The sequence below is a fragment of the Diospyros lotus genome, chromosome 13, assembly GCF_014633365.1.
Source record: "Diospyros lotus cultivar Yz01 chromosome 13, ASM1463336v1, whole genome shotgun sequence".
Taxonomy (NCBI): Eukaryota; Viridiplantae; Streptophyta; class Magnoliopsida; order Ericales; family Ebenaceae; genus Diospyros; species Diospyros lotus.
The window spans coordinates 6,396,555-6,467,283 of NC_068350.1; the positions used below are offsets into that span (position 1 = coordinate 6,396,555).

The 70,729-nt window shown below is 37.2% G+C and overlaps 7 protein-coding genes across 14 annotated transcripts; 3 read left to right on the top strand and 4 right to left on the bottom strand.

Annotated features, from left to right (window-relative positions):
* Positions 1-913: 913 nt before the first annotated feature.
* LOC127788761 (protein SMALL AUXIN UP-REGULATED RNA 12) lies at positions 914-1,316 on the top strand. The gene has a single exon (XM_052317364.1). The coding sequence runs from the start codon at positions 933-935 to the stop codon at positions 1,314-1,316; it is 384 nt and encodes a 127-aa protein (XP_052173324.1). The 5' UTR covers positions 914-932.
* A 4,550-nt stretch (positions 1,317-5,866) lies between these two features.
* On the bottom strand, positions 5,867-7,216 carry LOC127788800 (uncharacterized). Its single transcript, XM_052317414.1, has one exon. It carries the CDS (start codon positions 7,214-7,216, stop codon positions 5,867-5,869), a length of 1,350 nt encoding a protein of 449 aa, XP_052173374.1.
* A 6,089-nt stretch (positions 7,217-13,305) lies between these two features.
* Positions 13,306-18,425, bottom strand: LOC127788885 (isocitrate dehydrogenase [NAD] catalytic subunit 5, mitochondrial-like). The gene is given in 8 exon segments (XM_052317549.1): positions 13,306-14,067; positions 16,022-16,094; positions 16,217-16,326; positions 16,561-16,635; positions 16,724-16,885; positions 16,968-17,288; positions 18,072-18,211; positions 18,214-18,425. Coding segments are annotated over 8 exon segments (1,110 nt in total). The 5' UTR covers positions 18,251-18,425; the 3' UTR covers positions 13,306-13,875.
* A 243-nt stretch (positions 18,426-18,668) lies between these two features.
* Positions 18,669-21,316, bottom strand: LOC127788884 (phenylalanine ammonia-lyase). Its single transcript, XM_052317548.1, has 2 exons — positions 20,837-21,316; positions 18,669-20,617 (listed from the first exon to the last, which is right to left on the bottom strand). Exons 1-2 carry the CDS (start codon positions 21,196-21,198, stop codon positions 18,868-18,870), a joined length of 2,112 nt encoding a protein of 703 aa, XP_052173508.1. The 5' UTR covers positions 21,199-21,316; the 3' UTR covers positions 18,669-18,867.
* Positions 21,317-26,603: 5,287 nt separating this feature from the next.
* LOC127788883 (ethylene-insensitive protein 2-like) lies at positions 26,604-42,401 on the bottom strand. 7 transcript variants are annotated; one of them, XM_052317545.1, is made up of 10 exons: positions 42,246-42,401; positions 41,994-42,110; positions 41,792-41,856; positions 40,537-41,312; positions 39,856-39,942; positions 39,653-39,763; positions 39,290-39,523; positions 31,864-32,049; positions 29,085-31,757; positions 26,604-27,526 (listed from the first exon to the last, which is right to left on the bottom strand). In XM_052317545.1, the coding sequence occupies exons 4-10, from the start codon at positions 40,783-40,785 to the stop codon at positions 27,155-27,157; spliced, it is 3,912 nt and encodes a 1,303-aa protein (XP_052173505.1). In that variant the 5' UTR covers positions 40,786-41,312; positions 41,792-41,856; positions 41,994-42,110; positions 42,246-42,401; the 3' UTR covers positions 26,604-27,154. The 7 variants fall into 7 exon arrangements, with proteins under 7 accessions (XP_052173505.1, XP_052173501.1, XP_052173502.1 ...); XM_052317541.1 differs by lacking the exon at positions 41,792-41,856; XM_052317542.1 differs by lacking the exon at positions 42,246-42,401 and having other exon boundaries at positions 41,994-42,239.
* A 10,889-nt stretch (positions 42,402-53,290) lies between these two features.
* On the top strand, positions 53,291-59,242 carry LOC127787966 (synaptotagmin-3). 2 transcript variants are annotated; one of them, XM_052316074.1, is made up of 13 exons: positions 53,291-53,546; positions 54,029-54,127; positions 54,264-54,314; positions 54,441-54,564; positions 54,832-54,950; positions 55,403-55,504; positions 55,623-55,697; positions 56,498-56,574; positions 56,794-57,043; positions 57,883-58,251; positions 58,350-58,478; positions 58,560-58,707; positions 59,064-59,242. In XM_052316074.1, the coding sequence occupies exons 1-12, from the start codon at positions 53,436-53,438 to the stop codon at positions 58,686-58,688; spliced, it is 1,635 nt and encodes a 544-aa protein (XP_052172034.1). In that variant the 5' UTR covers positions 53,291-53,435; the 3' UTR covers positions 58,689-58,707; positions 59,064-59,242. The 2 variants fall into 2 exon arrangements, with proteins under 2 accessions (XP_052172034.1, XP_052172033.1); XM_052316073.1 differs by lacking the exon at positions 59,064-59,242 and having other exon boundaries at positions 58,560-58,974.
* A 549-nt stretch (positions 59,243-59,791) lies between these two features.
* LOC127789234 (pentatricopeptide repeat-containing protein At2g37230) lies at positions 59,792-62,839 on the top strand. Its single transcript, XM_052318064.1, has 2 exons — positions 59,792-62,278; positions 62,448-62,839. The coding sequence occupies exon 1, from the start codon at positions 59,994-59,996 to the stop codon at positions 62,244-62,246; it is 2,253 nt and encodes a 750-aa protein (XP_052174024.1). The 5' UTR covers positions 59,792-59,993; the 3' UTR covers positions 62,247-62,278; positions 62,448-62,839.
* Positions 62,840-70,729: the final 7,890 nt, after the last annotated feature.

Sequence of the window (70,729 nt, forward strand, 5' to 3'; positions counted from 1 at the left end):
TTTCATATCTTATCTATCAGCAGCCCGCGTGGGGGCTTCTCTCTGTATTTTTTTCCCTTTTGAATAACTTCAAAGCTTATACAATAAGAAAAAAAAAATAAAAAAAAAGAAGTCTTCAATAAACAAAATTTGTCATTTTTATTTTATGAGAGTCTGGATAGTCATATTTTTACACTTTTTTCATAAGAAAAAGTGATTCACACAATATATATATATATAGAGAGAGAGAGAGAGATAACCTGCATGTTCGTACAATTTCACATGGAGATCAAAAGAGAGACAAGACAAAGTACAGCACGGCAACTCTCTCTCTCTCTCACACACATATATCCACCATGCAGATTTTGAATCTCAACCCTCCCTTGCCTGCAAATAATGTCAACCATTTAATTAATGTTCCAATCAAAGCACTCGTGTGTGTGGATGTGTTCCTTGGAAGATGGGAGCCAATTGAATCTTTGTAAAACTAGAACCAAGCTAGCTTATAATTATACAAATAGAATGTCTTATACATTGTAGAAATAATCATCCGTATAGCGATAGACAGAGACTAATTAATAAGCATGCATTGCATTAAAACATATTGATATTTTCTATACAGAATTTTACAACAGCATCATTTCTTTCCTGTAATTGCAATAAAAATAATAATAGTAATAAGCCAAGTTTACCGGAGAATTTTTTATGATGTTCAAATAGAATCTTGTACATTCAATTCATGTAGAATGATTGGGCAGTAATATTTTTTAAACTTCCAGTATTTTGATGAATTTTTCCTTACCCGATATATATTATATTTGACGAGGGAAATTATCAAGCCACAAACAGTGTCTACATGATTACCCTATATATACCTCTCACTTTCCTAGAATCAACATTCTCTCTCTCTCTCTCTCTCTCTCTCTCTCTCTCAATATATATATCACATTGAGATGGTGATGAAGGGAAAATTTCTAAAGAAATGCATTAACAAGTGGAAGAGGATGGGGAAGAGAGTGATACCTTCATCAGCAGGCAGCTGTGAATGCTGCTACCAGTGGGGCTGGTGGCCTTCCATTGAAGAAGACGAGTCCATTCCAAGAGATGTTCCAAAGGGTCACTTGGTAGTGTATGTAGGGCAAGATTACAAGAGATTTGTGATCAAAATCACACTGCTCAAGCACCCTCTCTTCAAGGCTCTGCTGGATCAAGCTCGCGAGGAGTATGATTTCACTGCTACCTCAAAGCTCTGCATCCCCTGCGACGAGAACGTCTTCCTCAGCGTCGTCAGGTGCGCTGCCTCGCCAGAGCATCCCGGAATCTCTTTTTGCCTGTGATTTCTCCTGTTTAAATGATCGTGAAGATGATAGGTATAGGCATTACAAGCTGTTAATAATTCATTGCATTTGAATCCAAGATAATCAAATGCTTTTTAACTCGTTGCTTCTTCACCCAAAGAAATGTTCTTAATTCTACGGAGGGAGCTCTAACCAGTCAAAAGTAATAATGCATAACGATGAAAGACACATCTGAGCTCTCTGTACTTGATGTTCAACAACTGTTGAGTGTGAAATTTCTTGGTGTTTTTTCCCCCTATAGAGATGGGTAATACGTTGGTATAAATGAAAGGTTCATACTAAAATTTCATATACCATGATAAAACTCATTAATATGAATGTTTTGAATATACCACACATTTCGTTTTGACGAGGGACAAAAAATAAATGTTTTTATATGCAATTTTAACTTTGTTTTAGAATAAAAAATTATTTTTACAACTTAAACCACGATCTTTTAGTCATAAAGGAACAATCTTATTGTTACAACCAAGACCTGTCCTTTATTTTTCTTTCTTAAATCGAAAAGGAAGATCGGTAAACCACTGGGGACCTTGACTGAGAGTTTGTCTCAACGCTTACCCATTGAGAAATTGAAAGAAATGATAAAAGACTAATGGTGTAAAAAACAATAAATCCCAAATATCTACAGTTTAACATATACAAATTTACAGGGATAAGCTGCAATAGCATCAAATTTAATCTTGTTCCATTCAATAACATATTACTAAGAAAAAAGGGTAAATGATCATGAGAGAATTTACGATACGTTGAGTATCGGGAAATATCAACACAAAACGTAGCCCTTTTTGGGACCAGGGATTAAAGGCCAAGTGGCAACCACACATTGGCTGCTCCAAAACACTGCCGTTTTAGAGCTTGTGTGATTGGATGGTTAAAATGACAACCTCCCTTGTCATTCTATATTGTGGCACGTTTGATTATCCCGATTGCAATTCTTGTCATGTTGCTTATTGTTGTGGATGTCGTTGATCTTATCATCTGGCTTATCTCCGTAGTTGCTTTGCCTCATACCTTACCTGTTTATATCCCTCTACATTTGAGCAAGGAGTCGGGTTGCTTTTGCTTAAGGGTTTCCTCTCATTTTCTCTATACATCTTCTTCTTCTTCATTTTCTCTAGTTCCTTAGGTATGCCTTCTAATCTGTTTGTGGTCTTTGGGCATTTTTGTTACAGGACCAGTGAGTGTATAGTGAGGGTGTAAGTTTGTACAGTGAGGGTGTAAATATTTTTTTGACTAGTGCAGTGAGTTCTTGTCGTTGGAATTTAACGTGAATGTAGCCCTATATTTAAGGGTAAACCACGGTAAAATCTTGTTGTATTCTTTTCGTTTTGTTTTTTGTTTTTGTGTATACATATATGTGTGCTTCTAGCCTTTGAATATTTATTTCAGATTCATTCGGTTTTAAGTGCTAGAGGTGACCGAGCCTATTGCTTTTCCCGACAACGATAGAAGAAGCTTCATGACGCAACTACTTTCCTAAAGCAAGAGTACACAAAATCTACATTTACAGGTCCTCTTACTGAACTATAAAATTCCATCTCAATGTTCCACATACAAAACAGTCTTGCCAACCCGCAGGAACAGTTACTTTCTAAGTAGATGCTAAGCCAGAGACATTGACCTACAATAACGAGGCAGGAACACTAAACTTTTTTGTCAAATGTGTGATCTCCTGTATTCTTGTAATGTAAAGCCACCTGAGACCCTTTATATGACGCGGCCTCTCTTATGCAAGGATGAAGTGAAATAAGTGTAGTGCACTACATACTTCAATCTGTTTGGCTCTGATATAACAGAGTAAATTATAACTATATAAGCAAGAATATATCATTGTCCTGAAGTGCCAAGAGTCATTCAAGAAAGAAAAAAGACAATGGAAATTTCTATCATTCTAGTACATTTGATGAAAAAGCTTATCAACTCCAGCATCTAGTGCAATAAGAGCGAAAAGGGAATACATACTGTACCTGTCATGACAGATATTTCTTCAGGTAACAACTGTAAATGGGAAATAGTTTCACCTTTCCATCCTTGGGAATGCCCACTTGATTAGCACCCGGGCAATGACATTCTCCTATGTTCCAGATGCCTTTGGCCAATGAGACATCCTAAACCTATCTCTTCAACACAAAAAATGCAATGAGGGCTATTGCCAAACAACAAATATGCACTAGCCATGACCTGAGAAGGTTCTTGATTCCTATTTCTGAACAAAGCCGACATACACGATCCCAAAAGGTATGCCCCAGAACAAATTCACAATTATTCTAGGAGAAAAAAAAGTCAAAAGGAACAGAAGAGTTCAGCCCATAGATTGCAGGCGGAAGAAATTTACACGATGTTCATGCAGAAGGGATTCTAAGACAATAAATAGAATGGGTTTAGGGCTACATGTTACATGTCACCTTGTTATCAGCAGCAACATGCTCAGCTATAGGCTGCAGTCAATCTATGGAAACAGTGAGATTGAGGCACCCAGTTCTTGAACTGAGAACCTGAATAAATTAAGTTGGTGAGCAGTTAGATAAATTGTTATCTAACTACTAAATTTGAAAAAAGAAGATCAAAGCAACTTATTGCCCTGATATTGAGGGGACGCACAAGAAATACTTAAAACTTGCATAGTCAACGTTACCCAATTACCATGTCAATAAATGACAAATTACAGTCCCCATATTCAACTTGACGTATGGCATGCAAGAAGTCTGCATTTCCTATACCATTTCCCACCTCCTGAACATAGATGACATTTCATAAGATCAATTGAGGGACTCTGATGTACACTTTACTATTTGGACACTGTTCCACATGTCCAAATGTCTGGGAGGAAATGAGTTGATCCAAGCTGGGGAGTCAATTTATAATCCTTTAAAGAACTAGGCCTATTCAATGGATTCTCTATTCACCGTCTGGGTAGTGATGAAGATTGTAGACTTGTGTGCCCTCAAATCACAAGTCAAGTGATTAAATCATGATAAGTTGGGATTCTCACCGATAGATTATGGGCTCGACTCCTTATTCTGCACAGTAAAACAAAATTTTCACATGAGATTTACCTCTCTTATGTCGAAATCGAGGGCACGAGCGGTGGAGAACCACACAAGGGTGGTAATCCCAAGATTGTAGGCTTGTGTAAATGATAGGAAATATTGTGCCAGATTTATAAATGAGCATTTCTAGAAGAAATTTGAGGGGCGGGCTTAATATACTTATCTAAGGCTGGATTTCACATTTTGTAGCATGATTGTGCTAGAAAATGACCATGAAAACTTGGTTGGTGGAACTGGCCACAGTTTACTTTATGCATAACATTTTGGGGGGCAAAAATAGGCATCTGTTTTATGCTGATTCACACTTTGAAGGAAGGCGTACAACATTTTCTTAGATCTTATAGAAAGAGTGGATTATAAAGGTGTATAGTTTTTGATAGTTTTAATATACTGCACTAGTTCATGGCCATGGATACCAACAGCAGATACTTAGGAAAGGGGAAGCAGTAATGATAGGAAATGACCCTTTTTTCCCAATTCCCGGAGATCCAACGAATAACAGAAATAAGAGATACAGAGCAAAGGTTGTCATTGTAACAAGATTCAGACGCTGCATAGTGCACATACTACACAAGTTAATGCGTAGCAATAGCAGATGCTTATGGAGGGAGAACTGGTAACGATAGGAAATGACCCTTTTTTTTCTCAATTTCAGGAGGTCCGAAGAATAACACAAAGAAGGGATACAGAGCAAATGTAATCACTGTAGCAAAATTCAGAGGCTGCATGGTGCATAGATAAAACAAAAATCCACCATTCTTTCTTGTGTTTATGCGTCCAGCTGTCTTTGTTGACGGGGGCATGTGATAATACGTTCTTAAACATTGTTTACCTTATTTTCCTTTTCATTTGTGTGTGTGTGTGTGTGTGTGTGTTTGGACTGGGAAGGAGGAGGGTAATTGCTACAAATGTAAACCAGTAAAGTACTTAGAATATAAAGAAAATTGCATCCAGAGGAGCTTACATGCCTGCCATGTATGGGGATGATGGTTGTTGGAATGTCAAAATTGCAACCCAAAACAATAAATAACCAGGGTCCATGGTTTCAACACATCCTATACTAAGTAAAGCCAAATTTGAGAAAAAAATATTACTTAGATGTCAATTACAGAATGTCAAAAGTACAACGGGCTATACTGAAAAATGGCCAAAATTGGCCATAGGTTTCTACGAAATGTACATGCCATCAATCTCCCATGAAAAAAAAGAAAAAAGAAAAGGATTTGATGGTTTTCTGTGTGTTCTACGCCATCAGCCTTGCAAGTACAACACAGTTTAGGCAGAATATGACTATTGCCCTGTATAGTTATCACATCAAGAAGACCATACAATGTAGGGCATAAGCTGGAAAAGCCCAAGTTTGAAAAATAATGGCAGTACACACTTTTCTGGAGCACGGTGGCAACACAAAATAATGGCAGTGCTCAATCATTCATAGACTGCAAAGCAAATGCTAAGAACTCAATCATTTGAGCATCATCTCTGGATAAACTCCTCTAGCTCTCTCCGCCCAAATGTCCCTCCAAGATTAGTAGCATCAGTGGATCTCACAGCAAAGTAAAATATCAGCCAAGCCACCATGAAATAAACCTCCATCACGGACTGGAAAGCAGTTGTAAAGTATTTCCCCACATACTGAACCAAAATCCACCTTGTAAATGGTCCACATAGCATAACCTCAAAACATTGAATGACAACGGCCTGCTGAAACATCGTCAATAACAAATAACACCCTTCTCTTACAGTTTCCAGCAAATCCCTCCTATGGTCTACAATTGCAACCCAAGAACCCACAGCAAAAATGAATTCCACAATTATCTCCAAGAAAATCCACACAAGCAAGAAACTTGCAGTATCCTTCTCGAGTTCCCAAATGAATGGAGACATTATCAGGAAAGGCATCGACTTTAACCGCACAAAAATCTTGAAGAATGAATACTGATCTCCAATTTCACCTAAGAACAAAATGCTCAGAATCTGCGTGACTACATCCCTCACAAACCATCTAATAAGAATAAACCCAGAAAGCCGTCTGAAACCCAAACTTAAACCATCTCGCATAATCCGAGCCTGTGGATAGTGCCTCCCTAATATACGATTCACAACAGCAACAAAAACAATCCCAAGAATGAGAGTATAAGTAATTACAAAACATAGAACTACATGTCCATATGCAACACATATCAAAAATACAACAAAGAAAACATCCGATGCATTATGCTGCTGGGGTTCCAAACCTTTAACCAAGAATTCCCAAATCACCGACCTTTCCGTCTCATTATCTTCACCCAGTTCGGGTGAACTATTCACTTTCTTAAACTCATCCGTCATATCGGTCTCCTCCGTCGATAACTCTACAGATCCGAATGTACTCTCCTCGAATTGAAAAGACAACCGCCAGCGAACGATTTCGAGAAACCTAATTCCGTTATCGGAAACAGAATTTGAAAACCCTAACCTGGGGCCAGAGTTCCCGAGAATCAAGAAACTGGCATTAGGCGGCGCCTTGGGGCCGTCATCGCGGCCGAAGAAGTCGCCGTCGGGAACACCGATGCGAGTGATGAGGGGGCGGCGCCGGCGGTGGCGGGGTGGCTGTACGCCGGTGGTAATGTTTAGGCGAGAGAGGAGGAGCCGGAAGGAAGGGTCGCGGTCAACGGAGGCGGCGAGGAAGTTACTGCCTGTCTCGACATAGTAGCGGAAGCCGAGGAGAAGAAAGGCCAAGAAGACGAATGTAAGTAGATGCCAGTAGAAGATTGAGCTTGTTCGCCTAAGGAGTTGCGTGGCACTGTTCACGGCGAATTCCGGCGGATCCTGGGGGCGGTTCATGGCGGCGCCGAATCGAACTCTCTCACTTTGGCGCTCTCGCTTTCTTCTTCGAATCGACCACAAGAATTCGGCTATTCTTCGACATGGAGAGTGGAGGGGGAAGGAAAGAGAACGCGATTTTTATTTGTTGTGTTGAAGAAAATTTTACCGTTGGTTTTAATAAGAAACAGAGAGAGAGAGAGAGAGAGAGGGGGGGGGGGTGGCATTTGTTGCGGCTTAATTAAAGAAATTATAATTTATAATTTTTTAGATTATAATTTTTAAAATTTAGAATAAGTTATGAATCTGTTTGTTGCAATTTCTTAGAAATTGTAATTAAGTAGTTGTGGTGTTTGATACCATAAGCTGTAACATAATTTATTTTTGTATAATTATCCATAATACTCTTAGTAGTTATAGAATGATAATTTAAAAATTAATTAATGTATATGTATAAGTTTCAAGTGTTATAAAAAAATTAATTAAAGTATAGAGAAAGAGAAAGATGACGAAAGAGAGGAAGAGATTTGAAAATGGAGATGGCGATGGAGAAGAAAAACTAATGATTGCGTAGACAAGAGGGTAATTCTTTACTAACAACAAGAACAAAATTGTCATAAAAATATAATTATTTAAGTAAAAGTTGTAAAAGCTAGGGTACCCCAGCTTTGAAAAAGCTAGCTTTTACCCCTTCTAAAAGCTAGTAAAAACTATAAGTTATAATTCTATAAGCTAAAACAAACATTAAATCTCAACTTTTTTGAAACTAGAATCTAGAAGTTGCACTTTTAAAGCTGCAACAAACAGGACCAAATTATGCTTCGTATGGTAGTTTGATATTAAATAATAATTGTATTATAAGTAAGTTTAATTTTTCGTTCCTTTCGTGAGCTTTCTATTAAAGATTCGTGCAAAATAAAGTTAATCACTATTACACGTATTTAGTAAGAACTAACTTATTAAGAAAATATTCACCATTAGATTTTTACTTTGGGAGAGAATTGTCTAGATTTAGTCCACACCTTGATCTAGTGTGCAAAATACCCTTTAACTACATTCACTAACATTTTCTTTAAAGTTGTATAGAATTACACAATAATTCAGACTTCTTATCAGACCCTGATATTCAAATGTGGACCCTCCTTAAATATATTCACCAATTTTATTCAAAGTCATTGAACATTAGTCTCAAACAACATCTATCCCCATTATCTATCCACTCACTCACTCACAATGTTCCCACCATAATTGCCAAATTACTAACTAAATAGGTTCACTAACAATGACATCCCTAATAAATTCAAACTACTTGTGATTACGCTTTTAACCTCATTGGATAGTTCTCCCATCACACGTCACTCGATCACCCATGCTTTTTCATCAAGAGCAATGATGGGTGTAAAGTGTGTGAGGTTGAGACTTTCCAAGGATGGGGTATAAACATTGCACTCGGCAAAGATCTTGTTTTTCTTCTTCTTCTTCATTTTCATGGGCTGCTACACTTGAAAACCTAATGCATTTCAGTGTTGTATTTGTCCATTAATTTGCCATTTTGAGTGACTTTGATTTCTCATATACTCTTTATCCTTTATTGATCATTGACTTAAGTAATAGAAGAGATTTTCTGAGCAAGTTCTAAATAAAATAGACAGAACAATCTATTTTACAAACAACATGCATGCCGCTTCTATTGAAGAAATTTTATCATCAAAGAAGCCAACTTAATTAGTAAGTTCATAACATCATCTCAATCCATACATTTACAAAATTATTGATAACAAAATCTTGAAGCATAAACAAAAAGATATATTCATCATTTTTTATAAATGTAAGAACATATATAATAAATTAATGTCTGCATTCTATTTTCTTTCACTTTCACCTTCTTTTTTTCTCCATAAGCTCTGGTTCCAAATATGGACGAGAGCAAATTTTCTTTCCAATAAAAGGAAAAAAAATAAACAAAAACAAATGAGAAAGAAAATGTAGAAGAAAATTAAAACGAGTTAACTGTCTTTTCCTTTTTATGTGTTTATGTCGCAGGGAATAATCTGACCTTAATTCCCATGCATCATGGCCACGGCGACAGGATCACAGTAATCCTCTTGTGTGTGTTCCAGATGCTTTGGGCCACCCGGAAATTCTTAAAGCTATCTCCTCAACATTCTCAGTCCTGAGAAATTAAGGTTCCTACATCACGAAAACATCTTAAAATTTATCCAAGACATCCGTTGCCGGTACAAACATTACCTGCCAGCCATGAACTCTTGAGAAGGTTCTTGCTTCTGTCCCGTTTCCAAAAACAAAGCCCACGTACCTAGAATGAGAAAATGCATCATCCATATATATATATATATGTCGATATATATTTTCATTGCCGACTATATATATATGGTTAGTGACAAAAACAAAAAAACATAGGAATCAGAGCTAGCTACGGTAAGAGCTTTTCTTGTGCATATCCTTGAAGAATTAGCAGATAACAGGAGCGGAAAGATTCATCATGAAGACCTGCAGACGGATCATAAATCAATGATATTTAATTCTTGCAGAAACTACTGCAAACACACACATATCTAGGTATATATGTGGGCGGCCATTTCAATTATATGACAGAAGAAAATGCCTTGTTATTTGCAGCTGCATGTTCAGCAACAAGCTGAACGCGGACTCTGGGGAGATCTACAGTTGCATCAAAATCTTATTTTAAGGGAGAAAATAGAGAATTGAACAACAAAATTAAGGAATCAAATGCCACTATAACTCTACAAATTAAATGTGTATTTGTCTCAGAAATTGGTTGAATACTATACTAAGGATAGATTGCAAAATCAAGGAGGACATGACACGATTTCAACCGAAACACTGGATTCAAAAGATTAATTGTTGATTCAAAGTTTTTAAAGCGTGAAGATTTCAAGGACTTGAATATTTAGGAGTTGAAAAAGTTCAAAGAAATGGTGTAAACAACCATGCATTGGCAAGATCTATTGAGCTGGCAAACCTAGATAAGGGTGAGCATTCTGTTATTTTTGTGATTTGACAACTGAATTAACTTATCTGAACTTATATACAACAAGAGCGCTCAATTGAACCGAAATTCGGGCTCAAGGTCCAACATGGCTCACATTTTTACGTGGAAGGCCAGGCCTAGCTAGCCCAGCACACAATTTTTTTGGTGTGTTCAGCCAGCTAAAGATAAAATCTGCATCAGTTGCTGAAATCTACAATCTGAAAATAGCCCAACACCACCAGCATTCATAGAATGCAAGGAAAATGAACCCCCCAAAAAAACGTCAAACTTAAAGCTTGTACCCTTTTTCTTTTAATTTATTCTGAAATTTCAGTTTAGTTTATATATTAATCATTAAAGTCTATTGCAATATGATGATGTGGTTTACTTGCTGCCCTAACCGTTTGTTATCTGCTCTCAGATGGCTTATTGAACGATCAATAACAAATACAACAAGTGAGAAAAGCAGCCAAAGATGCAGGTAGTAGATTGATTCTCAGGCAATAGATTGCACCAAAAAATAGAGGTTCGAGTCATGACAGTCGCAGTGTGAGAATTTCACCTTTCCTGTGGAGTGACTCTTTATGAGTACCATATACTGTACCTCTTATTTAATGTATTGTCGTGTACCGTGATTAACCCCTCCTACATACATGGAGCAATGTGTAGGACCAGTGAGAAATTTCACCTTTTCCACCCAAGTGAGAAAAGCACTTACAGACTAGAGTTGAGCATGATATGAATTGGTTAAACGATATGAATTGGTTAAACGATTGGCATAACACTGAAACCCGAGAATAATAGATCTGAAAAAGGGGGCAAATTTTAGACACATTCAAGTCAAATGATAATCTAGAATAAAAACCGCAAGTTTGAAAAACCATCTTAATCAGATATTTATCAGACTCGGAACCCGTAGGAAAGCATACAAACCGGAAGTATGCAAGGCAATCGAGACCAGTCCAAGAGAGGGTTGCCCAATGCCCATTCCCATTAATAGAATGCCCTCGCAGGACTCCATCGCTGCTGCTCAGTGTTGAGATGGGATGGGAAGCTGGAAATGGCAAAGCCAGGCATTTGCCGACAGAGAAGGAAGGAACTAATAAGCTGGCTGGCTGGCTCTATCAATCTACATAAGATAAGATGTGCAGAAATGGCGATTAGATTATTGATTGATTGATGGGGTTGAAAAGGGCAGAGAGAGGGGCAAAGCGAGAAAATGGTCAAAAAGTAGTAAGTGCTGGTACGATTAAAAAAGTACCGACGATTACTTTTTCATTTTATTTACTAAGTGTGAATTTTACGGGACTAATTTTTAAAATTAGGCGACTTTCTTTTCCTATACATTATTTAAATATATTTAATAAGATCACAGTCTACACATACTCAAAATTAAACATTCAGAGTAATCCATGTAAGATTTGTTTTTCAATTTTATTATTATTTTATAGTTAAATGTTGTCTTCTAATAATAATTCTGCTTTTTAAGTTGTCGCACTGATTTAAATTCCGATATTTTATATAAAACCCCAAGTACTTGATCATTGCATCATGCTTGTAGAGGCTACTGCATCTTCTTATTCTTCTTCTTTTTTTTTTTTTTTTAATAACCCAAAAGTCAGAATTTACATCCTACTATTCTTGGGAGAAGTGGCTCTCACCCCAACCCACTTTCAGGTAAATCATAATTTAATCTAACGCATTTAGAAGATTTTAAATATGAGTTCTCAAACATATCTATCACCTACTGTTGTCATTAGAGTCACCCATGGGATGTACATCTTCTTTTCTTTCTTTTTTTATTCACCTGAGGTGTCTGAGTTTTGCACAGCTAATCCCCAGGGGTGGGTGATCTTCCCTCCTGATGCATCATCCAGATAAATCCAGATACAGACACAATCTATACACAACCGAGCTAGACATTCGGCACAGTTCATGCGAAACTTAAACCTTTAAGAAAATCACCACACTGATTCAAACCTTAATACTCCATATAAAACTCTAGATGTTTTACTACTATACTATGCTCATGGAGGGCTACATCTTCTTTTTCTTGGGATTATTATTGTCCTTATGTGGTCCTTTGCATCTCACGTCCTCGATTTCGACAGAGAAGGTAAATCGCAGATAAAGACTTTATCTCATTGCACAAGATAAGGAATCGAACACACGACTTACTGGTGCGAATCTCAACTTTATCGTGGTCCAATCACTTGACCTATGCCCTGAGAACCTATATCTTATTCTTCTTAGGATTACCATCCTTACGCGATCTCCTATCGCTCGTGCCCTCAATTTCAACAGATAAAGTAAATCGTAGATAAAAATTTTATCTCACTGCACATGACAAAAAGTCGAACCCATAACTTAGTGAAACAAATATTAATTTATCATAACTCAAATACTTAACCTCTGCCCTAAATTTTAATAGAGGAGATACATCTTCTTCTTCTTCTTAACATGCCCTCCTCGAGGCCCCACCACTTGATCTCACGATTTCTTCTTCTTTAGTGTGATGGTTGATAATAGTTCTAGTTTGACTCTTGCCATGCCACTCCCCAATTCCCCGCAGCCAGCCTCATGTCCTATATATTTTTTTTTATAATTTATATACTTATTTAACAAATTTTTAAAGATTATATTCTTAAATTTATAATTATTTATAAAAATAAATATTTTAAAAAGTAAATAAAAAAAGTCAGTTCAACAAATGGGGTGGTGGAGACAAACAATACTTTTCGCCATTTCTTTTAAGAATTGAGTTGATTTTTTTCATTTTTGGAAACAAACACAATAACTGAAAACAACAAAATTAAACGAGAATGGCTACAAGTATAAATTTTATTATTATCCACATGTGAATAAGAATAATAGTTTAAGATTATTTTTTATTTATAAGCAAAATTTAAGTCAAAGTAAATTTGGATGTTTAGATAAATAAATGGAATTAATTTAAGTTTCATGATTTAAAAATCCTAAAACTTAATCCCCAATAATAAGCACTTACAAAAAAGCTTTTGCAAAAAAAAAAAAAAAAAAAAGCCAACTCAACATCTCAAATGCTATGCATATTCTACAAATTTACCACAAACACATCTCAACACCATGTAATTTGCAATGTGTAATAAAACTGCAAGAATAATAATATGATACTCAAAAGTTAAAAAGACCCACATTGGCTGAATATGTGGGCGGAATGGGAATGAGATTTTCAATTTCAACCAGCCAGCCCACAGATTCGGCAGATGTTTTCGGGCTGAATGAATATATCAGTGTGCATTAGGCAAAGAAGCTCTCAGCAGACATGACCAGAGGAGGGCTAAATATGGGGAAGAAAAATTGCCTAATATGCTTTAATTTATTCAAAGTGACAATGGCAGACAATGGCATTATGAGTATTGAGATTCTCTGGTGCCTCTCTTTGCGTTTCAACACTTAGCAAAGACCGACCAGTTTGACCTACAATGAATGCAAGCTTAATCAAGTTCTCCCCAAATCACATGCTGTTGGATATTAGTTGCCCTCATGAAAATCAACGACATGTGGTGGTCTTGTGCCCTCAAAAACTGCTAGACAACGTTTACAGCACATCTTCGAAAAGGATATCGCAGGGAAGAAAAAGTGTTCTCAACCCTACCCATAATCAAACATTACGAGTGCCGTGTTCTTAGAGATGATCAATGATTGCCTTCGTGAAATCGGCCGTTGATGAAGAGCCGCCGAGGTCAGCAGTCCGGTACTTTCCTTCGGCAATTGTGTTGATGATAGCATTATGGATCCGATCAGCTTTATCGCTCAGTTCCAGATGGCGAAGCATCATCACAGAACTCAACAGTAGAGCAGTTGGGTTTGCCAAGTTCTATGTATAGATCCAACAAAAGCAGCAGGTTAATTAACAAGTCGAGTTCTAGGAGATGAAACGCAGCACAAAAGAAATAACAGTTTTAAGGACACAAGGAGATGGAGTTCCCAAAAGAGAACAGCATATCAAAGAAGCAGATAAACAAGCGGAAAGACTCGAGCAGATGTAAGAATCCTCCAAGCAAAGGTTGGAAAGGGAAGTGTAAGGAAATATGATTACCAGAAAAAAGAAAAAGGAATTATATGCAATAGATCACCAACCAAAGTATCATTTAGATGGATGATAAAGCTAGGCTGTGAAGTCCACATTTCTATGGTTCATGGAAGTAGATTCAATGTTATGTGAGATATAATCCGACCATTCCTATTTACGAACTTGGACAGACTTTTTTTAGAAAAGTAACAATAATCAGTGCACTAGAAATCTCCAAGAACAGGGTATAAAAAGCCTGCGTGCATAAGCTTGTAACCACTGGCAAGAAAATGAAAATTCCAGTCTCAATTAGGGAAAAAAAAGGGCAACTAGGCTAGTATGCCCTTTAAACACTGGCAATAATGTTTTATAGCCTTGAAAGCTCTACAGTTCCTCTCCAAATCACACAAAAAAGGATAATAACACATTTCCTTTAATATTGTCTGAGGAAACTCTGAGGCAAAGACCACATAAATCCAATACTAAAATGAATTAAGACAAGTCATCTGGGAAAAAAAAAAAAAAAATGAAGACACCACCACGTCAAGCCGCAGGACAACGAAGAAACAAGTGGTTCACTAATTCCTCAATTTGCACAAGAAGCACCAATCAACCATGACCTACCATTTCCTCCACAAATTAAGGTAAACCAAATTGAGGCATCCCAAATAAAGGTGGCAATGCGCCCTTCATATCCAAATCTCCTTCCAGGGAAAATGGCCTGGGAGACAAAGGACTTATTAGAAAGAAGAAAGCTGGAATGCCCCCATTTCCCAGTGGGTACTAAACCCACATGCCCTGCCTACTGCTGGCATAAAGCAATCATGGAATGCAAACTAAATAAAGCAACTGCAAAGCCCATATTCCAGTCAGGAAAATACAATTGAAGCCAGGGGGCTGAGCGATACCACTATTACTACAACAAAACATTAGAAGCCTTAATCCCACTAGGTTGGATCTACGACTGAATAATACCACTGGGAAAAAGAAATCTAACCCTAGGCTTTACTGGATAGGAAAGATCAAGGAAGACAGCTGACAAGGACCTGCACCTATACCAGTCATCTAACCAAAACCTAACCTGTGGCCCTGGAAAATACTATTTAAGAAAAAGAAGAGAAGAATTAAAGGATTACATTGTCAAAAGTCATCTATCATTAAACTCCATTATGCTATGCTTCTCAGGCGTAAGGGTTAGCAAACAAGTATTGAAGCTTTTCTCAAAGAAAGGCTACGTAGCTAGCATAACATCAGCACCCCCTAATACTCCAACAATGATGAAAAGAAGGCTAAAATGAAACAGTACAAGCATGGAACTTCTATCTCAAACTGTAAACAGAAACCTGCAACCTCCCCTTCCAAAAAGAGACCACAATTGTACTCTTCAAACCTACTCTTCCACATAGAGGAATTTTCATGAAAATCCACAACACCAATAGAAGTCTCCACAGAGGAGGCTAGTAGAGAGCTAAGAGAGGATCCCACAACAACCTTCCCACTGTGCCATGAGGGCCAAATACACCTGGACAAACTTAAATAAAACAAGACCTGGACTAAAGAAATAAATATGACATATCCACTATTTTCATCCTTGTTCTAACTCAGGTCATTGTATCAAATAGATTAACCGCACTTACACTAAATATTTGGCTAAAAGTCAGGAAAATGGAATTTTCAGTCAAACATAGAAGTGAAAGCCGAATAGCAATACATAATCACCACATACACAGGTAAAAATGGTATAGATGTGATCACTGACCTTCCCGGCAATATCAGGTGCAGAACCATGTACTGCCTCAGCAAGAGCAATGCCTCCCTCGCCAATATTGCAGCTGCATAGGATGTCAAATCAATTGGGAAAATATGCATGTTCTATTGCACATTTCAGTTTGACGTGCTCATATGTGTGTGTGTGTAATCTCAACAATAAAAAATAAAAAACAAAAGGAAATACCTTGGTGTCAAGCCCAAGCCCCCAATCAACCCAGCACAAAGGTCACTGATAATGTCACCATAAAGATTAGGCATCACTAGAACATCAAAAAGAGCCGGATTCTTCACAAGCTGTATACAGAAAGCTGCTGGTCAGTAAGGTTTCATTCAACTTACGTGACATATCTTCGTTTGCAGAAGAAAAAATATGGAATGCCTTCTCAACTATGTTATCTTTCTTACAATGATATTGTAATTTTCAAGAAAAGAGACATGCAATAACAGGTAAACTAGTAGTACAGAGGAATAGTTATTCCACTAGAATACTATAAAACATGAAAATCAATAATGAGAGTGTGTCTGTACCATCATACAGCAGTTGTCAATAACCACTTCTTCATATGTGATCTCTGGGTACTTCTCTGCAACCTCACGACAACACTGCACAGAAATAAATTGAATTCAAATGTGATATCACATACAAAGACAATCATATTGTTTACAATTTAAGCATTTCCTCGCCTCAAACCTTGAGAAAAAGACCATCTGTTTTCTGCATGATGTTTGCTTTGTGAATTGCTGACACTCTCTCTCTTCCATGGGTCTTGGCATAGTGAAATGCATATTCAGCTACCCTAAGACTTGCTTGACGAGTAATAATCTTCAAACTTTCAACTACACCCCTCACCACCTATCAACAGAAGAAGAACCCCATTAAATCAGAATGAAATGGATTTTTTTCTATGAATATGTAGATTGCTACATAAACTTACTTGATGTTCAAGACCACTATATTCCCCTTCTGTATTCTCCCGGATGGTGATGAGATTTACATCATCATATCGAGTCTTGTAGCCGGGAAGACTGTAGCAAGGTCTTACATTAGCATACAAATTAAGTTCTTTCCTTAAAGTAAGGTTCAATGACCTATGACCCTTTCCAATTGGGGTGGCCATTGGCCCTTTTAAGCCAACCTTGTTGCGCCGTACTGATTCTAAACTTTCCCATGTGAGAAAACTCTGAGTTCTAGGATCAACTTCCTGCCCAACATAGTGTTCCTCCCATTCAATTGGCACTTCAGCTGCTTGGTATACCTGCATTAGTGAAAATGGTCATATTTGCAACAGCTAAAATTATCATCAACAACAAACAACAGCATCTGACATGAAAGTTAATGGCACAAACAACTAATTTGGGGTACAATAAAATAGACCCACCTTTTGTATTCATCAGAAAATTCTAACCTGCCAAAAATATGTAGATGTTGCATTGCAATCATTCTACAAGCCTCAGTAGCACAAACTAAGTTTATGTGTTTTCATACTGAGAAACCTTGAACATGGGAATTAATAGTTGAGAACCATCTGAAAAGGCAGTACTTTACACTACTACTGTTCTGATAGAAGCTTGTCGCAGAAACGAACTTGCAGATAGAATCAAAATGCAAAACAACTTCCTTCATTCTATGAGAGACATTGAAATTAAGATGGTTTCTGAAATTTCAATATAAGAACAGAGCACCGCAATTTTCTAATCATGTCCACTGTTAGTCGCAAAGCAAACAGAGCGATTTCCATTAATTAGAACAACAATACAGCATGGTAAATATAAACTTAGGTAGCCCCAATTCTGCATACCCATTAACATTGCAAGTAAACATCATCAAGAACAAACCACCTATACAAAATACAAAATTCAAATTAACGAAACCTGAACCCGTAATCTAAACATGTTTACCAAAATTCAGCTGCCACCAGTTAATTTACAGACACTTGCAACGTAACCAATAACAAATAAGGATATAGTGATGAAAAAGAGTGTGGCGGGCGCGCGAGTGTGAGAGAGAGAGAGAGAGGAGGAGGAGGAGGAGGAGGGACCTGTTTGACGGACTCGGCGATCTCGGGACCGATGCCGTCGCCGGGGAAGAGAGTGGCGCGGATGGGATCGGAGGCGGAGGACAGGCCGCGATCGAAGCACGAGAAAACCCTAGCCGATGGAGCGGAAAAGATCTGGCTGAACGGCTTCGCAGGACGCGTCTGGCGATTTGGGCAGCCATGAAGGAAGCAAAGAAAGAAGCAACAAAATCTGTAAAAATTGGAATCTGTTAAAGTACGCGCGTTGTTGGTACAATGAAATGAAAGCTTGCTCCCACTGCTTCGCCTGGGTTATATACCCCCTTCCCCTTCCCCCGATTTTGACCAATTATTCGCCTGCCCCTTTTCTTTTGCCAAGGATCGCCAGAACGCTCTATTTATAGCCAATTTGCCCATTTTACTCAAAAGACGCTAAAATTCTCAACTTTACACACTTTGGGCTTCTAAATCGATTTTTAATTTTAGTTAATTCAATTTTATTTTTATTATTTCAGCTAATAGTAATACAGTTAAAAAAAAAAAAAAAAACTGGGTGTTTACAAAGTTCGAATAACACAGTGATCGCTGGAACATGGAAGTGATTTCATGAAGGCACATCTATTCACTAAAGTAACTTTGGCATTACAGTGTTGCTTTTGAGTAACAATGTATAGAAAGAAGGTAGATACAGACACATTGGACTGTTATAGTGCCATAACAAAGACAGTACACAATTGAAAGGAAAAGGAAAGTAAAAGTTTTGGAATGAAATTTGAGGACAGTAAAGAGACCAAAAACCAATATGCCAATGGTGGTATGCTCAACGGATTGGAAGAGGAGCACCATTCCATTCCTTGAGGCAATCCAGCAAGGGATCAACCATCTGCCCCTTGCACATTGCTGTGAACACCTTGTCACACTCCTCGCCAGGTGACCGGGCCTTCTCACCGGTCAGCAGGCCGGTCCCGAGCTCCTCCCGCACAAACTTGTACAGTGGATAAGAACAGCACTCCTTGATCCGGTTTGGAATGGCTGGATTGCCGCTCTCAACCGCTGCTCGAACGTTCTCAACCTCTTTGGGCAGCAGGGACTTCAGCTCCTCCTCAAAGGCCCCAATCTTTTGGAAGATTGAAGTGCCTAAGTTCTTCTCGCCTTCGCCATTTTTCAAGGCATGGTTGACTAGGACTTGTCTCAGATTTTGCATCAACGGGTAGGTCGCGCTGCAGGGATCGTCAACATAGGCAAAGACGTACTCGCGATCCACCACCCGGAGTAGGTCCTTCTCGCAGAACCTCGACGGGTGAAGCTCCCCATTAGCCCCCATTGACAATACCCGCTTAGCCACTTGGCTGACGGTTTTCTTCACACTCTGCTTCAAATTCTCCTCCAAATGCCTCAAATCAATGGCCTGGCAGAGTGCAATTATGAACGTAGATGCCATGAGCTTCAAAATATCAATGGATTCGGCTGTTTTTCGAGATGAAATCAGGCCCAAAGAGTTGACATCTTGGTTGTGTTGCTCTGCACTCTGGACATGATTCGTGACTGGATTTCCAAGAAACTGGAGCTCCGAGCAGTATGCAGCCATGGCAATCTCTGCCCCCTTGAAACCATAGTCGAGACTCGGGTTTCGCCCCGCTGAAAGATTCGATGGCAAGCCATTATTATAGAAGTCATTGGCAAGCTCGGAGAATTGGGCAAACATGAGCTTCCCTATGGCTGCAATGGCCAAACGAGTATTATCCATGGAAACTCCAATTGGGGTGCCCTGGAAATTGCCTCCATGCAAGGCCTTGTTCCTCGAGACATCGATCAGCGGGTTGTCATTAACCGAATTTATCTCCCTCTCAATGGATTTTGTGGAGGATCGAATGACCTCAATCTGTGGTCCTAGCCATTGCGGAGATGTTCTAAGAGCATACCTATCTTGCTTTGGCTTTTGCAATGGATCCATTTCATGAACCTTTTGAGCTGCCTTGACATAATAGCTTCCATCCAGAATGTGTTCCATTATGGCTGCAGCCTCAATTTGGCCCGGATGGTGCTTTAATTTATGTGTCAAATGGTCTGTGAACTCTGGCTTGCCCTGCATGACTTCGGCAAAGATGGCGGATAAAATTTCGGATAAAACAGCGAGAACGTTGGCTTCGAAGAGGACCATGGCGGCCATGCCGGAGCCGACCGCAGTGCCGTTGACAAGAGCCAGCCCTTCCTTAGGCTGCAGCTCGAAGAACCCGCCCTCGACCCCGGCAAGCTGGAAGGCCTCCTCGGCGCAGAGAGTCTCGCCGTTGGGCCCGACGGCTTTGGAATTAGGCCGGCCCGTGAGAAGGCCAGCAATGTAGGAGAGGGGAAGTAGGTCGCCGGAGGCGGTGATCGTGCCGCGTAGCGGCAGGCATGGAGTTATGTTGTTGTTTAGGAACTTGGTAATGGCTTCCAGGATTTCAAATCGGATGCCGGAGTATCCTTGCAAAAGTGTGTTGATCCTCACGAGCATGGCGGCTCTGGTCGCCGACTGCGGCAGTGCATGGCAAGATTCCGATCCATTACCAAATATTCCAGCGTTCAAGAACCTGTCATGCATTTAATTGTAACTTATAAAAGGTACAAAAAGGACAGCCATTACCAAATATTGATAACTAGAATAGTAATTAATTCCTGTTACGTGATGGACATATAAATGAAACACCACCAAATGATTGCATAAAAACCATAGGAATTATTAACATTAAGAAACGCTGAACGTCAAGAAAACCCCCCCAAATTCCACCGGCTACAGGTAAGAAGTTTACCTAATGAGCTCGGCCTGAAGGGCCCCGCCTTGCTTGGTCCGCCTGTGCGAGGTGGCCCCGAAGCCCGTGGTGATGCCATAACTGTCAGTCCCTTTGTTCATGCTCTCCATAACCCAGTCGCTGCTGGCCTTGACGCCGGCCCGGGCGGCCTCCGACAGCTGCACCTCCACCTGGCTACCGCGGGCGGCGATGGCCGCCACCTGCGCTATGGTCAGGGTCTCGCCGCCGAGCCTCACCGCCGGCTTCCTGAATTCCGCCACCATGCGCTTCACCTCCTCCAGATGGCTCCCCTTGAGAGCCTCCGCCGCCACCCCCCAGTTCAACGGATCTTCTTGGCCCTTAACCATGGCTGCACCCTCCATGTAAGAATAGTTTCAGTTCAGAAAAATGGGTATGGAAGAAGAAGAAGATCGGAAATGGTGGGGATTAATATTAGCTAGCTAGGCTTCAAGGAAGTAATATTTTTCCTGGAGCTTTGGGTTGGAAATCATGGGGTATATATAGGGAATGGTGACTGGTGAGAGAAGAGCTTGAATGGGGTAGGAAAAAGAAAGGCTCTGGTAGGTGGGGAGGAGGAGAGATGGGTAGAGTGCCAAAATGGGGGTTGGTGGGGAAGCGATCCAGGCCGTTGATGGGAGGGAATGGAGGGCTGGGATGATATGATTGGGTGTAGGCCATGGGCATGCAAACAGGAGGGCTCTCTCGTCACTTGTCATGGGGTTGTTGGACGGCGAAGGCATTGGGGTTGGTGAGATTTGAAGTCTGAACATTTCTGGGCAAAAAAAGGCTTCAACTCCATTCCATTTCAATGTGGGCCTTAAACATCAGTTTTTCTTTTGTTTAATGTTAGCCTCTAATTTTCGGCAATTCATAACATAGAATTAATTGCTAGCTAGCTAGCTAACCGAAAGGTTTCAACTTTGAAGTGAATAAGCCAGCCAGCCAGCCTAACTGGCTATTTGAACAATTGAAAGCGTTTTTTCCCCTAATTTTTATATATGTTGTTTGTCAGATGGTAAGAAGGCATATTCGTGACGGTTAAGATTTTTCTTCTGTCTGTGTTTGTTTGTGACCTTTGTGTGTGTGTCATATGTGACATGTTGCTAATTTTTGTTGCAAATAGGACTTTAAAAACAATGTTGTTGTTACTGTATATATGTGTATATATATTATTATATAATTAAACTTAATAATATACGGCAAACAAGTAACTGTTCTACTCAACATCTTTATTGCTTATTTAATTCCATGTCTTTACCAATTAAATCCCATGCGAGACACTTTAATTCAGGACTTCTAATTTGTACCCAAGCCGAACTCCTCTTAAGCTACAGAAAGTCTGGTGTAATCTAAACAAAAACCCACTAATATCTACTACTGTGTTTAGTGGGTATGAGCCCAAGAGTCTTTAGGCAGGTGCCTATCCTTCCCTTTTAACTTCCTTGACCTAAACATTAAAATTGTTTCAATCTCATTCAAATCATTCATCAACTACCAAGAAATTGAGTAGCTTGTGGTCGACTCTCGATCTGTTTCTCTTACATTGCTCAGTTCATTGATTAATAATGAATGGCACAATTTATTAATCCGTACGTTTTGGGGAAAAAATGTTAAAAAAATAACCATACCAATGCCTGGTTAGTATAACTACCATCATTTTCTTTCTTAAGGAACTGGTCTTCACAAAGTCCCCAACAAACAAGCCATAATAGTTGTCTATTTTGTGCGACAATCTTGTGTTCTTTCTTTATCTTTTCCATCAAATGATTCTTGGCAACTGGGTAATTTCATAGTCATTAATGTTCAGATATTTAACTTATTTGGTCTTCTTCTTCATGTTTGAAAAGGTTGTTGGAACTGAGTAATTTCATAGAAATCATGCAGACCCAAGAAGGAAAAAGGTCCATTTATGGCAATCACTGGGAATATTCTAATATCCTGTTGCCTATTTTCCTTCTCTTTCTCCAACTTTGCATTTTCCGGGAAAACTTCCCAGAGACAGAAGTGATCTTTACTCATACCGCTGTTCCATTGGCCGCATGGAAAGGAAGATTAAATTTAATTACAAGCTTCTTGGGTTCTGAGTCAAGTCATCAATCGATCAATATTTCTTAGTAATTTCTAGTTTTCTTGGTTATTTTTCTTTTGTTTAAGATTTTCCAGGCAACTTTGCAGTTTGAATGCAACCTTTTCTTTTGCTTTTCCATGATGTTTCCTGCCCATATGCTTTGCAATTGTTGTTGCCTGATGACTAATAAATAGTGATTTGAGCATTCATATGTACTTAGTTTGAACATGTGCAGTCAGTCATGTCTCAAGACTTTGAACCTTCAAACTATAATCACTTTTTCAGGCTCCATCTCTCTCTACATGTTCGATTCTTCTTTTTATTGTCCCCCTCTCTCAACATCAAATTAAGTAATTAATTAGGAGTGTTTGTTAGGGTTTAGTTTTTAATCTCTCTTTTGAGTTTTTATTATTTCACAAACCAAAATAAAAAAAAAAAAACTAATTCATTTGAGTTATCTTCTCAAAAGGAATTGAAGATAAATAGTAAAAGATTAAAAATAATAAAATAAAATTAAACACTTAACTAAGGAATGGATTTGACTCCATAAATGGGATCACCACCCAATATAGCATGTTGTTATTAAGAGAGAAAACCCTACATTTTTTAAAAAAAAATTCCTAATTGTGTCGTAACAACTAAAAAAGATTCTTTAACCAAAAAGAATTCAGTTCAAATGTAAGATATGTATTTATAAATTTTTGCAATTCGATCATAGATGATGAATTATCACAAATTTGACATTTTCAAACTCTATCTGTAATTCGTTAGAAATCTGAGAAACAAAGAGAAAATGTGTATGCACGAGATATCCAACAATAAAAAGAAGGAAAAAAGATTGAATAGAATGATTCTTTTAACATATGGCGATCTCAAATGTCTCAATGGTGGCTCATTTTTTTAATGTATCATTTATTCGAACGGAAGAAAGTTATGTAAACACTTATACAAAATTTTATTTATTAGATTTCATTATAGAAGACACTATTTTTTTTAAAGAATTTGCCACAATCTATCTAATCCAGACATAATATCATGAAAAATGGACACGACTTATTTTTGTGTGAAATGACGATTAATAATGGAATGAGAAGAGATTGACCGAACCCTTTTCCATCCAATCTATTTCAAACGACCATTTTTTATCTCTTCTAAATTAGATAAAAATAGACTCTATTTATCTATTATTTTCACTCTATTTTCTCTCAAACAAACCAAGAAAATATTTCATTCAATTTCCTTCATTTTCATCCCTTTCTGTCCCATTATTGTCACCAAATCTCTCCGAAAGGAAGCATAGAGGCAACAACCAACCAACCAAGCAAGAATTTATTCCACAGTTTTGGGTGGGAAAGCAAAAATATTCCCCAATAACATTATGTGCCACGAATCATGTAACATGACTAAATGTGTGGTGCGTGTTTTTCATTAATTACAAACCCATTATTAGGGTGGGAAGAATTTACAAACCAACTAAGCAAGAATTTATTCTACATTTTTGGGTGGGAAAGCAAAAATGTTCCCAAATAATATTTTGTGCCATGGATCACACGTAACATGATTAAATGTGTGGTACATGTACTATTAATAATTACAAACCCAGACCCCATGGTCTAAGTTACAAATGGAAATACTCATTGGACTGGAGGGTCTGGCTGGACGATTTCAATTAGTAATTATTTATTCCCTTGCCTTGGTGTCTAACAACCCTATGAACAAAACCTACAGCAAGGGTTTTCCTTTCAAGGAATGAACTAATTAATAAAAGGGTTACTTGTGTAACAAATATAGGATGGCATTATCTTTTAAACTTTATGAGCTTAAAAAATTGATTAAGAATTATGGGGTGTCAATCAAAGACTGGGTGACCCAATATAATTGGATTTAATTTAATTAAAGCACTGATCCATTGGTTGCTCAAGTTTTAATCACAAAATTGATGGTGCCATCATCATCATCATCATCCATCATAATGCTTAATGGGGATCTGATCATGTGGTCCACTGATCCTTTCAATATCCAGTGATGGATTGAAGTTTTACTAAACTCTTACGTACCATGTGGCTCTGCATCATGCTGACAAAATAATTCATCATCAACCTGTGGTACCGATGTAACATCCAACGCTGTAACGTTTTAGCTGTTTTGAAATTCTTCCTTGAAAAAAAAAAAAATGCTTTCGTTATATTTGTTTCAACAAAAAAAGTCTTCAGGTGTGTATGTTTGGTATTATTATTATAAGGACAGCTAACAAAGAACTGATTTTTCTACAACATACCCAAAGCTCCATAGTGTTAAGCCATCTGCTGACCGCTTAACCGTATTGATGAGGTGATAAATGAGTGGGATTACTGAATGTTCCTTTCAGCCTAAAAGGAGGTGATCTGACGGAGGGCTCGGGGTAATAGTGATTTATATGATAAGGGATGGTTGGTACCTGCAAGCATTTTGACGTTCAAGTAAATAAGAGTTTAAAATAACAAAATTTTTATAGACTAAAAAAAAATATATACCTTAGCTGATGATCAACTGGCTTACATAGGAGCGAAGAGGAGAGTCCTTTGCGTGTCATCAGTTGTTGCAAGTGAATTAGGAGTCAAGGATTTCGAGACAATTAAGACATGTTCCAGACGCAGAGATCTTGGCATGGCGATGAGGAAATGAAGGATGCTGCTGAGTTGACGTTGATAGAATGAGAGATGTTGTTGAGTTGACGTTAATGGGATAAGCTTTAGGGACTGAATTCAATACCAAACTATGCGTTTACCATTGGGCCGAGCCCAATAAGACTAATACGGTCCACTTAATAAAGAAGCATCAAATTAACATGTGCGGCTCATCTCTGTCTCTGGAGTGAGCTAATCCTGAGTAAAGTTGGGTCCATTATTCAATTGCAAACACACCATAAGCAAGCATGAGGTGCGTGCAAAGTGATTTGGAATGGACTCCCTTCCCACTTCCCCCTTTTGAAGAAATTCAGAATGCAGCTACTAATTACTATCCTTTCACCATTAATTTTGGACCATCACATTTCACTTTCATGGTCCAAAACCAAAGCAATGCATTTCCATGTGAAAAGCCAATGGTGTCAATTCATATCATTTAGTTTAGTTTGCTTTTTTTTTTTTTTTTGTTTCCTTCAATCCGGTTCTATTTTGATTCTGCTTTTTGGACTCAATTGATATATAATGGGATTTAAATTACACCATTATGTCTACAGACTCAACTCAACCCAACCCAATTAATATAGAATTCATTTATCCAAAACTGGGTCTCGTCTCTAATTAACTTCTATTTAATTAAACATGTTTGCCTTGTTAAAGTGGTTGCTTGTTTTATTTATCTATTTATTTTTTTTCATTTGTGTCAAATAATTTTTTATAAATCTTAATATTTTAATGTATTACTGGCTTTATATTATAAAATTTTGATATGATTTTTAAAATTAAAAACTAAAATTCAACCCAAGTTTAATCAAGTTAAATTGATGTAATTTTTTTTTATTTTATAATCAGATCAGATTTGAATTTAAAAATTCAAACTCAAACATGATTAATTAAATATAAATTTATATAAAACACAAAACTAATCTAACTCCTAACACCCTAATAACAACCGATATAACGTTACATGTTTCATGAAAGTCGAGCTAGAAAAGCTGCAGGACTCTTCTTTTCTTCATTTGGTCCATGCCTGAAGTAAACCTAACCCTAACCCTAGCCGTGCTTTTATTACGTAATCTTACCTTGTATTTTACAAAAATTAAATTATTTCACTTAAATTTATGATCTTGAGCAATCTTACTCGGCTCAGCTCCTTTAAATAAGCTTTTAGTAGCTTTAGAAAATTTAAACGAGGGAGGGAGAGATTAGAGTACATAGACAAGCACATTACGCATATCAGTAGCCCAAAGAGCGAGCAAAAAAGACAAACAAAACCGGTGTGAGCTTAACTGGGTCCGAGGCAGCCATTCCTTGTCTGCTCATCGTCTGTAACATGACCTGAGAGAGAGAGAGAGCATGACTGGGAACTTTTCTTTCTTCCACCCTGCTGCAAATTGCATTAAGCAGCAATCTTATCCTATGCACATATAGAGAGTGCATCCAAACTAAAATGCAGCAAAAGATTTAATACACATATGAGAGAGAGAGAGAGAGAGAGAGAGAGAGAGATCCCAGTAACAAGAGGATGAGCAATGAGCTGCTTCTCAAAATCAAACAACTCGTGTACATCATAATCCGCCCAGTTTTTTAGTGGACTTGGGTGTTAACCTTGCGCGACCCAGACCCCCCTTCATGTGAGCTAACTGGTTTGTTCGACAACCAACGCTTGTAGCGTTTGAGAACAGATGCCAGATTCTCTTTCCCTTTCGGGAAAGCTACGTCGCCAGCTGCGGTGCCTGTTCGACCCTTTCGGCCCGATATTTCGATCTCGACATTCTTGATTATGTCCAAGAGCATTGCTGCAGTTGTGCATTTCCCCCTCCCCTGCTCCGCAGGTGGAGGCAAGCTTCCATTTGAAATAGGCGGGCTCGATCTCTGCTGGTGCGCCCCTGGGATTTGCAGACACAAGCAGGGTGCCATTGGGGTTCGAGGCTTGAAAAAGGCCAGATCAATAATCCCCTGTCGTTATGATAAGGAAACAAGCATCAGTCTATTGGTCATGGAACTACAGTGAAATATCCTAATTAGGTAACAATAAAAGGGCGTCCACAGGGTACAGAAGGCCTGCTCTGCGAGGGTTGAGTCGGGTCCTATTTGTACATGCCATTCCACTTCGTTTTATAGAGGCAAAGAAGCTATTTCCATAATTCGCACCCATGATCTTGTTGTCACGCAAGAGCAATCTTATACTTTTCTTTCTTGCCAATGAGCAACATTATCGACTCACACTCTCTAATCTCTAATTAGGCAACAATAAGAACAACTAAATGAAACATCCAAACATAAAGCAGCCATGAGCTAAGCATGACACAGCTTTAGCAAAAGCCGTTAGGTTGATATGCATAACTCAATGGCGATGTCCTGTAGTGTTTAGGAGTTAATTTATCAATGGGAAAGTTACCTGCAGAACCAACTACTTGTAGAAATACACTTCTAACAACCCAACTATAGCAAAAAGTCAACCACAAGGAGTGTGACCTGTTTTGAGTTTGACGGTGACATGTGAACATAAAGAATGTCAATCAAGCCAAGGGAAGCATATACGTGGGTGTGTGACTACCTTGTAACAGATTACCACGCACTTTTAAGCAATTGAGCTTAGGCTTTCTTGACTCAGGGGGACCCTAAATGACAACTTGAACTTTTACCTATAAACAAGAAGGAAGCTGATGTCATATTCACAGACTTCTGTAAAACAGGTCGCCCCATCGTTGAGAAATTAGAGTAATAACTTCCTCTACCAAGCATGGTTTCAAAACTGGGAAGTTGCACAAAAGACTGCTAAACTCAGATTCAGAGCAATAGAAGAATGTTGGATTGGTTGAATTAAGGCTGAAAAGTAAGCATAATAGCATATATGATAAAATTTGAAGAATACAGGAAATCCAAAATTGGAAACGACATAATAGAACATTCTCCTTTCTAAGTGGTTAAATAATAAACCGAGGTTTTAAGGATTCAGTTCAAATTGCACCAGAGGTGAATCACAAAGAAAATTAAATATTTAGGCTTTCCAAATTCAGCAGTTTAGTTGAAAATTCAAGTAACTTCAGATTTCTACTTGCCTAAGGAAGTAATCAAAAAAGTTTGAAGCATAGATCCCAAGGAATAAATTGGCCCACCCATCAAATAGTACTTATCAGAAGTTTGAAATAGAAGATCACAGTTAAGGGACTGGGGACTGCTCAAACAACCTAAAAATAAGAGAAAAACAATGACTTCGAATTAGATCAGTAAGCAATGAATCGCACCCCTCTTTTATGGGCTATAGTTGGCCAACTGGCTAAGACAAGATATTAGATAGAGCTCAACAAGGGAATCACCTGTGCATGAAACTCCCCACTTTGCAAGAGTTGGGAGAGGGTCATTTTTCATATGCAACCTTACACTTGCTTGATTGCAAAGAAGTTGTTTACACAAACTCAAAACACATGACCTTTTAGTCACAAAGGAGCAACCTTAAAGATGTTACCAAGGTTTACCCTCATTAGATGGAGCATAAAATCTGGAATTTTACCTGAAGACGGTTTAGTACATAAGTGTATTTCCCCCACAGCTCTGGCCTACTTTCTATTAACGAGAGCTCAAGAATCCGGTGAATGCACCACACCCCAAAGCTTATTATCAGATCAACTCTCCAAACACAGCCCTCTCCACAATGAACTGAAGAAACTAAAAACTTGGCATTGTCTGTATCATCATTTTTCAGGGAAGAAACTGGCTTCCTGTCAAAAGAAGATTGAGATTCACCCACGTGGGCCACTAGATTCATCTCCCTAGTCTCTGCTTCATAAAGGAATTTCTCCCTTGCGGCCACACGATCTATAAGATCTTCATCAACGCCATCATTCTGTCTAAATAACCAGTCAGAACCTTCAAGTTTCAAAAGCTTCATGACACAGTTTCTAAAAGACCGGAGTAGCTTTGCTTCCATATCCATGAGTGACGCAGTTTCTGAAGTAACTGAACTTTGCCTATCCCCAGCTCCCTCATCCTTGAATGTGTGCGCTGTATTAGCCACACCAAACTCTTCAGAAGGTTGTGTGGACCACAGGGATCCAGTGTCTGAGCTCAATCTGAATTGTGAGGTGTATGGTTCCGAAGGAGAAAGATTACCACCTTTCAAGGTTGTTCCAGCCTTCAATGAAGTAGTCGAGTATAGAGATGGTCCATAACCACATGCACTATCCAACTGAGAGCTTCTACCAGCCAAATATGAGTTCCGATAAGGAAGAGAGAGTCCTGATATGTCCGGCAAGCTACGGAACTTCTTCTCATTAGCTGCACTATTAAGATTCTCAGCAGGTATCGGAGAGGTAAGGCCAGCAAATTGTCTTTCAGACTTCAATATAGTATTTCTAGATACAGAGGGGGTAGAAAAACCAGGAGGTGTCATAGTGCTTAATCCACTTTTTGGTTTCCGTCCCAAAGAGAAAGTGAGTGGATCTTTGTAATAAGAAGTGCTCAAAGATGGGGATTTGGGGCATAGTGCCTCCGTTTGGCAAGTTAAATAATCAGGCCTTGTTTCTTTAGCAATTCGACTGGGATATGATGTGAGCTGATAGCCATGTACAGTAGTGAGTGGCTGATGGTCACTGCCACCGGAAGATGGTGGAAATCTCAAACTAGAATAGCGCTTTTCACCAGAAGTATTGTGGCCAGAATTTAGCAAATATGCATCTAACAAATGATGCATGTGGCCAGACCATGATGAAGATGGCCCCCTTTGGATCCCATACGGTGTCCCCATGCTACCTTGCACCCCAAGCAACTTCAGAGAATTATATACACTTGACTTCGTAGGAGAATCAGATCCTCCTTCGCTCATAGATGAAAGGTATCCAGTAAATTCCCTTGCACTGTTGTCCACTTTCAGTGAGGCGGCTGGTGTTGGCTCAACCTTTGAATCTATCCCCAGTAGAATATTCAGTTTCTTAGCCCGGGCTTCTTCTGTTGGATGTCCATGGAAATCAAATAGCTGTCCCCAGAACTCATCAAGAAATGCAGCAAATTGACGTCTTGCAGAGCGGCCCAATCCTGCTAATCTAGAAAGACTACCAGTGCCATTCCCACTGTCATCACTTTTCCCACTGAGACTCCTATATGAGCATGGACCTTCAGATGTTAAAGATGGGCTAATCTGAGAAACCCCCTTAAGAGATTCTTCAGGCTCCCATTTGTTTCCTTCCTCATTCCTAGTTTGTAAATCCCCCCCTGCTCTAAAAGTCTTTTCTACTAAGCCTGTTGATTCTACTTTTAAGATGGCAGTATCCACTACCTCGCCAAAAGAACCTTCACTGCATACATTTGAGATTACATCTGTTTCAGCTGTGGAAGCTGATTCCTCTGGATCGAAAACAGGGGTGGCAAGTTGCATTACATTAGGAGCAGGACCAGTTTCCTCAACATTGGTCATATGAAGCACATTATCAGAATCCAGGAGAGTTTCAGGCAAATTCAAATCAGTGCTGGCAGACATATTTAAATTGCTCTCAAATGACTTTCCTGCTGCTAATGCAGATTCCTGCTCTTGTATAAATTCTACCTGTTCATGCCTACTCTCAATAAAATCAGTTCCCTCTCTCTCTGCAGATACTCTATCTTTTATGTCCCAGTTCCATGCTGAAGCATTGAATTGGGAACTAGCAGATCTCAATGGTGTTGCCGCTAGCCAAAGCATGAAAAAAAGTGAAGTAAAAGCAGTGATTAAAAGAACGATGTAAGATACAGACATCATACTTCCCCCATTCCATCTGAAATTGCCAACCCAATCACTGTTCCCAAATATCATCTCAATGAGAAATATAATCTTTAAGCCCAGAATTCCAATAAACATGATCACGCCTAAGAATTCCACAAACTGAGAAATCTTGTACACACCCATTACTGATCTTGATGAGGCAACCCGAAAAAGGGGGATCACAGATGATGGCAGAACAAGAGCAACCACAACCTGTGTAAATATTAGCAATTGAAATATGCCTTCAGCACCTGAATTCCATACGCAAAAAAGGGCAGGAATGATGGCAATGACTCTGATTGTAGCATGGTGAAGCCAACCAGGAATTTCCAACCCGAAAAAATCAAGCAGGACTGCTTGTCTACCAAGATCCCAACTGTATGCAGATATTTGACTAGAAAGAAACAGAAACAGTAGAAAAACAAGGAGCACTGTTGAATTCTTAAATACCTGCATCAGAGATTTCATGAATACATATCAAAGTAATAATGAACACTAAAATGAACACAAAAGATGAAAAACAATTTCATCACCAATTGCTCATATAAACTCAAACCTGATCCATTAGTGATAATGTGTCCTGAAAAGTAAGCTGAACAAGACCTGTACTGTAGAAAACATTTGCTGCAGCATTCATCAGCACATAATTGACCAGGAACATGCCACTGAATACGCATAGGATGGCAACAAAATGGTCATGACACAAAAGACTCTTGGAGACATTCAGTAGTCCCTGTTCTTGCTGCAATAATGTGAAAACCAAACAGAATTTCATCATTTCACACTCAAGTACCAAAAATTTAAATATAACACTTCCATATAGTGAGAGAATGGAAAATGAATTCAACATCCAACAATTTCTAGCACAGCCATAGAGATTTGAACAAATTCCTGGATCCATGAGAAAGTCAGTCATATTTTCTTTCCAAGTAAAATTACAAGTGACAAGATTATCTTGCCCTACGTTTGAAGTGAGAGTTAATTATACTTGAGTAGAAAAAGACTCGACAACAACGTATTGAGCCTTAAGCCTACTAGGTGGGTTGGCTAGAGGACTCAAAGCAAAAAAAAAAACATGAAAAACTGTGTGTGTGTACACATATTGCTGGAAATATGCTAAAATCAAGAGAGATTTGTCCTTGATCCTAAAATATTCTAGGATCTGAGTTTTATGTAAATAATATGTAAATATAGTAAGTCAAGGATGTAGTTTAGGATGTTGTCAATGTTTAGATTATTTCCTTCCTTTTTTGTTCATAATCCTCTCTTTAAAAGAGGATACTGTTCTTGCTCATTTTAATCAATGAAGACAAAGTGTCTTTAGTTATTTCTAAGATGGTATCAGAGCTGGATTAAATCCCAACCATCCACGCCGTGTGAGGCTCTTCACGCAACCGTCTACGCCTCCTCTATTGGCCTCTCAATTGGTTGCTGATGCCCGGATTCGGCAATTCCCAGCCTTCGCCAAGCCTGAATCTGTTGGTCGCAGCCACCGAAGATTGACCCAAGGTCATCTTCTCTATCGCGTTCTCCATTGTCAACCGCCAGGATTCTTTCTACCGCCTGCGAGTGCAAGCCTCTGCTGCGCGAGTGCAAGCGGTGTTCGATTGGGTCGGCTGTGTTTGCTTCAGCCACTGCCGATTGCTCGCGACCTCTCTACCGTGACCAGCATTCGCTTCCGAACGGTGACACCCACTCCGATTGGGTCCGCTGTGTTCGCTTCAGCCACTACCGATTGCTCGCAACTTCTCTACCTTGACCAGTTTCAGTCACCGTTGCTGCACAGCGCAGCGCAGCTGCACGTTGCAGCCACCGTAGCCACTGGAAAGCACTGCCGCAACTGTTTCTTCTGCACAACGCGACGGCCACAGTCGTTCACAAGATTACTGTTGCAACCGCTTATGCAAAGAGCCGCGACCGCCTTCTGCTTGCTGGCACCTTACATTGACAGCAACTAATTTTGCAGCCATCTCCCAGATCTTGGTAACCTTGCTTGCTTCATTTCCTTCTTGTGTTTTCCTCTTCCAGCGTGTAAGTTATGTCGGAAGTCACTTCCGAAACATCCTTAAATCCTGTTGCTGCTATCCAAACAAAATATCCAGCAACCCAGCCAAACCATTCAAGTACCCATTCTGTCCAAATCACCACCATTTGTTTAAATGGTGATAATTTTCTTCGCTGGTCTCAATCTGTTCGGATGTATATCCGCGGGCAAGGAAAAATTGGCTACATTACTAGCGACAAAAAGGAACCTGCAGTGGATGATCCAGCACACTCTATTTGGGATGCTGAAAACTCTATGGTCATGACATGGCTGGTTAATTCCATGGATGAAGATATCAGTTCTAATTATATGTGTTATCCTACTGCAAAGGAGTTGTGGGATAATGTCAATCAGATGTACTCTGACCTAGGTAATCAATCTCAGGTTTTTGAGTTAACTTTGAAGCTGGGAGAGATTCGGCAAGGAGATGATTCTGTTACTAAATACTTCCATTCCTTGAAGAGACTGTGGCAAGATCTTGACCTCTTCAACACCTATGAGTGGAAATCTACTGAAGATTGCAACCACCACAAGAAAATAGTTGAAGATGGCCGTATTTACAAGTTTCTTGCTGGCCTTAATATTGAGTTCGATGAGGTCCGAGGGAGGATTATTGGCCAATCCCCCCTACCTCCCATTGGTGAAGTATTTGCTGAGGTTAGAAGAGAAGAAAGCCGAAGGAGTGTCATGCTCGGCAAAAAAACTGCTGGTGAGTCCATTGAAAACTCTGCCTTGTTTACTGATACATCTGCCTACAAGGCTGCACATTACCAACATAGAAGCAGTGAGAGGCCTCGGGTTTGGTGTGACCATTGCAACAAGCCACGCCATACTCGGGAGACTTGCTGGAAAATTCATGGCAAACCTGCCAATTGGAAGAGCAACAAGCGAGAAGACAAGAGCAGTAACCATGGGGTCCCTATTGTGAATGAGGTTGACACAGGTCCGTTCAACAAAGAGCAAATTGATCAACTCTTGAAGCTGTTACAATCCAGTTCCTCATCTGGTATTCCTAGTGTTTCCTTGGCACACACAAGTAGAAAACCTAAAGCTCTTTCTTGTCTACATTCCTCTCCATGGGTTATTGATTCTGGAGCCTCCGATCATATGACTAGTTCTCCTTATTTATTTAATACCTATTCTCCTAGCTCTGGAAATGAAAAAATCAGAATTGCCGATGGTAGTTTTTCATCTATTGCAGGAAAAGGTCTTATTCAACTAACCGAAAAAATTAATCTCCATTTTGTTCTTCATGTTCCTAACTTGGCCTGCAATCTTTTGTCTGTTAGTAAACTTTGCAAAGACTCTAACTGTCGTGTTACTTTCTTTGAATCCTATTGTGAATTTCAGGACCAGAACTTGGGGACGATGATTGGGCGTGCTAGGATGATTGAAGGTCTTTACTACTTTGATGAAAAGTCTTCTGGTAATAAAAAAGCTCAGGGCTTTAGTAGTACTAGTTCAATTCTTGTTCAAGACACAATTATGCTATGGCATCTTAGACTAGGACATCCTAGTTTTACCTATATGAAACGTTTATTTCCTGAATTATTTAAAAAAATGGATTGTTCTTCTTTTCAATGTGAAAGTTGCATCTTGGCAAAAAATCATCGTTCTACATATTTACCAAAGCCTTACCAAGCATCCAAACCGTTTTATATAATTCATAGTGATGTTTGGGGCCCATCTAAAATTTCTACTCTATCTGGAAAAAAATGGTATGTTACCTTTATAGACGATCATACTCGTTTGTGTTGGGTTTATTTGATGCACAAAAAATCTGAAGTGGAAACTTTATTCAAAAACTTTTACATTATGATTGAAAACCAATTTCAAACTAAAATTGGCATTTTACACTCTGACAATGGCACCGAGTATTTCAATGAGCACTTGGGGGATTTTTTGAAAACCAAAGGTATTCACCACCAAACTACTTGTCAGTATACTCCTCAACAAAATGGCATTGCTGAACGTAAAAATCAACATTTACTCGAAGTAGCACGTGCCATCATGTTTTCTATGCATGTTCCAAAATATTTATGGGGCGAAGCTGTTTTAACGGCGTCCTATTTGATAAATAGGATGCCTACTAAAGTATTAAAGTACCAAACCCCCCTTGAGTGCCTCAAAGACTTTTTTCCCAACACTAGATTACATTTGGACCTTCCCATCAAAGTTTTTGGATGTACTGTGTATGTTCATATACCTACTCAATTTCGCTCAAAACTTGATCCTAGGGCTGTCAAATGTGTTTTCTTGGGTTATACCTCTCATAAAAAAGGCTATAAGTGTTATGATCCTCTCACAAAAAAGACTTACGTGAGTATGGATGTCTCATTTGTTGAAAACAAACCCTATTTTACCAAAAATTCCCTTCAGGGGGAGAACCATGAAGCTAAAGACAATTTTTGAGATGTTTCTGTCCCCCTTCCAAATGCAATTTGTCCTACTCAGGAATCACATGTTTCTGATAATGGTCACCTAGGAGATTCTGGTTCTTTGATGCCAAGTAAAGGGGTTTCTCGGGCAGGGGGAGAATTACTACAAACTGATCATAATGATCTAGATTCTGAGCTTCAGGTTTATACCAAGAAGAGATTTCATCAAAAGAACAAAGACTTGAATGTCAATTCTACACAAAACCAATCTGAAAACCTGATAAATGGCACTGTAAGTTCAAGAACTCCCACTTCAACTTCTAGTCTACCTCCCTCTACTTTACCTAATAGTTCCAAAATTGATTCTTCAACTATTTTCAATCATTTACCTAGTATTTCTGATCTTGATATTCCTATAGCAATTAGGAAAGGTGTCAGAAGTTGCACTAAATATCCTATTGCTAAATACCTTTCCTACCACAGATTATCTAAGAATCATAAGGCTTTCACATCTAGGATTTCACACTTGTTTGTGCCAAGGAATATACAGGAAGCTTTGGATGATCCAAACTGGAAATTAGCAGTTATGGAGGAGATGAATGCTCTAAGGAGAAGTGGTACCTGGGAGATAGTTAACTTGCCCAGAGACAAAAAAAATAGTAGGGTGTAAATGGGTGTTTACAATAAAATGCAAGGCTGACGGGAGTGTTGACAGGTACAAAGCCAGACTGGTGGCTAAAGGCTTCACCCAGACTTATGGGATTGATTATCAAGAGACCTTTGCTCCTGTGGCAAAAATAAACTCTATCAGAGTTCTGTTGTCTCTTGCAGTAAATTCAGATTGGCCTCTACACCAACTTGATGTCAAAAATGCGTTTCTTAACGGTGATCTTGAAGAGGAGGTCTTTATGAGTTTACCTCCTGGATTTGAAAATAAACTTGGGAGTAACAAAGTATGTAGACTGAAGAAATCCTTGTATGGTCTCAAACAGTCTCCAAGAGCATGGTTCGAACGCTTTGGAAAGGCAGTTACCAGTTATGGTTTCCTTCAAAGTCAGGCAGATCACACTATATTTTATAAACACTTAAAAGATGGTAAAGTTGCAATTTTGATTGTTTATGTTGATGACATTATTTTAACTGGTAATAATGAAACAGAGTTAGCAGTCCTCAAGCAGAAACTTGCAAATGAGTTCCAAATCAAAGATCTGGGAATCCTAAAATACTTCCTTGGAATGGAGTTTGCAAGATCTAAAGAAGGCATCTTTGTCAATCAGAGAAAATATGTTCTTGATCTTCTTGGAGAAACAGGATTACTCGGCTGCAAGGTGTCAGAAACTCCCATTGAGCCTAATGTGAAACTATATGCTGTCAAACCTGAAGAAGTAAAGGACAGGGAACAATATCAGAGACTTGTGGGCAGATTAATCTACTTGTCTCATACGCGACCTGACATTGCTTTTGCAGTGAGTGTGGTGAGTCAATTTATGCACTCACCAGGGCCAGAGCAATTTGAAGCAGTCTACAGAATCCTAAGATATCTTAAAGGTTCTCCTGGAAGAGGCTTACTATTCAAGAAACATGGCCATCTACAAGTTGAGATCTACACTGATGCAGATTGGGCAGGAAGTGTTAATGATAGGAGATCTACTTCAGGCTACTGTTCGTTTGTTGGGGGAAACCTTGTCACCTGGCAAACCAAAAAACAAAATGTTGTGGCTAGAAGTAGTGCAGAAGCAGAATTTAGAGCCGTTGCTCATGGAATCTGTGAGGGGATGTGGATCAAAAGGATACTTGAAGAGCTGAAATTTCCTCAATCAAAACCTATAAAAGTCTATTGTGACAACAAGGCTGCCATCTCTATTGCTCATAATCCGGTATTGCATGATCGTACGAAACATATAGAAGTGGACAAACATTTCATCAAGGAGAAGCTCGATGCTGGAATAATATACATGCTATATCTTCCAACAACTGAACAAATTGCTGATGTTCTAACTAAGGGTCTTCATAAGAAGCAATTTGATAAACTCATTGGCAAGCTAGCTATGGAAGACATCTACAAGCCAGCTTGAGGGGGAGTGCTGGAAATATGCTAAAATCAAGAGAGATTTGTCCTTGATCCTAAAATATTCTAGGATCTGAGTTTTATGTAAATAATATGTAAATATAGTAAGTCAAGGATGTAGTTTAGGATGTTGTCAATGTTTAGATTATTTCCTTCCTTTTTTGTTCATAATCCTCTCTTTAAAAGAGGATACTGTTCTTGCTCATTTTAATCAATGAAGACAAAGTGTCTTTGGTTATTTCTAAGACATATGGAGGATGAAAAAGGCTCTGTGTCCTTCAGATTGCAACCTGAGCCATGGTAAAGACCCAGGTCAAAAATATAGTTAGAACTAATTCTATGCACGTGCATGGAGGAGGAAGAAAGCAACAGAGGAAAGCATTAGGTAGAAAAGCATCTGAACATCATTGTGAAAGGGAGGACGTGAAGAAAGACAACAAAAAAACATCATGTGAATTCTATATTGAGAAATGTCCTGAAAACATCCCATATTCAGAAGGAAAACTATCCTTAAATCCTTAGTTTTAAGTATTTGAATTCAATAAGAGTAGGAAACAATAAAAAAAAAATCTCTTTCGACATATTTCATCACTTTCATTTTGTGAAATGCAAAAGAACAAACATCAGGAACAAACTGAGAATTAAGAGGATAGCAGCAAACACATATCTCTTTCATTGACCAAACAATAGTTGTCCCTATAAATGCCAAAGGACAACTGCAGAAGAACCCCATTCAAGCTCCACCATTCAATACACAGATTTATGAAGTGAGTGCTGATTCAAATGTAATCCAACGGTAAGTATTATTGAAATTGCAAACTCTACTGAATTGAATGAGAATTGGGAGTCGAAGGTAGAAGGTCATGAGAACAAATTAGAAAGGTGTTCTGCCTCAGTCCCAACTAATATATTCCCAATGTTAGTATCATTTTAGTGTCTAGGACTGATACTGACACAATATTTAATATGGATGCTTTATCATTGATATGAAATGCCACTGCCTTGAATGATATTAAGTCTGTGGGAGATAAAATGTGGTAGCCAAAAATCACTTCACCTATTTCCTCTTGAAACACTAACATATTATTTACTACTTGCTTACAAAATATGCACCATAGTGACAGGAGTTTCCAGGTTCATAACAAATAATTAGCATCGTTGCCTTTCTAAGACATAATTGAATAAACAAGAGAAGTATTCACAAAATACTATGTCATGACGACTTTGGGGATTATTAGCAAAGTAGTAGCCTAATAAATTGCATATGTGCAAGTTAGAGAGGCGTTTATCAACAAGTACAAATGTATATACAGAATTCAAAATCAATGGCAAGAACCCCCAAGGCTTTACTTCTATTGTAAGTATTTGATATTCAGATCCTTCCAAATCATAGCTTTCAACAAATATGTTCAAGTTTTAGGACAATTTCACCACCCAGGAAGTTATAAGTATTTTATTCTAAAAGTCAAATGATAGAATGCACAGCACATACCCCAGAGAGAGAGAGAGAGACCTGTACAATTGATGAATGGAGATAAAAATTGTGAGGCATGATATTTGCTCCAAGAAGACTCATTAAGGCAAATGCACTCTCCCCATTTAACTTTGTTAGCATCCCGCTTGCAGAGATTGAAATTTCTGGCTGACTAAACAGAAACCCAAGAACATAAAAGAGTAAGGTACAGGTTGCCATTAATATGCACAGGAGCTTAGTCTTCCCATTCTCCTGAAAAATGTGTTCTATCGAGATTATAATACTGTCAACTTCATGTTATCAAACAAATTGTAACAATACTGTCAACGTCATGATTAATTAGAATCATAATCAAAGATTAGACAGACTAATCTGGCTTACAAAGAGGATGGCAAAAAGTGGATATATGGCAGCACTAATAGCAGTCAGAAAGACACAAGTGAGTAGATCTGCCCCAAAAAGTAGATTGAATCCATGTGCAGTGCCCAGAATCTGGAAAAATACTGGTTATTATGTGAGGAATGTAATCCAAAGCAATAAATCAAGAATATGCCAACCAATGGTAGGTTAAAGGGACAATTTACCATGTTAAGGTCCAAAGTAAACATTGAAACCTCTGTTAGAACTCCCAAGAATATGCAGGTGGACTTGTCATACTCTTCACTGCAAATCTTTGCCATCATGAAGGGGGGGGGAAAAAAAGACAAGCATAAATAGTTAGTCCCTGGCACAAAAGGACAAAACAAATCAGAAACACTTAATAGTAACATTATGGCGACAAGAAGCAACAGTATATAGGATGATATGTGTTGAAACCACAATATATATGTACATAGGATCATATGTTTTGAAGGCATTATCCTATTGGATAAGTGTTTGCTCAACTCAATTCAACAATTACGTATATTCCTAACTTAGTAAATAATAGGAATCCATTAAGAAAAAGTTCAGTTTTCTAAGTTATGTCATGATGCTACACACCAATTAAGACAGATTCAATTCAAAACAATTTGTTGTTGCAAATTGCATGAGAAGGGATTCATCATAAAATTGTCAATAGTATTGATGTTATGGAAAACCCATGACACGTATTTAGTAACAAAAAAACACCAATCTAATCTTAAATTCACACTACTAACAGAAGCCTGATTTTTTAAATTTTATTCCATGCCAGTCAGAGGAATATTTTAAAAAATAAAAGAATTGGTATGGTAGTTGAATATTGACATGAATACAAATGAATCCAGCAAATGTGGAAAGCATACCTGTGAAAGATTTCTACCGGTCACCAAAGAAATTCGAGCAGAAAGGTACTGACATAAAATAGCAGCAAAATTGAAGAGAAGCATAAGCAGAACCAAATCAGAACCAAAACGGGCTCCACCCTCAGCAGCTGCAGCCCATTTTCCTGGGTCAATATATCCCATTGCAATTAAAAGCACAGGCACAAGAGCAGCTAGCAACCTCTGAATGATGCTTGGCTGATGATTAGCAATCAAAATTGCAGTTTCCATGATGTTGTTTGACTCCTCAAATAGACAGGAGCTTAGCACTACTGTCCAATAATTAAGCTAATCCTCCCAAATAACAGAAGAAACACCCAACAACTACCAAACTCAATAAATTACATAGATATCACAAACGTAGTTTTAGCACAGAAATGCAAATCCTCAACACTTGTATAGAATATGGAACTTGAGTAAGGCTGTATTGCTCATCATGTTGGGAAATACAAATAGGTCAGCTTGGGTAAAGGCAGTCTCGCAGACCAGTAAACTAACTTACCCAGATCAAATTTAACAATTGCCCTTAGACACGTTTAGTCACATGACAACTGTTGACATAGCAACACTTTAATAACACTAGTTTGGCTCAAGATCAAAACCACCTTCATGCTAATTCTGAGTATTCAGATGAACTCGTGAAATTTTTCGTTTATGCTGTGGGCATTATTATTGGAATAATAATGCAGAACAGGAAGGTTTTGCCGAGAAAGCTAATTCCATGACATGAAAAAAGGCTGCAGTTCAAACTTCCAATCCTGAGACAAGAAAACAAACACAAAAAATGCTCAACATTAAAGAACGCTAGCATCTAAAATCTAAATATCAGGATTGAATACTGGAAGTTGAAACGTCAAAACTTTAAATGGAAGTACAAGATTTAAAGGAAATTAAAGAAAGATCCATTCTGTCCAAGTATAAGGTCATTTCCAATATCACATATTCAATTGGTTGAATATGATGGACCAAGCTAATTCACCCTATGAGTAATGTTTAGTTGCAACAGGCTAATCCAGTGAGTTGACCACAAAAAAATTCAGGAAGAATTCACAAATTACGAGGCTTACACATATTACCGTCACATATACATATAATTCTAAGAAACACTTATCAAAACTGTCAGAAACAACAAAGCCAGGCTTTATTGGCATAAGATATGCCAGATCTTCACCGTACTACTATCCATATCACCAACACAAAGCCAACCAATAGGAACCCTAGAAGGAGCAGAAACAACCTCTGTTGACAAAGATAAGAAGCAGCAGCCGCCATCGGCGCCAAATTACTGCAACTTAAATGGATCTGGATTCGAAGTAAAAGCAATGGACCATTGTCACAAGGCCAACACAACATACACATATACCGACTCAACAATCAACATGCAACTACATACATACATACAATTAGGATTCTAAAAGCATCAACTGTTGAATTAACACCTTCTTCTTCTTCTTCTTCTTTGGGGGGATTTGCTTTGGGGCGGGCTTCTTCCCAGTCCGAGCTATTAGAGTGGAACTGGATCAGAGGCTTTCACGACGCCACGCGTTGATTCGTGTCTAGTGAGAGGAAACAGATAAATATTCATAGTACACAACAGAAGCTGGACAGGCGAGCGAAAGGCGAAGTAAAATACATGTAAAAACAGCTCTTCAAGAGATCTTGGAGAACGAGAAAAAGAGAAGTGTTATTACGCTTGTGGGGAAAAGGCAGTAAAAGCTCCAGCTCTTCAGTCTCCGGATTACGGTTTCTATTTTTATTTACACGTAATACACAGTCATCAGCTCTGGATGCTCGCTCTCTCTTTCTCTCAACCCTAGATTAATGGCGCCAGGTGGCCAGATTTTTTTTCCCGAGAAAATTTTGTCGAGCTTCCGAGAAAGTGCGATGCGTAAGGGAGGACGTGGTTTACACTTTCGTAACGACGCCGTTTCTCCTTTGTAATAATACAAGTAAAACCATCTTTGGATAAAGCTTGCGTTGCGTGCTTATAAAACTTTTGTTTATATATATATATATATATATATTTTATGGTGCTTTATCACGGACGCGGCCACTACTCAACTTCACAATTCCAATAAATGATGTAAATTAAAAAATTACAACAGCCAAGATTCGAACACTAACATATCATAATTATGAAAATAAAAAACTTTTCACATGCTCGCCCTGGCCACTAAACTATGCCCCTAAAGGCAATTTTTGTTTATATTTTTTTTTTTTACAAATTGGCTCACGATGATAAATCAATTTACGGTGAATAGAAAAAATGGGAGAGGTTAAATATAAATTTAAAATATTAATATAAATTAGAGCTGTTATCTTTTCTTACTTTATGTTTTTTAATTAAATTAAATTTGATAATACCACTAAATTTGTGATAATCTAAATCAATATTACTAAAGTGGATGTCAACATGGTGGGATACACTAATTCTCCACAAGGAAACAATGCTCAAATTGTCTCAAAAGCAACTTAAGAAAGCCCATTTAACGATTAAAGTGGTAGCACAAGTCAAGCTAGGATTACATTATTTTGCTTATTAATGAGTTTTGGATTCTTGAGAAGCCAAAGACTCATTTCCAAGTATTATAAGGAGTCCAAAAAATAAGTTGAATTTTTCACTTAAAAATGTATTTGTAATTTTGTAACTAAGAAAAATGATTTGTTGTCTGCTTCGAACAACATAATTATTCAATACAAGGAGGGATACTTGGGTCCCACCTTTCTCGACACACGCGATCAACAAATCATTTTACTTGTAACTAAACACTTAAACTTCACGCTAAATAAAAGATAAATGCCAAACAAATAGTTTTTTCAAGTCTTATTGTCAACTCTTTATTGAGAGGTTTTTTTAATTGGGTGTCCTTAAGTGTAATAAATGTATTTATTTATGTAATATGTATTTTATTATGACTTGTTTTAAATCTTAACTACTTTCATTAATTAGTGATAAACTTCACCAACCATAATAAGGTTTAATGTCTGAAAATAAAGTGTAATAGGGTTATAAGACCCAAATTAGAAAGAGAGTTGGGGTTGAACTTTTACTTCAAATAATTGCATGTGTTTGACCTAATTCAATATATGGTAAAATCTAGCCACAATGTTTTCCATTCAGAGTGGGTAGTCCTTTAGATGAGACACTAGGGGAGTGTTTGGTTTAGTGATTTAATCGCTTATGAGTTATTGAATTAGCTTATAAGTTATGCAGTTTATTTTTTTTGACATGTTTGACCACATTGAAGGGGTTAAATGCTTTATAGCTTATAAGCTCTTATAATAATGTTTGAGAAAAGCTACTTCCAACCTTTTCAAATAAGCTTTTAAGAGTTTTTTTACATTAATCAAGAAAATATATGATTTTTCATCAAATAAAATATATATTTTCAATCTCTACCTTTCTTCATCTATTTGTTTTTTTTATCATCATCGCTGCTAGACCCATCTCCGATCCTCCATTTAGCTACACTCGTCACAGTCGCCATTGCCATCGTCTACCGTCCTCCATCTGCCTGTATCGTTGTCGTCTTCCATCATTATCATCTGTCACCATCGCCTCCATTCAAGGGCAGATCTACATGTGAGCTGCCCTGGGCTTCGGCCCAGGGCAGCCCACAAGAAAAATTAATTAGATTGGCTAAAATTTTTAATTGTTTGGTAATAGCCCACCCCAAATTCACCCCAGCCCACCCTCAGCCCAGCCCACTTTCCCTCTGGAAACCCTTATCTTCTCCACTTCTTCTTCCTCTTTCTCACATTCGCAGCCTTTCGCTCTCTATCTCCTCTCTCTTTCTTGTCCGACGTCCGGCGTCCACTTACACTGGCACTCGTTCTCTGCCTTCTCTCTCTTTCTCGTCCGACGTCCGGCGTTCGCTCACACTGGCACTCGCTCTCTGCCTCTTTCTTGCTCGCCCTCGCCCTCGGCCCCTCGCTCTCTGCATCTCTCTCACTCTTGTTCGCCCTCGGCCCCTCACTCTCTTCATCTCTCTTGCTCGCGCTCGCCCTCGACCCCTCTTGCTCTCGCTCTCTGCCTCTTTCTGGCTCTTGCTCGCCCTCGGCCTCTCGCTCTCTTCATCTCTATTGCTTGTGCTCGCCCTCGACCGATAGCCCATCTCTCTCGCCTCTCGCTTGCCCAGTTGCCCTCGCTCTCTGCCTCTCTTGCTTGTGCTCGCCCTCGACCGATGGCCCATCTCTCTCGCCTCTCGCTTGCCCAGTTGCCCTCGCTCTCTGCCTCTCTTGCTTTCGCTCGCCCTCGCCTTTTTCTCTTGCTCTCGCTCTCGTCGGCCCTAGCTGTTGCGAGGCTACGACGCTGCCTCTCGGGTCTCGGCTCTCGCCCTCTTGCTCACCCCGACGCCCTCTGCTCTGCCTCTCAGCCTCGCCCTTGCTCGCTGCCTCTGCTTCATTCGATTGAGAGTTAGGTAACTTTTTTATTTATTTAATTTTTCTATATTTTTTTTTACTTATTTATGCTTGATTTGTTGTTGAAGCTGTTTTTTTTTTTTTAGCAAGTTATAAGTGATTTTTTTGCTAATTTTGTGTCTGCTTGGAGTTGGCTGTTTGACTACTGCATTCAGTTAGGATTAGGAATATAATTGTCAATTATTACATTAACTTTTTAAAATTTCAGCCCCTAATCTAAATTCCTGGATCCGCCCCTGCCTCCATCTTCTCCTCCATTGCCTCTATCATCGCCTCATTTTCCCGTCGCCCCCATTGCCTCATATGTTCACTGTATATATATAATATATATAACGTATATATATTTTTAATATATATTAAATTAATATATTTAATATTTTTATTAAAAATTAATATTTCTATAAATTTTATTTACATCATTCAATAACATATCTATTTTAATTTTTTTGTCAACTTTTGATAATTTATTAATTCTTTAAAATCAAACACGTAACTATATAACTAATACTTTAAAAATAAATTTCTTTAAATACGTTATCAATTTAAACATTATCTAACTTCTAAATTTTATATAATTTAAAAGTTACTTAAAAAAAAAAAAAGCCAAACACACCCTAAACAATTAACAACTGAACATTATTTAAATTAAGCTGGTTTGGCTGGAGGTGAATTGAAATGAGATAAATGAGGATTAGATAAAAATATTTTATAAAACCAAGTTGAAATGAGTTTTGATTATAACTGTTTAGTAAAATATTAAAACTAAGTTGACTATATATATATATATATAATTATATGTGGTGTGTTGATTGATGGATGGGTTCTGGACGGCGTCAGCATTTACTCATCAGGCTTGGAGAGATCGTACTTGCCACTTGGAGGAGTCTGCAACTGCAATCTCCATCCTCAACTTTATGCCTTGCATGTCGGTTGATTGCGGATTTTTTTTAATGATCCATTGTCCATGGTAGGAAAGCTCTCTACCAAGAGTCATGGTACAGTGGCCGAACGATTAACACATAAAATGATTGAATGGAATAAAAGTCGCTTAGTCAAGGTTCGGGGGATTTCATCTAAGATCCGCTCAACACATGGGTATTAAAATTAAAATAAAAAAATAATTAAAATTATAATATAAAAATTAACTTAAATTAAAATTATAAATATAAAATAAAATATAATTAAATTAAAGTCCGTAGCAACGGACTTCAATTTAAATGGAGAAATAGCAGCGCTATGCGGGCGGATTTCATCCGCCCAGCATATGTTGAACTCCGCCCGTTTAGTTCGGGCAGACTTCATCGATGATGAAGTCTGCTCGACTTTGATTTGAATGCGTATTTTGAGGTAAAACAATAGTTTTAAGATAAGGATATTTTTGTCTTTTAATGTCTTTAGTTATCCTGTACGTCAACCAATTCGGGCAAAATAGCATTATTTCCGTATTAGATCGTTTGGTTTGTTTAAAATGGTGGTTTTTAAATTAAACCTTTAATAGTGCTTAGGTTATTTTTTAAATTGTAACTAAATCTTTTAAATTATAATTTATCTATTTGAAAAAACAAAATTAATAATAATTAATATGTGTGTTGTTGTGTCCAAAAATATTGGACCTATGTCTAAGAATAGATACAACCTCAAAAATAGAAAACCAAAAATCTATCAGAAAAATAAATTCACATAAATAAACTATAAAAGCAGAAAGTCATTGGATGACTGAGATTGACAAATGCTAGTTTGAGTGATAGAGAGATTTAAATGAGAGACTTGCAAGGGGCTCATAGGAGACTTGTGAAAGATTGAAGCAAAAGACTTGGTTGAAGAACTGATGCGGGCGAGAGGTCATTGAGATCACCCAAGAACTAGTATGGGTAAGAGATTGAGAAAATCAAGTAAAACTTATCTCTAATGTGTTATTTTGCTCTTGGTTTTAGTTTTGATGATGAAAAATATTATTTTTTTATTTATTTTTTTATCTTTATGCCCTAAATCATTTTATAAGATGATTTGATTTTAAAATGAAAATCAATTTTAAATATTGTCAAACATCTTGAGGGCACTTGAAAAATCAAGTTTTTATATCATAAGATTCATTTGAATTGATTTTATCAAAATAGCCTTAAAGTGTTGGAGAAATTAAGTAAAAGAAAAATTAAAATAAAGGACAAACTGTCGATCGGTTCTAAGGAATGGTTGATCATTTTTAGCCTTATCGTTGATCAGTTTTGGTAGCTTGTCGACTAGTCAAAAGTTGTCTCTCGACCATAAGTGGTCAACAGCCACTGCATACAAACCGATCGATTGTTTTTTAGCATGTTGACCATTTTTACTCTTTATGTTGATTGATTTTTAAATTTTTTGTACTAACTTATCGATCGATTCTTATAATTTGTTAACCATTTTTTTCGTAAACTTTTCAATGACTAGTTTTGAAGCTCATTTAATGAACCCCAACTACCTCCAATAACCACATTTTTCAAATGGCTTGTCGAGCACTATAAATTCAAACTTGGTGGATCATTTAAGAAGCTTAGTAAAGTTATTACAAACATTCACTTTGTCCCAACTACTCAAGTGCTCAATTGTTTTACATTTTTTCTTTTTTTAAGGCTTTGTTCTACTATTATATTCATTACTTCAAACCTTGTAATTATTTTGAGAGAACTTGTAACTGAAATATTCATCTCTCAAATATTCTCATACTGTAATCTTGTTGTATTTTTTTAACAATTGTACTAAAGTGCCTATTTTGATAGTAGAATGTTGTAATTTCTAGCCTTGTAGACTAGAAGATTTATTTGTGATTAAAAATGAGGATTTAGTGAAAAATTTTAAAATTCTTAGTGATGAGTTAAGGTAGTGGATTAAGCTATTTTGCTGAACCATTCAAAAATTGATTGTGTCTTCTTTACTAATGCTTTCATTGCCTTTAACTTATCAAACATTTTTATCAATCAATTTCATTTGCAGTAAATTTTCTCTTTGAGACATAAATTTTTTATTTTAGATCAAAATTTTTAATCACCCAATTCAGCCTCCCTCTTGAGTTGTGGTGCCATTTATAGTCAATTATATCAATTGGTATAAGAGTCAAGTTTCATCTTTTTCAAAGTACCTAGGGTAAAAGATCCACTCATGGTACATATTTTTTGTTCATCCCAATTTGAGAGTCAAAATACCTCTTATCCTTCTTTCTTTGATGGTTCTAATTATGAGTATTGGAAGCTAATTATGAGTATTGGAAGAAACACATGTCTTATTTTATCACGCTGGACATCAATATTTCATAATTTATTAAAAGGGAAGTAAAATTCTCATATATGGAGAAAATTAAAGAATGAAAAAAAAAAGGACACGCGAACCGTGAAGACAAATGCAAGAGCTATGAACACGCTATTCTATGTTCCATGTTTCAAGGAATTCAATTGAGCATCTAGTTACAAAATTGCCAAATAAATATAAAACAAAGTAGAGGTAACGCATGAAGATATAAAATAAGTAAAAGAAACTAAAATAAATTTGCTTATTCACGTTTATATTTCAACTTATTTAATTAAAAACTAAAATACTAATATTAAAACCAAATCAAACCAAAAATTGACTCTTTTAAACAAAAAATCTTCATAAAAAAACTAAAAAATCTGAATTTTTCATAAAAAAAAGTAAAAAACAAACCAAATCAAATTTAATAAAAAAAAAGGAACCAAAATTAATCAATTTATTTAAAAAAATGATTTTAACCAAATAATTGGGATTATCAATCTAAGGATCTCTCTCTGTGATGCTACCCACATGCTAATCTAGTCATTTAGAATTAAATGCATAAAAACAGGATTTTTTTTCCCCCCAAATCTGATCTCCATGACTGCCGTTATATTTAATTAACCTTATTTCATATATAAATGAATGTTACATTATCACAAATGTAGAAGATATTCATTGACCACATCTCAACAGCCGACATGTCGCAGTCAGCACGTAGCATTCCGTGAACTTAGCTTACGTGGCTTTGCTTTCTTTGCCAGATCGAGATTTTTGCCCATTGCTGTATATGGATTGATGTTAGGTAGCTTTCATATTACTTGGTAGTCATAAATAAAATGAATATTTAAATTTTGAAAAAATTATACAATATTAAAATTATGAATATTTAGATTTAATGTGACTCGCAATGTATTTAGAATAATGCTACTTGTACATCTCACGATATAATTACCAATATACTCCTTATTAAATTATTAGAGTGAGAGGTGTATCAGTAATTCATTTAAGTATTTGTATTTATTGTTTAAATGAATTATCGATATATCCCTTACTTGAATGATTTAGTGAGGGGTATATTGATAATTGTAATATGGGATGTCAACCTAGATGTGCAAGTAACATTACTTATGTATACCCCTCACTTGAATGATTTAATGAGAGATATGTTGGTAATTAATTAATGGAAGTCAACACGAATGTCAACCAGCATATACAAGTAGCATTACTTGTGTTGTCATATGCTTTGATTGTTGCGGTATATTCACAAACAATTTAAATAAATAATTCTCCAAAATTTATAATAATTTTATATAAAATTAGCAATAAATCTATTCTATCAAATGTTATTAATTTACTCAACACAAAATTTAGTTTCTAATTTGTTTGTGGCCAGAAACCATGACAATAGAGATTTATAGTGTAGGAAAGTTGGAGTCAAAGCAGAGCGAGGTGAACAGCTGGTAGGCGTTTGCTAGTGAGATGTGTGTTAGGTAGCTCCAGTCCGTGATATCTTGGTTGAGGTCGTAGATAGACCCTTAAGGGCACTTTTGATAGTGAGTTTCTTTATCAAATAGTGGTCTCATGAGAACTCGAGGCATAACTGTGCTTACAAGAATAGGTTAGGAGACACGTGGGGATTCCTCATCCGCGTATGCCATCCGATGCTTAAGTCAATATAAGTAAGGAAAGAAGTGCAATATACAAGTAAAATATGCTATCATTGAATATATGACAATTATATATTTTCTAACAGGAGAGGGTCAATCTCAATACGGTTACAAGTAACTGGGGATGGACCTACATGTTAGTAGCAATCGAACGGGTTTCAGAGGAATACTCCCCAGAGGAGGATCAGACGCCTTATGAGATCCTCCAAGAGAAGGTGGGCCTTAAGACGGGCTGACGAAGTAAGGTCTTAGCCTTAAGGGACTTGCCTAGGCAAAGATGCCTTTGGACACTATCTATTTAGCTTTGTGCATGATATCGTGTGGTATGCATATGGCCTATTGGTAGGACATGGGTGCCTTAGGTGCGTGCGTATGGGGTAAGTATGAACTTATCAAGTGGTTAGCATAGGGAGCCATAGTGAAGGCTGTAAGCATATAAGTCATAGGGTAAGTCCCCACTAACCATATGGAAGACCCATTATCTCACATGAACTCACTAGAATACTTGGCCTATGTGCATATGTACATGGACTCTCTGGTCATCACGTTGGTACGCACACATATATATACTTTGCACACACACACACATAGAGGGAGAGAAAGAGAGACCTCTCAGGAAAAAGCCTTCCCCAGAGCATCTGAGCACCGCCGAGAGGCAGCTTCCCAAGAGTAGCCGGGCACCGCTGAGAGGCGATTGACCATTAACAAGAGCTAGTTTCCATAGAGGAAGCCGACCAAGAAAAATGGCGCATGAAGAGCAACTAAGAGAAAGATGGCCACCAAGAGACACACCGCCAAAAGGGCTCTCGGGAAGAAACCTTCCCAAGAGACAACTTGCCGAGAGAGAAGACCCTGCGGCCGACAGGGATTGCCAAGATATACACTATAAGGATGTCTTACCAGGAGATGGCTAGCCGAGGAGAAGCTTCCGGAAAGATTGGCTGAGGGAAGGACAGTCACCAAGAGAGCTCTATGCCTCGCCTAGAGATCTGCCATGGCCGCCTCTCGACGGCCTTGCCTTGCCGAGAGGACTACTATCGCTGCTGAAAGGATCGCTAAGAGACAGCCTTGCCTTGTTGAGAGAAGTTGCCGTGACCGCTGAGAGATAGCCTTACCTCGCCGAGAGAAGCCGATTGCTTTCCGAGAGAAGGCCGATTCCTTGGCTAGAGAAGATCTTGAGAGCATTTTCAGGTAGTTGTTCCTCCTTCCACTGACCATTTGATTTGGGAAAATTCTATTTACAATTATAATTTTTACTCTTCGTACTCAGTTTAAAGTAAAATTTTAATTTTTACTATTTACAATCAGAGTGATTTCTTTTTGCAACCATCCATATTTTAAATATATCCTCCAAACACTCATCCCTCAAAAGATATCTCCATGCTTAACAAACCCATTCTATTATTCAAATAACAGCAGTTATAGCTAAATAGATATAAGATATTAGAAAATTATTAATATTTTTAAAAATTAAAATAATTTTTTAATATTATCAAATAACATACATCTATATAATTTATATTTAAAAATAATATAATTTATAATATCAATTATTAGTTCAATAACATAATTTACATACTACGAATGAATTAAATCAATGAATTCAAAAAAAACATAATATATATATGTAATATATATGTATGACTATGTAATATGAAATCATTCTCAGTATTTGTAATATTATAATTATATATATTATAATTTTATTTTATAAAAAAACTAAAATTTTATTATATATATACATACATATTATAATTATATATATATATTATATATATAATTATAATTATACATAATTATATTACATAAACTATTAATATAGTTATAATTATACATAATTATATTACATAAACTATTATATATATTATAATATATAAAATATATATATATATATATATATTCTCCTGAACCTGAGGTTCAGGAGAATTGAATTCTCCCGAATCTCAACATTCGGGAGAATTCATATTCTCCGAATTTATAAATTTTGAGTTGTATGAGCCTCTCGAATTTTGAGGTTTGGGAATTGAGGGATGTCCCGAACAACAGGGTTCGGGGGCTAGGAGATACCTCGAATCTTAAGGTTCGGGAAACCCTAAATTGCCCGAATCCCAAGGTTCGGGACATCCCCCAGCTCCCGAACTTTAGGGTTCGGGGCTTCGGACAATTTTGGAGTTCAGAGATTAAGGGATGTCTCGAACCCTGGGGTTCGGGGGCTGGGGGATGTCCCGAACTCAGAGATTCGGGGAACTCCAAATTGCCAGAACCCTAAGGTTCGGGGCATTTCCCAAGTCCCGAACCTTAGGATTCGGGGCTTGAAGGCACCTCCGAAAGATATTTTTTATTTTTTAATTAATCTTATTTTTTTAATTCTTTTGTCGTGCATGTAAATTATGTGATTTAATTCATCCTTAGTGTAGGTAAATTATGTGATTTAACTAGTGATTGATGTTATAAATTATGTTATTTTTAAAAATAAATTATATAGATGCATATTATTTGATAATATTGAGAAATTATTTTAATTTTTAAAAATATTAATAATTTTCTACTGTCTTATATCGATCTACTATAATTGTTGCTATTTGAATAATAGAATAAAATGACTGTGGCGATGGTGGGTGAAGAAGTGGGTGCACGCGCTTGAAGAGTAATGGTGAATGATTGATCGTAAACAATTTAAATGAAGGGTAAATATGAGTTTTTATCTGAAGATATTTTAAGGATATTAAAAGTGGGTTACGGAGAGCAAAAATGATGGTTATAAATAGAATTTCCCTTTGATTTGGCCTTTATACCCTTATTTGCCTTGAATCACCTTGCCCCTCCAACCATGCTTATTCACATCATTACCATTATTAATGCTACTTTGGCTATTTGCTCAAGATTTTATTGGAAAACATGTTCCGCCTCGGGATCACTTTTAGAATTCGTCTGTCTTGGACTTATTGATCAAAATACTTTTGAGCATTTAATGACCAAAATATTCTTAGGAGACGATATATAAAAAATAAAATAAAAGGAGTAAAAATAACACTAAAGACAAATTTACATTACTAAATTGGCTCATTAATTTTTTAATTTAAAATTTTCTTTTGACTTAAATTCACCTTTGAATTTTTTTTTATTTTTAAAAAAGTTGAGGGGTTAAATCTAAAAAAAAATCAGTATAAAAAAATAAAAAAAAAATTGGGAAGAAAAATCACAAGGTTGCATCCCACCCATCGTTTGAAAAATCCGCCTACGTGTACGACTTGGTCTGGGCATTTGGAAGTATCACAGGGATAAACCAGTAATCATCACAATACGCAACCAGCAACATCATCTGCCACGTGGATTTCGGGTTTTGAACAAACAAAACTGACTCTGTGGTCTCTGGTTGAACGCGCGGGCTTCCTCCGTCACCTTCTATGTCAATTTCTTGCCAGCTTCATCATCGTTAATTTTCCTTCTCCTTCTTGATGTTTACCTCCTCCAGCCTCTGTTTGGTGTCCGAGAATAATGGCATTGGCGTTTTGATCGACAAAGCGGATGGGTTTCCTGACCAGTTTATTGGGAATAATCGGATTTGGATTTGGATTTCCCTTGGGGCTTCTTCTGGGTTTTCTCTTTTTCATACGCTCCGAACCCAAAGACGTAGAGGTGTTCAAGATTAGTTTCTTCTTATCGAGCATTTCTATATTCAATGTCATATGGTGATTTGTTGAATGAATGATCAATTCTGTGATTTGAGTGTGCTTGCAATATGAATTCCTTTCAGTGGAAAAGTTCCTGGCATCGATATATGATCTTATACAGGTTGTTCGTGTGTTTTTCTAGTTTAATTGGGAAAAAAATTAAGCAATGGATTAATTTTTCATTTGGGCAGTATTTTTCAAGAACAATGATGAGATTTTTCCTCTGAATCTCTAGGTTACTTTTGCAGATGCTGACTTGGAACCAGTCTATATGTGTTCTAGACAAAGATATCTAAAATATAGTATTGTTTCACCATCTATGTTCTATCTCTGCATCTTCCGCACGCCAGTTCAAACAATTGTTATTGAATACAGAAACATGCACCCAAACATATCTCGTATGTAAGCGAATGTTTTCTGCATTTTTTGATCAACCAATATTTGCAGGAGCCAGTTACCAGGCCAACCAAAGAATTTGATTCAAGCTCCTGGTTTGACCTTCTGTCTGAGATTCCGTTTTGGGTGAAGAGTCCAGAGTATGAGCGAGTGAGTACTAGGCTTTTCTTCTTTTAGGCCTGTGAAGTGCTAAATTTGATTATACACTTACATAGCTATTACTCAATCATATGCTCCTAAGTTACATTTCAATTCCTCCAATTGAATATGTCTTCCAATGATGCAGGTTGATTGGTTGACTAAGTTTATTCATGATATGTGGCCTTTCCTTGATAAGGTAATACAGATCCCTGAAATATCTCATTTTTCTTACCATGTCACTTATCCATAAAATGCACCATTTGATGGCATTTGTGGAATTTACGAATTAGCATAGCTTTATCTGGAGTGGTTTATTGTACAGGCAATATGCACCCAAATCCGATGTATGTCAAAGGCTATATTTGCAGAGTATGTTGGCAAGTATCAGGTGAACTCAATAGAATTGGAAACCATTAGTCTTGGAAGTATCCCTCCCGTAATCCATGGTAAGTGTGGCTCCAACATTTGAGTGCATTCTAACATCTATTCCAGAAGTTTGTGTCAGCTGACTTAGTTTGAACGAACCAAGTACCACATCCTTCCAGATCAATAACGAACAAATAACAGGGTCAAGTCCATAATGAATGACAAACAAAATAAATAACTGTCTAGCACACTGCATTCATATTATTATTACAGAGCAATGACTGTGCAACCCATATTAGGTTCTTTAGCATTAAACAATCATGAGACCTATTTTCTGAATCTGGCAGGTATGAAAGTGCATGAATCTAATGCAAAGGAGCTAGTTTTTGATCCTGCTATTAGATGGGCCGGAAATCCCAACATTACATTGGTGCTGAGATTGTGGTTCCTGCGAATCACAATACAGGTTAGCAACAGTCAAACTATAACTCTGGGCAAAAGGATGAACAATGATACAGTGATAACAGTTTTTCATCCCAAGTTCATGAGTCTTCCTGCTTTGCGAGGGTTGGGGGAGAGCCAATTTAAACCCTAAACCTAAACCTTTGTAAAGCAGGATGACTCAATTTAGTATGCAGTCTTACCCTTGCTTTGCAGAAAGGCTGTTATTTAAAAAAAAAAAAAAAATCTAGTTCTTAGTTTGATTCCATAGCATTTTCCCTTTTATTTTCTTTCCACAAATCATGGTTCCAGATGTAGCATTATAGGAAATGAATGAACCTTCGAAATTAAAATCTGTTGTTTTAAACTTAATCATTTTGATTATTATTATATTTTGAATTATCAGACATTCAAATGAGATGGAGATTGAATTTGAAAGACTTATTATGGTTCAATGTTTATTTTGTTTATTTTCAGTTGATAGATTTACAAATATTTGCGGAACCAAGGATAATACTGAAACCTTTTGTACCAACCTTTCCATGTTTTCAGAGCATTAAGGTGTCTTTGATGGATAGGGTAAGTAGCCAAGCAACAATTTTTGTCTATAAATTCAGAATTAATTGTTTTATATCCAGCTCCATTCTACACTGAAATCACAAAGCATGAGTGTGTACTAACAAAAAATACTTCACAGCCATATGTAGATTTTGGGCTGAAAGTGCTTGGAGCGGATGTTATGGCAATCCCAGGTTTATATCAGCTTGTTCAGGTGCTAAGCACTCTCTCTAGTTTTACTTTAACTTTTGCCCAAGTTATCTAATATTTCTAGTTTGTACTAACATATAAGATCTCTTTGATCACTATGTTAAAGAAATTCATGCAAAATATACATAATGATTGTATCATTTTAGATAACTTTAGCTTTTGCCCACGTTATCTAATATTTCTAGCTTTTTCCAAGTTATTGTTACAAGGGGGAAATCTTTCTTCCCTCCATGTTTCTAGTTTTTTCATTTCATATGGAAGGTGCAAAATTTGTTCAAGCTACCAGTTCAATGATAGCAAATTTGTGATGACTTATAAAGTATGAAAATACTATACAATGCAATCAATCCAGTAGCTACACTGGCATTGTTATCCTCTGAATTCAATGGAAGATAAGACAGAGTTTAAAACATAATAACTTTGACGGACTGCCCAGATCCAAAGAAAATACAAGAATGATATGTTACAATTTTTCGATGGAGGACCACAATATAACATTTTGGGTTTCTATTCATTTCCATTAGAATGAACAACTTTAAGGAACATATTTGTTTCAGCATTATACACCATGCAAATGTTTGTATGTGTGTCTGTATATTTTCCAAGGATATCTGCCAATATTTGCATACATGTGCTTGACCAGGTTTATGTGTGTAACCACATACTCGTTAAAACATAGATGTTCCATACATGCATGTGAAGATTTTTGTAGTCATCATAAATCTGGAGTTATTAAACTTCTTGCCAATACTACTTAGAACTTCATTTTTGTGTGAACTGACATAGTTTTTTGATTGGTAGCAGGAAATCATAAGGAAACAGCTTGCTAGGCCTTATATCTGGCCCCAGACTCTTGAAATTCCTGTCCTTGACAGTTCAGTGTAAGTCTCATAGTTGAGGATAAATGATAAAGTACTATTTTGGAATCTGGAAGTGAATATATTTCTTCTCAACAATACTTGTTGAGTCGAACATGTCAAGAAAATCTTATGAATCAAGATAAATTAATTAAAGAAATACCAAGCTCTCTTGTTTCTCTCATTCTTGTTATGTATAGCAAAATGATGATTGAATTTTCTGTACTATTACTTCACTGACAGAGGAGCTGCAAATAAGCCAGTGGGCATACTGCATGTGAAGGTTTTGTGTGCCCGCAAACTCTTGAAGAAGGACCTGATAGGAACTTCTGACCCTTATGTTAAACTCAGCCTAAGTGGGGAAAGGCTTCCAGCAAAAAAGACTTCTATCAAGATGAATAATCTTAACCCTGAATGGAATGAAAACTTCAAACTTATTGTGAAGGACACTCAGTCTCAAGTCCTTCAGTTGCGCCTCTATGACTGGGAAAAGGTATATCAAATCTTGGTAACTTCTACAACCTATTGTCTAATGGCTCAAAATGTTGGGCAATTAAGTGCCGACATGTGCAAAATATGAACGTAATACGAGAATGTTAGGGTGGATATGTGGCCATACAAGAAAAGATAGAAATATATTGGTGTATTGAAGAAAAGAATACCAGTTAAGATGGTTTGGACAAGTAAGAAAAAGACACCTTTGAGGTGAGCGGGTGAAGCAACAGAAGTTTTGTAACCAAAGAGGCAGAGGAAGACCAAAGAGAACTTGGTGTGAAACCCATAGACATGATATAAGACATAATGGATAGCATAGAGGGTTTGGTTGTGGATAGAAATGGATGGAGAGCTAGAATCCTTGTAGAAGAAACCACCTTGTGGGATAAAGGCTTATGATTGTTGTTGTTCTACAACCTATTTCCATAACTCCTACTTTTATTTTTTCATTGCAGTTAAATCATCCTTCGAAAGAAGTTTAGGAAGCCTGGATGTACCAGCCAAATCAGATTTGAGTCAAGTTTGCCTATATTATACAGCTGTTTGCTCTAAGAGAAATAGAAAGCAAAAGAAATGAAAAGAATTTTTGTTTTTGCTGGATGTGCTGAAAAGCTGTTGAGGTTGATAAAACACAAGAAGAAGAGAGAAAGAAGTAACAATTTTGTTGAAGTCCATTTTTCTGTCTTAAGAGTAATGCAACCTGTGCAGTGTGCAGAACCGACATCATTTTTTAATTTCTAAATGGTCCATTTGTTCCTTCTGCATTGCTTGAATGTTAAGATTATGCAATTAGTATCATCTTAATCTACTTACTTTTTATTTTTTTGATGTTCACAGTTTGGAGCACATGATAAATTAGGAATGCGAGAAATCCCACTGAAATTACTCACACCAAATGAGGCAAAGGAATTTACCCTTGATTTGCTTCACAGCACAAAGCCTAATGATCCCCATAACAAGAAGCCGAGAGGACAAATTATGGTAGAGTTGACACTTGTCCTTTTTAAAGAAGACAGTGTGACATTTCGTAGACCTCTTGATGGACATGACAGGAATGGAAGCGTAAGCAGAACATCTGAAGGCAGGTCCTTGTCAGGGGCAGGTTTACTTTTAGTGACAGTTATCAGTGCCAAGGATGTGGAGGGAAAACATCACAACAATCCCTATGCTTTTGTCATCTTTGGAGGAGAACAGAAGAAAACCAAGGTAAATCTACTAAGCCCCACTTTGCTTAGTTAAATCTTTACAGATATGAAATTGCTTTTGTGGGGAATCATCTCAAGGCTTAATATCATTTTCTCTAGGTGATAAAAAAGACTAGAGATCCAGTTTGGAATGAAGAATTCCAATTTATGTTAGAGGAACCTCCTTTGAAGGAGAAAATCCGTATTGAAGTCATGAGCAAGCGGAAGGGCTTTGGATTTCGACCAAAGGTAGAATCCTAGATCTTATAATTAAGCTTCTCCCACTGGTTCTTTAAGATACGGAATTCTTAAAAACTATGTTCAATGCAGGAATCACTAGGGCATGTTGACATCAGCCTTATTGATGTCGTTAACAATGGCCAGATTAACGAGAAATATCATCTTATCAATTCAAGGCATGGACTAATACACCTTGACATACGGTGGAGTGTGATCTGAAACTTCCACCAGCTTGAATGTAAATTATAGAATTCCTCCTTTTATCATTCACATTATTTCACGTCTTTTTAGTTCTTCAGATTTGTTTTGGTAAAAAAAAAATTCATAGAGATAAATAATAAGACAACATTTTCAACCATAGCGCAGAGAGATACCTCCCAGTTGTATTATTGTAGATATCATTTTTCATGTAAAATGCTCACAGAGAATGATGCACATAAATGATTACTTTCCTATTTTGCCCATCCATTTGGAATGGGGCAGTTAGATCTTGTTACTGAACTCACTTCATACAGTTGAATTAGATTTGCAGATCATATATGTGTGTGTTGTTGTATAATCCATAGACTGATCAGAAGCTCATTTTTACTTTAGATGCATGATTCCATTAAGGATAAGCCTGCCGGAAATGGATCGATTTGCTTGTGAACAGTTTGATTTGGCTTGTATTAGCAACCATCATTTCAAGCAGAGTAGAGCCAAACTAGTTAGCATGCATCAGCTCAGCTGCAGTGCTGCTTATGTTGAATGAACGGAATGGTGCAATGTAAACCCATATTAGTGCTCTGGATTTTGTCCCAAATCAAAATCCTTCTGCATTGAAGTTCTTACTCTGTTTTATTGATATAGTTAGTTTGCTAAAGTCTATTCACATCTGTTTGTAGATTTTGTAATCCCTCCACACTTCTAGTGTTAATGGTATTCCTCTTATTTATATCCCATCTTAAGGTCAAGAGAAAAAGGATATTTGAATTTAATAATAATAGTTAATATAAAACTCGTTAAATTAAACATTATGAAACATCATTGTTATCTCAAAGACTATAAAATACTTAAATATTCTTGAATTTTATCATGCAAAGTAAATTAATTTTAATAATATTTATTTTATTAAATATTTTTTCAAACATCTAGAGTAGTATAATAATGTAAACGCGTCTATTTTATTTCTTATTGTATGATAAAATGTTTATAAACAAAATCCACTAAACTGATTTAATTATGGCATTATATCATGAGTAGATCTCAATGAATAGTCTATTATATCAGTTTTGAATTTGATTTCATAAATAAATTTATTTTTCATTTAAATACACGAGACAACAGATGCACCGCAGTTGAACTCTCCAAAACCCTAGCTCTCCGTCTCTCTCTCTCTCTCTCTCTCTCTCCAAACCGTAAACCCCTCCCCGCGCATCGGTGTTCTATTTCTCTCATGAAGATCGAAACTTGACCCAACACCAATAATCTCTCTGGCTTTTCACATTCTTCACACGCATCCCACTGATCAAACAACATCCAGAAATGGCCTACATCTCTGCATCGAAGCGACCGCATTTGAGGCCCCGACTTTACTCTGATCTTTCCATCATTTCGAACCCCATCTCCCTCAAATCCCTCTATTTCTTCTGCTCATCATCTTCTGCGGAGCCCCCAATCGAAACAGAAACAGAAACAGAGTCGCCAGTTTTACTAGCAGAAGCAGCGAGCCAGAGAGCGCCGAGAGGTAGGCATCGGAACCCGGAAAAGTTAGAGGATGTAATTTGTCGGATGATGGCCAATCGGCCTTGGACGACCCGTTTACAGAACTCGATTAGGAGTTTGGTGCCCGAATTTGATCGTTCACTAGTTTATAATGTGTTGCACGGCGCTCGGAACTCGGAGCACGCTCTCCAGTTCTTTCGATGGGTTGAGAGGGCCGGGTTGTTCTGCCACGATAGGGAAACTCACTGTAAGATAATTGAGATTCTGGGTCGTGATTCGAAGCTCAACCATGCCCGGTGTATACTGTTGGATATGCCGAAGAAGGGCGTCAATTGGGACGAGGATATGTTTGTTATGCTTATTGATGGCTATGGTAAAGCAGGTATTGTTCAAGAGAGTGTGAAGATTTTTCAGAAAATGGAGCAGCTGGGGGTTGAGAGGACAATAAAATCGTATGATTGTTTGTTCAAAGTGATATTGCGGCGTGGACGGTATATGATGGCCAAGAGGTACTTTAACAAGATGCTGAGTGAGGGGATAATGCCAACTTGCAACACTTACAATATTATGATTTGGGGTTTCTTCCTTTCGACTAGGGTTGAGACTGCAAATCGGTTCTTCGAAGACATGAAAAGTAGGGAGATTTTGCCTAATGTGGTTACTTACAATACTATGATTAATGGGTATTATCGTGTTAAGAAGGTTGAGGAAGCAGAGAAATATTTTGTGGAAATGAAAGGAAGGAATATTGCTCCAACGGTCATAAGTTATACCACCATGATTAAAGGGTATGTTTCAGTTGGACGAGTTGATGATGCTTTGAAATTGCTTGAAGAGATGAAGAGTTTTGATATTAAGCCGAATGCTTTTACGTACTCTACACTATTGCCTGGGCTCTGTGATGCAGATAAGATGACTGAAGCTCAAAACATTTTGAAGGAGATGGTAGAAAAATTTATTGCGCCAATGGACAATTCAATCTTCATAAAATTAATAACTGGCCAGTGCAAGGCCGGTAACTTGGATGCAGCCTCAGATGTGCTGAAAGCGATGATTAGGTTGAGCATTCCAACAGAGGCTGGACATTATGGTGTTTTAATTGAGAATTTCTGCAAGGCTGGAATATACGATCGGGCAGTTAAATTGTTGGATAAACTTATTGAGAAAGAAATTATTTTGAGGCCACTGAACACTTTTGAAATGGAGCCCAGTGCATATAACCCTGTGATTATGTATCTCTGCAACAATGGGCAGACAGAAAAAGCTGAAACATTTTTCCGGCAGCTGATGAAAAAGGGTGTTCTTGATCCCGTTGCCTTCAATAATCTCATGTATGGACATGCATCTGAAGGAAAACTTGATTCTGCTTTTGAAGTTTTAAAGATCATGATTCGGAGAAAGGTTCCTTCAGAGGGAAGTGCATTCAAGGTACTTGTTGAGAGCTACTTAAGGAAAGGTGAACCAACTGATGCTAAAACTGCTTTGGATTGTATGATTGAGCAGGGTCATGCTCCCGAATCATCTCTTTATAGATCAGTAATGGAGAGTCTCTTTGAAGATGGGAGGGTCCAAACAGCAAGTCGTGTGATGAAGACTATGGTCGAGAAGGGGGTTATGGAGAACATGGACCTTGTTGCTAAGATCTTGGAAGCTCTTCTAATGAGGGGTCATGTAGAGGAAGCCCTTGGGCGTATTGAACTACTAATGCATGGTGGCTGGGCACCTGATTTTGATAATCTTTTGTCTGTTCTTTGTGAGAAAGGGAAAACCATTGCTGCTCTGAAGCTGTTGGATTTTGCTTTGGAGAGAGACTGTACCATTGACTTTTCAAGCTATGACAAGGTACTGGATGCCCTTTTAGGAGCTGGGAAGACCCTCAATGCATATTCAATCTTGTGTAAGGTAATGGAGAAAGGAGGAGTTACTGACTGGAGTAGCTGTGAAGAGCTAATCAAAAATCTCAACAAAGAGGGGAATACTAAGCAAGCAGATATTCTGTCGAGGATGATCATGGGAGGGGATAGAGCTGCTGGGAGGAAGAAAGGGAACAAATTGGCTTCTGTCGTCTCATGATTCCATTGTGCCTTCTTTGTATCAGTTTTGAGGTCAGAGTTTATTTGATTTCAACATTGAGAATCGTAAGAAGAGGTTTTATGTTGAGAAAATAAGTTCTTAGGAATTCGATGTATCCTACTCTTGCTTTTGTTCTGACTTTCATCAGGTTCTACTCATGAAAGCATCATGTTTCTTCTTTCATTTACTTTTGATTGACAGGAGAACAACAAATTCTACTTGATAAGGAAAACAATGTTTAGAGGGGAAATTATTCTCAGTTTTTGAGGATTAGAGGGGAGAGGTTCTTGTGGATTTGCAACAAACCGACAGCCTTCCCTTGTTGCTCATGACACCCTTTGAATCTCAATAACCTAGCTGCTTGCTGATGTTCCCAGTTCTTAGTTCTTCCCACTTCGCATGATCAGATAGATTTGGGTTTTAATTTGGATTTTTGGGTTGAAGTCTGAAGATGTTGATTTTGGAGTTTGGTTAACCGAAATTTTGAATTTTTGATATATTTTTTGGTTGTGAATCTGATCAAACATGAGATTCTTTTATATATATTTTTGTTTTTTCTGGGAATATAGCCGAATATGTGATTTTGGGTTTTATATATGTTCTTGGTTCTTCTCTGTGCTTTCCTGGTTCTTCTCTTTGCTTGTTTTTTTTTTGTCTAGGTTTGCTTGTTTTGGTACTGCCAATGGGAACTGCATTCTCAAAAATTTATCCATAAAATTATTAAGTACTCTCATGAAGATGCTATATTATACATAAGAATGTGTGTTCTTGTTTTGAAAATGTCTATTTTACACAAAATAAGCCACATGGTTGAATAAATTTTATGCAACTGTTTAGTCTCCGTCTCTTGGTTCGGCTGAAAAGTTTAGGGCTTCAGTTTGAACTATTATTAGTCTTGGATCGGTGCTTCAATGGTTCACTTCTCAGCGTTGGGATTGTGTTCTTCATATCGCTTTTTGGGCTATCTTTGTTTGCGCCTCGGTTTGTACAGTACAGGTGGAAGTCAAGGGTGGGGGTGGTTGTTTGCTGCTTGTTGGATTCTAGATATGTGGGGCTGCATCCATTGCCATTTTTACTTCTTTATGCTGTTGGTTTAGCAGGTGGTTTTTCTAAAAGATTTTGGATTCTTTTTCACATCCTGATGCTGAGTGCCCATCTATTCTGTTGATTTCCAACTGTGTTGGTTTCCCAAATATATATATATATATATATCTGGCTGCTTTCTAGATTTCTCGCAGAATAGTGCTCAGTTATTTCCAATAGTTTTTATTTGGGGGGGGGGGGGGTGTTTATTTTGAATGGTGCTGGGCTTATTGCAAATGAGCTGGATCTTGTCAATTTGGTGGGAGTTGCTCCTATGTTGTTGGTTCTCTTTACTTCTTGATAACTCTATTCTTAGTAGTTGATATGTTTTGATGGATACTGTTCTCTGGAGTCCTTGATGGCTTCTGCGCTTAGTTTGGTGCATTTAGCTTGTAATACCTAAAAAATTTATGAATGAATAAAATTGAAATTTTGTGAAATTATTGAGTATAGATGCGATTTTTCAATCTTTAGGGCCAAAGTGTAATTTTCAATCCTTGGCCAAAATATGATCTGTGTTAAACAAAATTTTGGAGATAAGAACAAGTAAGAAAAGTTGGAATTAATAAAATTAAAGAAACTTGCAAGATAAGGGTAAAAATGTAATTTTTCAAACATTCGGGTTTAAATGGAATTTTTAAATTTTGGTCAAATGTGGTCAAATTAGAATTTTTAATTCTTTGGGGATTGAAATGAGAAAATTAGAGTTTGAGGTCATTGAGGAAACTTTGAAAAATTGGGAAGAGACTAATTTGCAAAATGAGAAAAATGGAGCAGGACAAATATGAAATTATCGCAACATCGGGTGCGGCACTGCAAATCATCGGCCAGCTATCATGTCGTCACTGGGGAGGGTTGCCAAAGGGTCCTAGGGTAGGCTCAGACCATTATGGACTGGTTGTGGTGGAGATTGATTAAAGATCAATCATGAAAATCACAAAAATCGGCTGTATATGGTCGAAGATGTAATCGAATATGTTGAGGGATTTTTCTCGATTTTTAGGATGAATCAAGGTGATTATGGGTTAGATCTACCATCTTAGGGTATGATTAACTCGAGAATCGAAGGATTTTTGTGTCGAAATCGCCTATAAATAGCAAACTCACGATCGAATGGATTTATACAAATTCAAGTTCGATTGGAGGGTTTAAAGAAAGAATCGGTTGTTTTTGATAAGGGGCTATTGTTTCTTGGGTCGTGGGGAGTGAATTTGGAGATTTTGGGGTATTTTGGAGTAGTTTAGAGTGAGTTTTACGCATAACTAGAAAATATTGAAGGTCGTCAGAACAAGAACTTAAACAGCCAAATCAAGGGTGTTTTGGTGTTCGTTTGAGAAAATTAGTTGAGGGCTTTTGTTGCCTATGTAGTGGAGAACATTTCTTGAAAATTTGGTGATTTTTGGATTTGTTTTGAAGCAGTTTTGGGGCTCGTCGAAAAATCATGGAGGCCATCAAAATCGACTGTAATCGATCATTTCGAGGTATTTTTGACTGTCGTTTTGACCATCGGAGGCCACCACTATGATTAAAAGCTCAAAAGGAGTCAAGAAGTGTTGTTGGATCGTCGATCGGAGATAGTTGCTGGTCGTCGTCGTTGGAGAAGACGATCGGAGAAGAAAGGTAAAAAAAAGAGAAAAAAAGAGAAAAATGTTCTAAAAAAATATGAAAAAAATATCCAGAAAATCAAGAAAGTGGTTTTATGCATTTTGGTGGAAGAAATTTTGGAAAAATGATTATGGAAGTATTTATTTTTTATTTTTGAAAGAAAAGGGAATTTTGGAAGAAAATTGTGAAAAATAGGGAGAAACTCTGAAAAATTCTCAGAAAATTTATGAAGAATGGAAATATTGTTCTAGTAAGTTTCATGGAGAAAAATGAAAAAAATTACTTGATTAGATATTTATTTTGTATTTTTGAAGAAATTAAGGTTATGGAATTTGAGGAAAATTAGAGAAAAATTTTAAAAAATCCTAAAAAATTTGGATTATTGATTTTCTAGGGAATTATTGGTTAAGGGGTGATTTGGCCAAGGAGTTTGAAGTTTTGCACTAATTTCGAGGCAAATCGACATCAGGGGCAAAATCGTCTTTTGTAAGTTGAGTGGTACTACCCTATTTAGTGATTGATTTGCCTATATTCTCGGTATTCAATTTCAAATGCTTTAATTTGTGAGAGGCTTAATTATTTTTAAATTTGTTATTTTACGCATATTGATCATTACTTGATGCATTAACTAGACATGATATTTTGACATGCATGGCACATGATTTGCATACTATTGTCATATTTGAATCATGTCATTGTTATGACTGGTGGGTCGGGATTTGGGGTCTCCTTGTAGACGAGGCGATGTTCGTTCTTACGGAAAGCGTGGGAATGGTGGTTTCTACATGCGGTGACCAGATTTCTTTCCAGGGACTAAGTACGCCAAGGTGATGTCCCAAGGTTGATATGTTGAGTTTGATTTATGCCATGCACATGATCATTCATGCATTTCATAAAATTTGTTTTTATGCCATTTACTTGTATGATTCAACATATAATATGGATTATGTTCCTAGAATATTCAACGTTTTAGCCGGGACTTGTAGCAAAGAGAAAAACGTGACTAGTTAGTTGAAAAAGGGAATTAAGCATGTTAAATTACTTTTAGTATCACCTTTTGTACGATTGGCATGTAATCTTTATTTTGATTTTATTTTAGTCACGAGACAATTATGTGCAAACATGCTATGTTATGGTAACGCGTGATAATTTATTAGGATTTTGATCTTATTATTTTCGTTGTACACTTGAAATGCCTTACTTAGCTTCAGTCTTTAATCCATGATTAGCTAAATGGGTATGATTGGGGAATTTTGAAATTTTGGAGCATGCGAAAATTGTGATTTTTAAGATTGGTTGGATGAAAAAAGAAAATTTATAAATCTTGTGAATGTAAAAAAAAATCTTAAAATTTTTCGAGTAACGGCTTGATCGGGAGAAAAGGTAATAGTTTCTTCATTATCAATAATCAGCTCCATTTTAGGTAATATTTTATCGTGTCTCAGTGTTTCTCAGCAAAAGGACTACGTATTCTCTATTAAAAGTGACCAAAGATTAAATTACCAGTAGTTGTTAAAAGGTAGATAAGATATTATTATAATACTTGATGGTGACATGTATTATATTAAAAAAAAAATAATAAGGTATAATGTGCAACAGGATATCTGATGGGCTGTTGTGATATGTTAGAAATATTATATTAATAATATATGTTATGGGGGTGTTAGCATATCTATATCATAAATTATAATAATGGTAAGGGAAAGGAAATGAAAGGTAATTGAAAAATTGGAGGTTGCGGCCTTGCGTTAGCCCGCATAAGTATAAGTGTATATAAAAAAATATATGTATTACGTTAACATAAATTATATTAATAATATATTATACATTATGTAATAGAGTATATTGTTAGAAAATTATGATATGATCATATATAGCGAAAAGAAAATCTAATTTTATGAGTATTACATTTTTCAAAATATACGATTTAAAAATTAAAAACTAGACAGAAGAATACTTATTGATGAAATCTGATTTCATTATTTGGTAACTTGTCGTAAAATTCTTCAAATGTAGAATGTCGAGTCGGTCCACTTAAAACCACTTTGATCCAAGAGTTTTGAGAGAAGAAGTACTATCTAAATCTGGATTCACATATTTTTGATTCGGAGTTTATGATTCTATTTATAGAATACCATTGAAAACCCTAGGTGTCATTAGGGCTGACGTAATGTGCTAGCATAAAGCTCAATCCAATTATTTATAATTAAATTATTATATTCATAATATAATCATTTAATTATTCTTATTTATCTAATAAATAAATACACCATAATTAGTAATTACATAATTTATTTTTTTTCTCTTTGAAAGTGATTTTTTATTGAGTGGGACTTTATATATTCAAAATTAAATTGACAACAAGAATTAATTAATTATTAATTTCCGTAAATCATGAGTGACATCTAACAATATGTCATGATTATCCAATTTAATGTGAAATGGGTATTGTGAACCTTTTACTATGATACTATACAATATAGTCTCTCTATCATCTTGTATCCCAACAAGATATGAGATCACGGTTAGCAAGTTAAATCTCTTAATCTCGTAATATGATTAAATTCAAAATCAATCTTCACTAATATGACACAACCATTATGGAACACACATTCCATCGTTATATTACCTCGGTAAAAAATTTATCATCAAGTGATTATTGGATCGCATATGATATCATTCTCATAAATTTTGAGATGATAAATTCCATATCCGATGCATATATACCTCATGCATCACTGAACTAGACACATAAATATGTATGATCGTCCATGATTAGAACGACCATATAGTATTTTTGATAACCTAATCCACCAATGCACGGATATTTATGTCATCTCAGGTCTAAGGATTAGTTGCACATCCGTAGTTAGCATTGAATCATTGACATGTGAGATAAAATCTATGTGATTTAATGTTAACAATCTCGTTCAATGAACTCGTTCATATAATAAGCACCCACTCATCTTCCTTTTATATCTCATACAGAATGATCTGAGACTCACCAACTTTATTTTTCAATATCTCATACTAAACAAGGAGTAAGATAATGTGCTAGCCTTTGTAAATTGCTACTATCCCGATTAGGAACTCTATGACCAGGAATATGTTTATAATATAACGTACCATGGATTAACCATCACGCTTATTCTTAACATTTAAGAATGATGTATCAACTCCTTATTACACTAAAGGATATTTGTATGTTCAATTCAAACCATATTATAATTATAATTTAAACTAAACATGAAACTTGTCATTAAATTGAATTTAAAGAATTATAAGATTAAGCCCTTTTGTGTCATAGAACCAATTTTAAGGGCTTATATCTAACATATATTATATATTATATATTATAAGAATGCGAAGGGAATTAGAAGGTGAGTGAAGATGCTGGAAATTCCAACACATGGGCGTACAAGAAGGAGAAGAAATTCTTTCTTCGTTCTTCTATTTTCTTTCAATGCACGTACAACCCACCTGATGTAAGGATAACATATACATATATATACACACATAATATACTAAGCTGGTGGGGGAGAAGTTGGTAGAAAGCAGCAACATGGGTCTTTCTTCCGCAACCGCCTTCTTCTTTTCCCAATTTCTCAGTAGGGTACGTTGTGTTCTTCATTTCAACAACCTGTTCATCATCATCTTCTTCTTCTATTCTGTATGGGCCAGCTATAGAATACCTCACGGCCAGCCTTTCGGCCTTCATAGTTTCACTTTTAGCAAGCGTTAAAGGAAACCAAGGCAAGTTCTTACACTTTTTTTCGTTATTGAGACAAGTTGTTTTACTTCTTTTTATAGCAGCAAGTTCATGTCTTTCCTTGTCCATTTGGAAAGTTCTTACTCTTTCCTTCCACTCAACAAGTTCTCATTCCCTTCTTTCTTTCATATGCAAGCTCTTTAACCTTATTTGCAAGTTATTTTCTCTTTGCAATATCTTATTTCTCCTTCTTGTTATTAATCCTATGATGTCTCTATTCTTGAGATTTGGTTCAAGAAAATCCCTTGTTTTGGTATAATGGATTCATGCTTTTTGTTTATGCAAAAAGTAGTGTAAATATTTCTTGATTATTGTTGGATTTTGTCTAGTCCCAAATCTTCAAATAAGGTCTTGTATCACCTTATATTTCTTTGGGAATGATGTTTTTCTTGCTTAGGGTTAAGAACATATAAGATTTTGGTGTTACTTGCATTGACATTGTTCTTGTGCATGCTATATCGGGTTGCAGGTTGCGGAGATTGTTAATTGTTTTGCCCGAACTATTAATTGTTCTTAAGGTGGCTTCATACTAAAGGTTGCCTGACCGTGCCATGTTGTCGACTGTTAAATGTATGAGCTCTGACTGTCAACTGTTCCACCCCTGTTGTTGACCATTGCTTCTTGTTTCGCTTACATTCTACTCCCTAATCCTCATACTATTTATTGTTTTAAGTTCCCTCATGGACTATAACCTTGATTGCCATCTTTGGAAAAAAGGAGGAACTACAAAATACATCTAAGAGTATAAGTTGGGCTTTTCCTTATGACTTTGCATAATCTATGAATGCGTGAATGTTGTCTATGTGCCCACGACCATGGATAAGTATATGCATAGATGTGTTTTAAAGTGTTAATAAAGAGAACCATGTTGAGCGTTGGCCTAGGGGAATTTATAAGTGCATGACCATGCATGTGGATATGTATAATTGTGTTTAAAATGTTTAAGTAGGGGTGTTCGCAGTGCGGTTTGGCCGGTCTGAATCATTTTCAGCACGCCAAACTGCTAGTGCGATTTTTCAACCAAACCAGACCGCGGTCTGGTTTGGTGCGGTTTACCGTAGTTTGAAATGCTATTTAAAATCACTAAAAAAATATTTAAAAATGGTAAATAAAGACACAAATATTGGTAAATAAAGACAATTAAATGTAAATAAATATGAGCAAAAAATAAAGACAAAATAGTGTAAAAAATAAATAGGATGGACTCCCAATTATTATATTTTTATAATAATAATTTTTTTTTTATTTTCTTGGGCGGTTAAACCGAACCGCAAACTGTCCAAATCGCAAACCGCGCGGTTTGGATAGAATCCAAACTGTTTTCGACCACCAAAAAAAAAAATTGATCGGATTGGTTTGGTTTGGCCGATTTTCGCAGTATACCGGTTTTTTTGAACACCCCTATGTTTAAGTGTTGCATGGTGATTGATGCACGCGGTGGACCATGTCTGCGGGGTATACCCACGATACTTGCCTGATGAAAGTTTGTGCGTGAGTTTTGGTTCATGATGCTTGCCTGATGAAAGTCAGTGCGTGTGAGTTTCGACTCAGGATACTCACCTGGCGGAAAACTAGTGCGTGGAAGGACATCGGTTCTTATGTTGATAATGTAAATTCATTGGTATATGTGATGTTAAAGCATGATGTGGATTTATGATTGTAACAAGTATTTACACTCTATTTGGTTTTCTCTTATTCATGTATATGATTCATAATGTCTAATTTATTTAAATTATACTTGTTGAGTCTTGTGGCTTTTTTTTTTTTTTATTTTTACATGTGTTATGTGTATTTTTCGCACCACTACTTTTGGGCTGGGCACAACCCAGCAGACCGGCCCAATCGTCAGAAGCCCGATAAGCTCAAACTGAGCTCGCCAGAGCAAGGCCACAAGTCACTGAAACCGTAGCTCAGACTACGGAATCAAGCGAGCTCCCAATAGTGAATCAAGTGAGCTTCTAACGATGCTCCCAGCGATGCTTCCAGTTCACTGGCCATAATCGATCAGCTCGCATAACGACCATGC

Bases quoted from the DNA above. Each gene is read 5' to 3' on its own strand.
- LOC127789234 (XM_052318064.1), top strand. From the start codon at position 59,994: ATGGCCTACATCTCTGCATCGAAGCGACCGCATTTGAGGCCCCGACTT.
- LOC127788800 (XM_052317414.1), bottom strand. From the start codon at position 7,216: ATGAACCGCCCCCAGGATCCGCCGGAATTCGCCGTGAACAGTGCCACG.
- LOC127788883 (XM_052317541.1), bottom strand. From the start codon at position 40,785: ATGGAAACTGCAATTTTGATTGCTAATCATCAGCCAAGCATCATTCAG. The intron at 31,758-31,863 runs GTTTGAGTTTAT...TCTCTGATGCAG, and splicing joins CATTATCACTAATGGATCAG to GTATTTAAGAATTCAACAGT. The intron at 27,527-29,084 runs GTAAAATTCCAG...TCATAACGACAG, and splicing joins ATGTACTAAACCGTCTTCAG to GGGATTATTGATCTGGCCTT.
- LOC127788761 (XM_052317364.1), top strand. From the start codon at position 933: ATGGTGATGAAGGGAAAATTTCTAAAGAAATGCATTAACAAGTGGAAG.
- LOC127788884 (XM_052317548.1), bottom strand. From the start codon at position 21,198: ATGGAGGGTGCAGCCATGGTTAAGGGCCAAGAAGATCCGTTGAACTGG. The intron at 20,618-20,836 runs GTAAACTTCTTA...AATGCATGACAG, and splicing joins CTTCAGGCCGAGCTCATTAG to GTTCTTGAACGCTGGAATAT.
- LOC127787966 (XM_052316074.1), top strand. From the start codon at position 53,436: ATGGGTTTCCTGACCAGTTTATTGGGAATAATCGGATTTGGATTTGGA. The intron at 54,128-54,263 runs GTGAGTACTAGG...CCAATGATGCAG, and splicing joins AGAGTCCAGAGTATGAGCGA to GTTGATTGGTTGACTAAGTT. The intron at 55,505-55,622 runs GTAAGTAGCCAA...AATACTTCACAG, and splicing joins AGGTGTCTTTGATGGATAGG to CCATATGTAGATTTTGGGCT.